Genomic DNA, 72,089 nt, shown 5'->3' with positions numbered 1-72,089 from the left:
AGTGTAGTTTATGCAGAATGGCCCAAAGCATCCCGATTGAATGCAGTGGATTCAATGCAGCGTCATTGAATGCAGAGGATTCCATGCATTGTTGTGCAATGGATCCCGATTTTATGCGGTGGAGTCCATGCAGTGAGACCCAATGCATCCCAATTGAATGTAGTGGATTTTATGCAGCATGGCTGAAAGCATCCCGATTGAATGCAGTGGATTCCATGCATTGTGATTGAATGCATTGTAATACATGCAGCGTTGTAAAATGCATCCTGATTGAGCGCAGTGGATTCCATGTAGCGTCATTGAATGCAGAGGATTCCATGCAGCGAGATTTAATGCAGTGGAGTCCATGCAGCGAGGCCCATGCATCCCGAGTGAATGCAGTGGATTTTATTCAGCCTGGCCCAAAGCATCCCGATTGAATGCAGTGGATTCCATGCAGCTTCATTGAATGCAGTGGATTCCATGCATTGTGATTGAATGCAGTGTAATCCATGCAGCGTGGTAAAATGAATTCCGATTGAAAGCAGTGGATTCCATGCAGCGTGATTGAATGCAGTGCATTCCATGAAGCCTGGTAAAATGCATCCCGATTGGTAGCAGTGGATTACATGTAGCGTCATTGAATGCAGAGGATTCCATTCATTGTGGTGCAATGGATCCCGATTGAATGCAGTGGAGTCCATGCAGTGAGGCCCAATGCATCCCGATTGAATGCAGTGGATTCCATGCAGCCTGGTAAAATCCATCCCGATTGAATGCAGTGGATTCCATGCAGCGTCATTGAATGCAGAGGACTCCATGCAGCGAGATATAATGCAGTGGAGTCCATGCAGCCAGATGTAATGCTGTGGAGTCCATGCAGAGAGGCCCAATGCATCCCGATTGAATGCAGTGGATTTTATGCAGCATGGCCCAAACCATCCCTTTTGAATGCAGTGGATTCCATGCAGCGTCATTGAATGCAGAGGATTCCATGCATTGTGGCGCAATGGATCCCGATTTTATGCGGTGGAGTCCATGCATTGTGATTGAATGCAGTGTAATCCATGCAGCGTGGTAAAATGCATCCCGATGGAATGCAGTGGATTCCATGCAGCGTCATTGAATGCAGAGGATTCCTTGCATTTTGGCGCAATGGATCCCGATTGTATGCAGTGGAGTCCATTCAGCGAGGCCCAATGCATCCCGTTGAATGCAGTGGATTTTATGCAGCATGGCCCAAAACATCCCGATTGAGTCAGTGGATTTCATGCAGTGTGGTGCAATTGATTCTCATTGAATGCACTAATTCCATGCATCAAGGCGCAATGGTTCCTGATTGAATGCACTGGATTCCATGCGGCCTTTTAAAATTCATCCCGATTGAATGCATTGGATTCCATGCAGCGTTATTCATTGCGGTGGATACCACGCAGCGTGTTAAAATACATCCCGATTGAATGCAGTGGATTCCATGCAGCATGATTGAATGCAGAGGATTCCATGCAGCCTAGTAAAATGCATCCCGATTGAATGCAGTGGATTCCGTGCATGTTGATTGAATGCAGTGAATTCCATGCAGCCTGGTAAAATGCATCCCGATGGAATGCATTGGATTCCATGCAGCATGATTGAATGCAGTGGATTCCATGCAGCATGAAAAAATGAAACCCTATTGAATGCAGTGAATTTTATGCAGCATGATTGAATGCAGTGGATTCCATGCAGCATGATTGAATGCAGTGGATTTTATGCAGCATGGCCCAAAGCATCCCGATTGAATGCAGTGGATTCCATGCAGCGTGATTGAATGCAGAGGATTCCATGCATTGTGGCGCAATGGATCCCGATTGTATGCAGTGGAGTCCATGCAGCGAGGCCCAATGCATCCCGATTGAATGCAGTGTATTTTATGCAGCATGGCCCAAAGCATCCCGATGGAATGCAGTGGATTCCATGCAGCGTGTTTGAATGCAGTGTACTCCATTCAGGGTTGTAAAATTCATCCCGATTGAATGCAGTGGATTCCATGAAGCGTGATTGAATGCAGTATTCCATGAAGTGTGAAGAAATGGAACCCTATTGAATGCAGTGGATTTTATGCAGCGTCATTCAATGCAGTGGATTTCATGCAGCATGATTGAATGCAGTAGATTTTATGCAGCATGGCCCAAAGCATCCCGATTGAATGCAGAGTATTCCATGCCTTGTGGCGCAATGGATCCCGATTGTATGCAGTGGAGTCCATGCAGCGTGATGAATGCATGGATTCCATGCAGCCTGGTTAAATGCATCCCGATTGAATGCAGTGGTTTACATGCAGCGTGATTGAATGCAGTGGATTCCATGCAGGGTGAAGAAATGGAACCCTATTTAATGCAGTGGATTCCATGCAGCATGATAGAATGCAGTGGTTTCCTGCAGCATTATTGAATGCAGTGGATTCCATGCACCCTGGAAAAATGCATCCTGATTGAATGCAGTGGATTCCATGCAGCGTGATTAAATGCAGTGGATTCCATGCAGCTTGGTAAAATGCCTCCTGTTTGAATGCAGTGGATTCCATGCAGCGTGATTGATATCAGTGTATTCCATGCAGCATGAAGAAAGGGAACCCTATTGATTGCAGTGTAGTTTATGCAGAATGGCCCAAAGCATCCCGATTGAATGCAGTGGATTCAATGCAGCGTCATTGAATGCAGAGGATTCCATGCATTGTTGTGCAATGGATCCCGATTTTATGCGGTGGAGTCCATGCAGTGAGACCCAATGCATCCCAATTGAATGTAGTGGATTTTATGCAGCATGGCTGAAAGCATCCCGATTGAATGCAGTGGATTCCATGCATTGTGATTGAATGCATTGTAATACATGCAGCGTTGTAAAATGCATCCTGATTGAGCGCAGTGGATTCCATGTAGCGTCATTGAATGCAGAGGATTCCATGCAGCGAGATTTAATGCAGTGGAGTCCATGCAGCGAGGCCCATGCATCCCGAGTGAATGCAGTGGATTTTATTCAGCCTGGCCCAAAGCATCCCGATTGAATGCAGTGGATTCCATGCAGCTTCATTGAATGCAGTGGATTCCATGCATTGTGATTGAATGCAGTGTAATCCATGCAGCGTGGTAAAATGAATTCCGATTGAAAGCAGTGGATTCCATGCAGCGTGATTGAATGCAGTGCATTCCATGAAGCCTGGTAAAATGCATCCCGATTGGTAGCAGTGGATTACATGTAGCGTCATTGAATGCAGAGGATTCCATTCATTGTGGTGCAATGGATCCCGATTGAATGCAGTGGAGTCCATGCAGTGAGGCCCAATGCATCCCGATTGAATGCAGTGGATTCCATGCAGCCTGGTAAAATCCATCCCGATTGAATGCAGTGGATTCCATGCAGCGTCATTGAATGCAGAGGATTCCATGCAGCGAGATATAATGCAGTGGAGTCCATGCAGCCAGATGTAATGCTGTGGAGTCCATGCAGAGAGGCCCAATGCATCCCGATTGAATGCAGTGGATTTTATGCAGCATGGCCCAAACCATCCCTTTTGAATGCAGTGGATTCCATGCAGCGTCATTGAATGCAGAGGATTCCATGCATTGTGGCGCAATGGATCCCGATTTTATGCGGTGGAGTCCATGCATTGTGATTGAATGCAGTGTAATCCATGCAGCGTGGTAAAATGCATCCCGATGGAATGCAGTGGATTCCATGCAGCGTCATTGAATGCAGAGGATTCCTTGCATTTTGGCGCAATGGATCCCGATTGTATGCAGTGGAGTCCATTCAGCGAGGCCCAATGCATCCCGTTGAATGCAGTGGATTTTATGCAGCATGGCCCAAAACATCCCGATTGAGTCAGTGGATTTCATGCAGTGTGGTGCAATTGATTCTCATTGAATGCACTAATTCCATGCATCAAGGCGCAATGGTTCCTGATTGAATGCACTGGATTCCATGCGGCCTTTTAAAATTCATCCCGATTGAATGCATTGGATTCCATGCAGCGTTATTCATTGCGGTGGATACCACGCAGCGTGTTAAAATACATCCCGATTGAATGCAGTGGATTCCATGCAGCATGATTGAATGCAGAGGATTCCATGCAGCCTAGTAAAATGCATCCCGATTGAATGCAGTGGATTCCGTGCATGTTGATTGAATGCAGTGAATTCCATGCAGCCTGGTAAAATGCATCCCGATGGAATGCATTGGATTCCATGCAGCATGATTGAATGCAGTGGATTCCATGCAGCATGAAAAAATGAAACCCTATTGAATGCAGTGAATTTTATGCAGCATGATTGAATGCAGTGGATTCCATGCAGCATGATTGAATGCAGTGGATTTTATGCAGCATGGCCCAAAGCATCCCGATTGAATGCAGTGGATTCCATGCAGCGTGATTGAATGCAGAGGATTCCATGCATTGTGGCGCAATGGATCCCGATTGTATGCAGTGGAGTCCATGCAGCGAGGCCCAATGCATCCCGATTGAATGCAGTGTATTTTATGCAGCATGGCCCAAAGCATCCCGATGGAATGCAGTGGATTCCATGCAGCGTGTTTGAATGCAGTGTACTCCATTCAGGGTTGTAAAATTCATCCCGATTGAATGCAGTGGATTCCATGAAGCGTGATTGAATGCAGTATTCCATGAAGTGTGAAGAAATGGAACCCTATTGAATGCAGTGGATTTTATGCAGCGTCATTCAATGCAGTGGATTTCATGCAGCATGATTGAATGCAGTAGATTTTATGCAGCATGGCCCAAAGCATCCCGATTGAATGCAGAGTATTCCATGCCTTGTGGCGCAATGGATCCCGATTGTATGCAGTGGAGTCCATGCAGCGTGATGAATGCATGGATTCCATGCAGCCTGGTTAAATGCATCCCGATTGAATGCAGTGGTTTACATGCAGCGTGATTGAATGCAGTGGATTCCATGCAGGGTGAAGAAATGGAACCCTATTTAATGCAGTGGATTCCATGCAGCATGATAGAATGCAGTGGTTTCCTGCAGCATTATTGAATGCAGTGGATTCCATGCACCCTGGAAAAATGCATCCTGATTGAATGCAGTGGATTCCATGCAGCGTGATTAAATGCAGTGGATTCCATGCAGCTTGGTAAAATGCCTCCTGTTTGAATGCAGTGGATTCCATGCAGCGTGATTGATATCAGTGTATTCCATGCAGCATGAAGAAAGGGAACCCTATTGATTGCAGTGTAGTTTATGCAGAATGGCCCAAAGCATCCCGATTGAATGCAGTGGATTCAATGCAGCGTCATTGAATGCAGAGGATTCCATGCATTGTTGTGCAATGGATCCCGATTTTATGCGGTGGAGTCCATGCAGTGAGACCCAATGCATCCCAATTGAATGTAGTGGATTTTATGCAGCATGGCTGAAAGCATCCCGATTGAATGCAGTGGATTCCATGCATTGTGATTGAATGCATTGTAATACATGCAGCGTTGTAAAATGCATCCTGATTGAGCGCAGTGGATTCCATGTAGCGTCATTGAATGCAGAGGATTCCATGCAGCGAGATTTAATGCAGTGGAGTCCATGCAGCGAGGCCCATGCATCCCGAGTGAATGCAGTGGATTTTATTCAGCCTGGCCCAAAGCATCCCGATTGAATGCAGTGGATTCCATGCAGCTTCATTGAATGCAGTGGATTCCATGCATTGTGATTGAATGCAGTGTAATCCATGCAGCGTGGTAAAATGAATTCCGATTGAAAGCAGTGGATTCCATGCAGCGTGATTGAATGCAGTGCATTCCATGAAGCCTGGTAAAATGCATCCCGATTGGTAGCAGTGGATTACATGTAGCGTCATTGAATGCAGAGGATTCCATTCATTGTGGTGCAATGGATCCCGATTGAATGCAGTGGAGTCCATGCAGTGAGGCCCAATGCATCCCGATTGAATGCAGTGGATTCCATGCAGCCTGGTAAAATCCATCCCGATTGAATGCAGTGGATTCCATGCAGCGTCATTGAATGCAGAGGATTCCATGCAGCGAGATATAATGCAGTGGAGTCCATGCAGCCAGATGTAATGCTGTGGAGTCCATGCAGAGAGGCCCAATGCATCCCGATTGAATGCAGTGGATTTTATGCAGCATGGCCCAAACCATCCCTTTTGAATGCAGTGGATTCCATGCAGCGTCATTGAATGCAGAGGATTCCATGCATTGTGGCGCAATGGATCCCGATTTTATGCGGTGGAGTCCATGCATTGTGATTGAATGCAGTGTAATCCATGCAGCGTGGTAAAATGCATCCCGATGGAATGCAGTGGATTCCATGCAGCGTCATTGAATGCAGAGGATTCCTTGCATTTTGGCGCAATGGATCCCGATTGTATGCAGTGGAGTCCATTCAGCGAGGCCCAATGCATCCCGTTGAATGCAGTGGATTTTATGCAGCATGGCCCAAAACATCCCGATTGAGTCAGTGGATTTCATGCAGTGTGGTGCAATTGATTCTCATTGAATGCACTAATTCCATGCATCAAGGCGCAATGGTTCCTGATTGAATGCACTGGATTCCATGCGGCCTTTTAAAATTCATCCCGATTGAATGCATTGGATTCCATGCAGCGTTATTCATTGCGGTGGATACCACGCAGCGTGTTAAAATACATCCCGATTGAATGCAGTGGATTCCATGCAGCATGATTGAATGCAGAGGATTCCATGCAGCCTAGTAAAATGCATCCCGATTGAATGCAGTGGATTCCGTGCATGTTGATTGAATGCAGTGAATTCCATGCAGCCTGGTAAAATGCATCCCGATGGAATGCATTGGATTCCATGCAGCATGATTGAATGCAGTGGATTCCATGCAGCATGAAAAAATGAAACCCTATTGAATGCAGTGAATTTTATGCAGCATGATTGAATGCAGTGGATTCCATGCAGCATGATTGAATGCAGTGGATTTTATGCAGCATGGCCCAAAGCATCCCGATTGAATGCAGTGGATTCCATGCAGCGTCATTGAATGCAGAAGATTCAATGCATTTTGGCGCAATGGATCCCGATTGTATGCAGTGGAGTCCATGCAGTGAGGCCCAATGCATCCCGAACTAATGCAGTGGATTTTATGCAGCATGGCCAAAATCACCCCGATTGAATGCAGTGGATTCCATGCATTGTGATTGAATGCGGTTTAATCCATGCAGCGTGGTAAAATGCATCCCGATTGAATGCAGTGAATTAAATGCAGCATGATTGAATGCAGTGTATAACATGCATCGTGAAGAAATGGAACCTTATTGAATGCAGTGGTTTTTTTACAGCATGAATGAATGCAGGGGATACTATGGAGCGGATATTATGCAGCATGATTGAATGCAGTGTATTTTATGTAGCATGGCCGAAAGCATCCCGATTGAATGCAGTGGATTCCATGCAGCGTGATTGAAACAGTGTAATACATGCAGCGTTGTAAAATGGATTCTGATTGAATGCAGTGGATTCCATGCAGCGTGAAGAAATTGAACTATATTTAATGCATGGGATTTTATTCAGCATGGTCGAATGCAGTGGATTCCATGCAGCATGATTGAATGCAGTGGATTCCATGCAGCATGGCCCAAATTATCCTGATTGAATGCAGTGGATTCCATGCATTGTGATTGAATGCAGTGAACTCCATGCAGCCTTGTAAAATGAATCCCGATTGAATGCAGTTGATTCCATGCAGCGTGATTAAATACAGTCGATTCCATACAGCTTAGTAAAATGAATCCCGATTAAATTCCATGGATTACATGCAGCGTGATTAAATGCAGTGGATTTCATTCAGCGGTGTAAAATGCACCCCGATTGAATGCAGTGGATTCTAGGCATTGCGATTGAATGCAGTGTAATCCATGCAGCGTGGTAAAATGCATCCCTATTGAATGAGGTGGATTCCATGCAGCGTGAAGGAATGGAACCCTATTGAATGCAGTGGATTCCATGCAGCGTGAAGAAATGGAACCCTATTGAATGCAGTGGATTTTATGCAGCATGGCCCAAAGCATCCTGATAGAATGCAGTGGATTCCATGCATTGTGATCCATGCAGCGTGGTTAAATGAATCCCGATTGAATGCAGTTTATTCCATACAGCGTGATTGAATGCAGTGTATTCCATGTAGTGTTACGAAATGGAACCCAATTGAATGCAGTGGATTTTATGCAGCACGATTGAATGCAGTGGATTTTATGCAGCATGGCCCAATGCATCCAGATTGAATGCAGTGGATTACATGCATTGTGATTGAATGCAGTGTACTCCATGCAGCGTGGTAAAATGCATCTCGATTGAATGCAGTGGATTCCATGCAGCGTGATTGAATGCAGTGGATTCCATGCAGCGTGATTGAATGCAGTGGATTCCATGCAGCGTGAAGCAATGGAACCCTATTGAATGCAGTGGATTCCATGCAGCATGATTGCATGCAGTGGATTTTATGCACCATGGCCCAAAGCATCCCGATTGATTGCAGTGGATTCCATGCAGCGTCATTGAATTCAGAGGATTCCATGCATTGTGGCGCAATGGATCCCGATTTTATCAAGTGGAGTCAATGCAGCGTGATTGCATGCACTGTATTCCATTCAGCGTGAAGAAATGGAACCCTATTGAATGCAGTGGATTCCATGCAGCATGATTGAATGCAGTGGATTTCATGAAGCATGCCCCAAAGCATCCCGATTGAATGCAGTGGATTCCATGCAGCGTCATTGAATGCAGTGTAATCCATGCAGCGTGGTTAAATGCATCCCGATTGAATGCAGTTTATTCCATACAGCGTGATTGAATGCAGTGTATTTCATGCAGTGTGAAGAAAAGGTACACTATTGAATGCAGTGAATATTATGCAGCATGATTGATGCAGTGGATTTTATACAGCATGGCCCAAAGCATCCCGATTGAATGCAGTGGATTCCATGCAGCGTCATTGAATGCAGAGGATTCCATGCATTGTGGCGCAATGGATCCCGATTGCATGCAGTGGAGTCCATGCAGTGAGGCCCAAGGCATCCCGATTGAATGCAGTGGATTATATGCAGCATGGCCCAAAACATCCCGATTGAATGCAGTGGATTCCATGCAGCGTCATTGAATGCAGAGGATTCCATGCATTGTTGCGCAATGGATCCAGATTTTATGCAGTGGAGTCCATGCAGCGAGGCCAAATGCATCCTGATTGAATGCAGTGGATTTTAAGCAGCATGGCTCAAAACATCCCGATTGAATACAGTGGATTCCCTGCAGCATGATTGAATGCAGTGTACTCCATGCAGCGTGGTAAAATGCATCCCGATTAAATGCAGTGGATTCCATGCAGCGTGATGGAATGAAGTGTATTCCATACAGTGTGAAGTTATGGAACCCTATTTATGCAGTGGATTTTATGCAGCATGATTGAGTGCAGTGGATTCCATGAAGCATGATTGAATGTAGTGGATTTTATGCAGCATGGCCCAAAGCATCCCGATTGAATACATTGGATTACATGCAGCGTCAATGAATGCGAGGATTCCATGCATTGTGGCGCAATGGATCCTGATTGTATGCAGTGGAGTCCATGCAGCGAGGCCCAAGGCATCCCGATTGAATTCAGTGGATTTTATGAGGCATGGCCCAAAGCATCCCGATGGAATGCAGTGGATTCCATGCATTGTGATTGAATGCAGTGTACTCCATTCAGGGTTGTAAAATTCATCCCGATTGAATGCAGTGGATTCCATGAAGCGTGATTGAATGCAGTATTCCATGAAGTGTGAAGAAATGGAACCCTATTGAATGCAGTGGATTTTATGCAGCGTCATTCAATGCAGTGGATTTCATGCAGCATGATTGAATGCAGTAGATTTTATGCAGCATGGCCCAAAGCATCCCGATTGAATGCAGAGTATTCCATGCATTGTGATTGAATGCAGTGTACTCCATTCAGCGTGGTAAAATGCATCCCGATTGAATGCAGTGGATTCCATGCAGCATGAAGCAATGGAACCCTATTGAATGCAGTGGATTCCATGCAGCATGATTGCATGCAGTGGATTTTATGCACCATGGCCCAAAGCATCCCGATTGATTGCAGTGGATTCCATGCAGCGTCATTGAATTCAGAGGATTCCATGCATTGTGGCGCAATGGATCCCGATTTTATCAAGTGGAGTCAATGCAGCGAGGCCAAATGCTTCCCAATTGAATGCAGTAGATTATATGCGGCATGGCCCAAAGCATCCTGATTCACCGCAGTTGATTCCATGCAGCGTCATTGAATACAGAGGATTCCATTCATTGTGGCTCAATGGATCCAGATTGTATGCAGTGGAGTCCATGGAGCGTGATTGCATGCACTGTATTCCATTCAGCGTGAAGAAATGGAACCCTATTGAATGCAGTGGATTCCATGCAGCATGATTGAATGCAGTGGATTTCATGAAGCATGCCCCAAAGCATCCCGATTGAATGCAGTGGATTCCATGCAGCGTCATTGAATGCAGTGTAATCCATGCAGCGTGGTTAAATGCATCCCGATTGAATGCAGTTTATTCCATACAGCGTGATTGAATGCAGTGTATTCCATGCAGTGTGAAGAAAAGGTACACTATTGAATGCAGTGAATATTATGCAGAATGATTGAATGCAGTAGATTCCATGCAGCATGATTGATGCAGTGGATTTTATACAGCATGGCCCAAAGCATACCGATTGAATGCAGTGGATTCCATGCAGCGTCATTGAATGCAGAGGATTCCATGCAGCGAGATATAATGCAGTGGAGTCCATGCAGCCAGATGTAATGCTGTGGAGTCCATGCAGAGAGGCCCAATGCATCCCGATTGAATGCAGTGGATTTTATGCAGCATGGCCCAAACCATCCCTTTTGAATGCAGTGGATTCCATGCAGCGTCATTGAATGCAGAGGATTCCATGCATTGTGGCGCAATGGATCCCGATTTTATGCGGTGGAGTCCATGCATTGTGATTGAATGCAGTGTAATCCATGCAGCGTGGTAAAATGCATCCCGATGGAATGCAGTGGATTCCATGCAGCGTCATTGAATGCAGAGGATTCCTTGCATTTTGGCGCAATGGATCCCGATTGTATGCAGTGGAGTCCATTCAGCGAGGCCCAATGCATCCCGTTGAATGCAGTGGATTTTATGCAGCATGGCCCAAAACATCCCGATTGAGTCAGTGGTTTTCATGCAGTGTGGTGCAATTGATTCTCATTGAATGCACTAATTCCATGCATCAAGGCGCAATGGTTCCTGATTGAATGCACTGGATTCCATGCGGCCTTTTAAAATTCATCCCGATTGAATGCATTGGATTCCATGCAGCGTTATTCATTGCGGTGGATACCACGCAGCGTGTTAAAATACATCCCGATTGAATGCAGTGGATTCCATGCAGCATGATTGAATGCAGAGGATTCCATGCAGCCTAGTAAAATGCATCCCGATTGAATGCAGTGGATTCCGTGCATGTTGATTGAATGCAGTGAATTCCATGCAGCCTGGTAAAATGCATCCCGATGGAATGCATTGGATTCCATGCAGCATGATTGAATGCAGTGGATTCCATGCAGCATGAAAAAATGAAACCCTATTGAATGCAGTGAATTTTATGCAGCATGATTGAATGCAGTGGATTCCATGCAGCATGATTGAATGCAGTGGATTTTATGCAGCATGGCCCAAAGCATCCCGATTGAATGCAGTGGATTCCATGCAGCGTCATTGAATGCAGAAGATTCAATGCATTTTGGCGCAATGGATCCCGATTGTATGCAGTGGAGTCCATGCAGTGAGGCCCAATGCATCCCGAACTAATGCAGTGGATTTTATGCAGCATGGCCAAAATCACCCCGATTGAATGCAGTGGATTCCATGCATTGTGATTGAATGCGGTTTAATCCATGCAGCGTGGTAAAATGCATCCCGATTGAATGCAGTGAATTAAATGCAGCATGATTGAATGCAGTGTATAACATGCATCGTGAAGAAATGGAACCTTATTGAATGCAGTGGTTTTTTTACAGCATGAATGAATGCAGGGGATACTATGGAGCGGATATTATGCAGCATGATTGAATGCAGTGTATTTTATGTAGCATGGCCGAAAGCATCCCGATTGAATGCAGTGGATTCCATGCAGCGTGATTGAAACAGTGTAATACATGCAGCGTTGTAAAATGGATTCTGATTGAATGCAGTGGATTCCATGCAGCGTGAAGAAATTGAACTATATTTAATGCATGGGATTTTATTCAGCATGGTCGAATGCAGTGGATTCCATGCAGCATGATTGAATGCAGTGGATTTTATGCAGCATGGCCCAAATTATCCCGATTGAATGCAGTGGATTCCATGCATTGTGATTGAATGCAGTGAACTCCATGCAGCCTTGTAAAATGAATCCCGATTGAATGCAGTTGATTCCATGCAGCGTGATTAAATACAGTCGATTCCATACAGCTTAGTAAAATGAATCCCGATTAAATTCCATGGATTACATGCAGCGTGATTAAATGCAGTGGATTTCATTCAGCGGTGTAAAATGCACCCCGATTGAATGCAGTGGATTCTATGCATTGCGATTGAATGCAGTGTAATCCATGCAGCGTGGTAAAATGCATCCCGATTGAATGAGGTGGATTCCATGCAGCGTGAAGGAATGGAACCCTATTGAATGCAGTGGATTCCATGCAGCGTGAAGAAATGGAACCCTATTGAATGCAGTGGATTTTATGCAGCATGGCCCAAAGCATCCTGATAGAATGCAGTGGATTCCATGCATTGTGATTGAATGAAGTGTAATCCATGCAGCGTGGTTAAATGTATCCCGATTGAATGCAGTTTATTCCATACAGCGTGATTGAATGCAGTGTATTCCATGTAGTGTTACGAAATGGAACCCAATTGAATGCAGTGGATTTTATGCAGCACGATTGAATGCAGTGGATTTTATGCAGCATGGCCCAATGCATCCAGATTGAATGCAGTGGATTACATGCATTGTGATTGAATGCAGTGTACTCCATGCAGCGTGGTAAAATGCATCCCGATTGAATGCAGTGGATTCCATGCAGCGTGATTGAATGCAGTGGATTCCATGCAGCGTGAAGCAATGGAACCCTATTGAATGCAGTGGATTCCATGCAGCATGATTGCATGCAGTGGATTTTATGCACCATGGCCCAAAGCATCCCGATTGATTGCAGTGGATTCCATGCAGCGTCATTGAATTCAGAGGATTCCATGCATTGTGGCGCAATGGATCCCGATTTTATCAAGTGGAGTCAATGCAGCGTGATTGCATGCACTGTATTCCATTCAGCGTGAAGAAATGGAACCCTATTGAATGCAGTGGATTCCATGCAGCATGATTGAATGCAGTGGATTTCATGAAGCATGCCCCAAAGCATCCCGATTGAATGCAGTGGATTCCATGCAGCGTCATTGAATGCAGTGTAATCCATGCAGCGTGGTTAAATGCATCCCGATTGAATGCAGTTTATTCCATACAGCGTGATTGAATGCAGTGTATTTCATGCAGTGTGAAGAAAAGGTACACTATTGAATGCAGTGAATATTATGCAGCATGATTGAATGCAGTGGATTCCATGCAGCATGATTGATGCAGTGGATTTTATACAGCATGGCCCAAAGCATCCCGATTGAATGCAGTGGATTCCATGCAGCGTCATTGAATGCAGAGGATTCCATGCATTGTGGCGCAATGGATCCCGATTGTATGCAGTGGAGTCCATGCAGTGAGGCCCAAGGCATCCCGATTGAATGCAGTGGATTATATGCAGCATGGCCCAAAACATCCCGATTGAATGCAGTGGATTCCATGCAGCGTCATTGAATGCAGAGGATTCCATGCATTGTTGCGCAATGGATCCAGATTTTATGCAGTGGAGTCCATGCAGCGAGGCCAAATGCATCCTGATTGAATGCAGTGGATTTTAAGCAGCATGGCTCAAAACATCCCGATTGAATACAGTGGATTCCCTGCAGCATGATTGAATGCAGTGTACTCCATGCAGCGTGGTAAAATGCATCCCGATTAAATGCAGTGGATTCCATGCAGCGTGATGGAATGAAGTGTATTCCATACAGTGTGAAGTTATGGAACCCTATTTATGCAGTGGATTTTATGCAGCATGATTGAGTGCAGTGGATTCCATGAAGCATGATTGAATGTAGTGGATTTTATGCAGCATGGCCCAAAGCATCCCGATTGAATACATTGGATTACATGCAGCATCAATGAATGCGAGGATTCCATGCATTGTGGCGCAATGGATCCTGATTGTATGCAGTGGAGTCCATGCAGCGAGGCCCAAGGCATCCCGATTGAATTCAGTGGATTTTATGAGGCATGGCCCAAAGCATCCCGATGGAATGCAGTGGATTCCATGCATTGTGATTGAATGCAGTGTACTCCATTCAGGGTTGTAAAATTCATCCCGATTGAATGCAGTGGATTCCATGAAGCGTGATTGAATGCAGTATTCCATGAAGTGTGAAGAAATGGAACCCTATTGAATGCAGTGGATTTTATGCAGCGTCATTCAATGCAGTGGATTTCATGCAGCATGATTGAATGCAGTAGATTTTATGCAGCATGGCCCAAAGCATCCCGATTGAATGCAGAGTATTCCATGCCTTGTGGCGCAATGGATCCCGATTGTATGCAGTGGAGTCCATGCAGCGTGATGAATGCATGGATTCCATGCAGCCTGGTTAAATGCATCCCGATTGAATGCAGTGGTTTACATGCAGCGTGATTGAATGCAGTGGATTCCATGCAGGGTGAAGAAATGGAACCCTATTTAATGCAGTGGATTCCATGCAGCATGATAGAATGCAGTGGTTTCCTGCAGCATTATTGAATGCAGTGGATTCCATGCACCCTGGAAAAATGCATCCTGATTGAATGCAGTGGATTCCATGCAGCGTGATTAAATGCAGTGGATTCCATGCAGCTTGGTAAAATGCCTCCTGCTTGAATGCAGTGGATTCCATGCAGCGTGATTGATATCAGTGTATTCCATGCAGCATGAAGAAAGGGAACCCTATTGATTGCAGTGTAGTTTATGCAGAATGGCTCAAAGCATCCCGATTGAATGCAGTGGATTCAATGCAGCGTCATTGAATGCAGAGGATTCCATGCATTGTTGCGCAATGGATCCCGATTTTATGCGGTGGAGTCCATGCAGTGAGACCCAATGCATCCCAATTGAATGTAGTGGATTTTATGCAGCATGGCTGAAAGCATCCCGATTGAATGCAGTGGATTCCATGCATTGTGATTGAATGCATTGTAATACATGCAGCGTTGTAAAATGCATCCTGATTGAGCGCAGTGGATTCCATGTAGCGTCATTGAATGCAGAGGATTCCATGCAGCGAGATTTAATGCAGTGGAGTCCATGCAGCGAGGCCCATGCATCCCGAGTGAATGCAGTGGATTTTATTCAGCCTGGCCCAAAGCATCCCGATTGAATGCAGTGGATTCCATGCAGCTTCATTGAATGCAGTGGATTCCATGCATTGTGATTGAATGCAGTGTAATCCATGCAGCGTGGTAAAATGAATTCCGATTGAAAGCAGTGGATTCCATGCAGCGTGATTGAATGCAGTGCATTCCATGAAGCCTGGTAAAATGCATCCCGATTGGTAGCAGTGGATTACATGTAGCGTCATTGAATGCAGAGGATTCCATTCATTGTGGTGCAATGGATCCCGATTGAATGCAGTGGAGTCCATGCAGTGAGGCCCAATGCATCCCGATTGAATGCAGTGGATTCCATGCAGCCTGGTAAAATGCATCCCGATTGAATGCAGTGGATTCCATGCAGCGTCATTGAATGCAGAGGATTCCATGCAGCGAGATATAATGCAGTGGAGTCCATGCAGCCAGATGTAATGCTGTGGAGTCCATGCAGAGAGGCCCAATGCATCCCGATTGAATGCAGTGGATTTTATGCAGCATGGCCCAAACCATCCCTTTTGAATGCAGTGGATTCCATGCAGCGTCATTGAATGCAGAGGATTCCATGCATTGTGGCGCAATGGATCCCGATTTTATGCGGTGGAGTCCATGCATTGTGATTGAATGCAGTGTAATCCATGCAGCGTGGTAAAATGCATCCCGATGGAATGCAGTGGATTCCATGCAGCGTCATTGAATGCAGAGGATTCCTTGCATTTTGGCGCAATGGATCCCGATTGTATGCAGTGGAGTCCATTCAGCGAGGCCCAATGCATCCCGTTGAATGCAGTGGATTTTATGCAGCATGGCCCAAAACATCCCGATTGAGTCAGTGGTTTTCATGCAGTGTGGTGCAATTGATTCTCATTGAATGCACTAATTCCATGCATCAAGGCGCAATGGTTCCTGATTGAATGCACTGGATTCCATGCGGCCTTTTAAAATTCATCCCGATTGAATGCATTGGATTCCATGCAGCGTTATTCATTGCGGTGGATACCACGCAGCGTGTTAAAATACATCCCGATTGAATGCAGTGGATTCCATGCAGCATGATTGAATGCAGAGGATTCCATGCAGCCTAGTAAAATGCATCCCGATTGAATGCAGTGGATTCCGTGCATGTTGATTGAATGCAGTGAATTCCATGCAGCCTGGTAAAATGCATCCCGATGGAATGCATTGGATTCCATGCAGCATGATTGAATGCAGTGGATTCCATGCAGCATGAAAAAATGAAACCCTATTGAATGCAGTGAATTTTATGCAGCATGATTGAATGCAGTGGATTCCATGCAGCATGATTGAATGCAGTGGATTTTATGCAGCATGGCCCAAAGCATCCCGATTGAATGCAGTGGATTCCATGCAGCGTCATTGAATGCAGAAGATTCAATGCATTTTGGCGCAATGGATCCCGATTGTATGCAGTGGAGTCCATGCAGTGAGGCCCAATGCATCCCGAACTAATGCAGTGGATTTTATGCAGCATGGCCAAAATCACCCCGATTGAATGCAGTGGATTCCATGCATTGTGATTGAATGCGGTTTAATCCATGCAGCGTGGTAAAATGCATCCCGATTGAATGCAGTGAATTAAATGCAGCATGATTGAATGCAGTGTATAACATGCATCGTGAAGAAATGGAACCTTATTGAATGCAGTGGTTTTTTTACAGCATGAATGAATGCAGGGGATACTATGGAGCGGATATTATGCAGCATGATTGAATGCAGTGTATTTTATGTAGCATGGCCGAAAGCATCCCGATTGAATGCAGTGGATTCCATGCAGCGTGATTGAAACAGTGTAATACATGCAGCGTTGTAAAATGGATTCTGATTGAATGCAGTGGATTCCATGCAGCGTGAAGAAATTGAACTATATTTAATGCATGGGATTTTATTCAGCATGGTCGAATGCAGTGGATTCCATGCAGCATGATTGAATGCAGTGGATTTTATGCAGCATGGCCCAAATTATCCCGATTGAATGCAGTGGATTCCATGCATTGTGATTGAATGCAGTGAACTCCATGCAGCCTTGTAAAATGAATCCCGATTGAATGCAGTTGATTCCATGCAGCGTGATTAAATACAGTCGATTCCATACAGCTTAGTAAAATGAATCCCGATTAAATTCCATGGATTACATGCAGCGTGATTAAATGCAGTGGATTTCATTCAGCGGTGTAAAATGCACCCCGATTGAATGCAGTGGATTCTATGCATTGCGATTGAATGCAGTGTAATCCATGCAGCGTGGTAAAATGCATCCCTATTGAATGAGGTGGATTCCATGCAGCGTGAAGGAATGGAACCCTATTGAATGCAGTGGATTCCATGCAGCGTGAAGAAATGGAACCCTATTGAATGCAGTGGATTTTATGCAGCATGGCCCAAAGCATCCTGATAGAATGCAGTGGATTCCATGCATTGTGATTGAATGAAGTGTAATCCATGCAGCGTGGTTAAATGCATCCCGATTGAATGCAGTTTATTCCATACAGCGTGATTGAATGCAGTGTATTCCATGTAGTGTTACGAAATGGAACCCAATTGAATGCAGTGGATTTTATGCAGCACGATTGAATGCAGTGGATTTTATGCAGCATGGCCCAATGCATCCAGATTGAATGCAGTGGATTACATGCATTGTGATTGAATGCAGTGTACTCCATGCAGCGTGGTAAAATGCATCCCGATTGAATGCAGTGGATTCCATGCAGCGTGATTGAATGCAGTGGATTCCATGCAGCGTGAAGCAATGGAACCCTATTGAATGCAGTGGATTCCATGCAGCATGATTGCATGCAGTGGATTTTATGCACCATGGCCCAAGGCATCCCGATTGATTGCAGTGGATTCCATGCAGCGTCATTGAATTCAGAGGATTCCATGCATTGTGGCGCAATGGATCCCGATTTTATCAAGTGGAGTCAATGCAGCGTGATTGCATGCACTGTATTCCATTCAGCGTGAAGAAATGGAACCCTATTGAATGCAGTGGATTCCATGCAGCATGATTGAATGCAGTGGATTTCATGAAGCATGCCCCAAAGCATCCCGATTGAATGCAGTGGATTCCATGCAGCGTCATTGAATGCAGTGTAATCCATGCAGCGTGGTTAAATGCATCCCGATTGAATGCAGTTTATTCCATACAGCGTGATTGAATGCAGTGTATTTCATGCAGTGTGAAGAAAAGGTACACTATTGAATGCAGTGAATATTATGCAGCATGATTGAATGCAGTGGATTCCATGGAGCATGATTGATGCAGTGGATTTTATACAGCATGGCCCAAAGCATCCCGATTGAATGCAGTGGATTCCATGCAGCGTCATTGAATGCAGAGGATTCCATGCATTGTGGCGCAATGGATCCCGATGTATGCAGTGGAGTCCATGCAGTGAGGCCCAAGGCATCCCGATTGAATGCAGTGGATTATATGCAGCATGGCCCAAAACATCCCGATTGAATGCAGTGGATTCCATGCAGCGTCATTGAATGCAGAGGATTCCATGCATTGTTGCGCAATGGATCCAGATTTTATGCAGTGGAGTCCATGCAGCGAGGCCAAATGCATCCTGATTGAATGCAGTGGATTTTAAGCAGCATGGCTCAAAACATCCCGATTGAATACAGTGGATTCCCTGCAGCATGATTGAATGCAGTGTACTCCATGCAGCGTGGTAAAATGCATCCCGATTAAATGCAGTGGATTCCATGCAGCGTGATGGAATGAAGTGTATTCCATACAGTGTGAAGTTATGGAACCCTATTTATGCAGTGGATTTTATGCAGCATGATTGAGTGCAGTGGATTCCATGAAGCATGATTGAATGTAGTGGATTTTATGCAGCATGGCCCAAAGCATCCCGATTGAATACATTGGATTACATGCAGCGTCAATGAATGCGAGGATTCCATGCATTGTGGCGCAATGGATCCTGATTGTATGCAGTGGAGTCCATGCAGCGAGGCCCAAGGCATCCCGATTGAATTCAGTGGATTTTATGAGGCATGGCCCAAAGCATCCAGATGGAATGCAGTGGATTCCATGCATTGTGATTGAATGCAGTGTACTCCATTCAGGGTTGTAAAATACATCCCGATTGAATGCAGTGGATTCCATGAAGCGTGATTGAATGCAGTATTCCATGAAGTGTGAAGAAATGGAACCCTATTGAATGCAGTGGATTTTATGCAGCGTCATTCAATGCAGTGGATTTCATGCAGCATGATTGAATGCAGTAGATTTTATGCAGCATGGCCCAAAGCATCCCGATTGAATGCAGAGTATTCCATGCCTTGTGGCGCAATGGATCCCGATTGTATGCAGTGGAGTCCATGCAGCGTGATGAATGCATGGATTCCATGCAGCCTGGTTAAATGCATCCCGATTGAATGCAGTGGTTTACATGCAGCGTGATTGAATGCAGTGGATTCCATGCAGGGTGAAGAAATGGAACCCTATTTAATGCAGTGGATTCCATGCAGCATGATAGAATGCAGTGGTTTCCTGCAGCATTATTGAATGCAGTGGATTCCATGCACCCTGGAAAAATGCATCCTGATTGAATGCAGTGGATTCCATGCAGCGTGATTAAATGCAGTGGATTCCATGCAGCTTGGTAAAATGCCTCCTGCTTGAATGCAGTGGATTCCATGCAGCGTGATTGATATCAGTGTATTCCATGCAGCATGAAGAAAGGGAACCCTATTGATTGCAGTGTAGTTTATGCAGAATGGCCCAAAGCATCCCGATTGAATGCAGTGGATTCAATGCAGCGTCATTGAATGCAGAGGATTCCATGCATTGTTGCGCAATGGATCCCGATTTTATGCGGTGGAGTCCATGCAGTGAGACCCAATGCATCCCAATTGAATGTAGTGGATTTTATGCAGCATGGCTGAAAGCATCCCGATTGAATGCATGTGGATTCCATGCATTGTGATTGAATGCATTGTAATACATGCAGCGTTGTAAAATGCATCCTGATTGAGCGCAGTGGATTCCATGTAGCGTCATTGAATGCAGAGGATTCCATGCAGCGAGATTTAATGCAGTGGAGTCCATGCAGCGAGGCCCATGCATCCCGAGTGAATGCAGTGGATTTTATGCAGCATGGCCCAAACCATCCCTTTTGAATGCAGTGGATTCCATGCAGCCTGGTAAAATCCATCCCGATTGAATGCAGTGGATTCCATGCAGCGTCATTGAATGCAGAGGATTCCATGCAGCGAGATATAATGCAGTGGAGTCCATGCAGCCAGATGTAATGCTGTGGAGTCCATGCAGAGAGGCCCAATGCATCCCGATTGAATGCAGTGGATTTTATGCAGCATGGCCCAAACCATCCCTTTTGAATGCAGTGGATTCCATGCAGCGTCATTGAATGCAGAGGATTCCATGCATTGTGGCGCAATGGATCCCGATTTTATGCGGTGGAGTCCATGCATTGTGATTGAATGCAGTGTAATCCATGCAGCGTGGTAAAATGCATCCCGATTGAATGCAGTGGATTCCATGCAGCGTCATTGAATGCAGAGGATTCCTTGCATTTTGGCGCAATGGATCCCGATTGTATGCAGTGGAGTCCATTCAGCGAGGCCCAATGCATCCCGTTGAATGCAGTGGATTTTATGCAGCATGGCCCAAAACATCCCGATTGAGTCAGTGGATTTCATGCAGTGTGGTGCAATTGATTCTCATTGAATGCACTAATTCCATGCATCAAGGCGCAATGGTTCCTGATTGAATGCACTGGATTCCATGCGGCCTTTTAAAATTCATCCCGATTGAATGCATTGGATTCCATGCAGCGTTATTCATTGCGGTGGATACCACGCAGCGTGTTAAAATACATCCCGATTGAATGCAGTGGATTCCATGCAGCATCATTGAATGCAGAGGATTCCATGCAGCCTAGTAAAATGCATCCCGATTGAATGCAGTGGATTCCGTGCATGTTGATTGAATGCAGTGAATTCCATGCAGCCTGGTAAAATGCATCCCGATGGAATGCATTGGATTCCATGCAGCATGATTGAATGCAGTGGATTCCATGCAGCATGAAAAAATGAAACCCTATTGAATGCAGTGAATTTTATGCAGCATGATTCAATGCAGTGGATTCCATGCAGCATGATTGAATGCAGTGGATTTTATGCAGCATGGCCCAAAGCATCCCGATTGAATGCAGTGGATTCCATGCAGCGTCATTGAATGCAGAAGATTCAATGCATTTTGGCGCAATGGATCCCGATTGTATGCAGTGGAGTCCATGCAGTGAGGCCCAATGCATCCCGAACTAATGCAGTGGATTTTATGCAGCATGGCCAAAATCACCCCGATTGAATGCAGTGGATTCCATGCATTGTGATTGAATGCGGTTTAATCCATGCAGCGTGGTAAAATGCATCCCGATTGAATGCAGTGAATTAAATGCAGCATGATTGAATGCAGTGTATAACATGCATCGTGAAGAAATGGAACCTTATTGAATGCAGTGGTTTTTTTACAGCATGAATGACTGCAGGGGATACTATGGAGCGGATATTATGCAGCATGATTGAATGCAGTGTATTTTATGTAGCATGGCCGAAAGCATCCCGATTGAATGCAGTGGATTCCATGCAGCGTGATTGAAACAGTGTAATACATGCAGCGTTGTAAAATGGATTCTGATTGAATGCAGTGGATTCCATGCAGCGTGAAGAAATTGAACTATATTTAATGCATGGGATTTTATTCAGCATGGTCGAATGCAGTGGATTCCATGCAGCATGATTGAATGCAGTGGATTCCATGCAGCATGAAAAAATGAAACCCTATTGAATGCAGTGAATTTTATGCAACATGATTGAGTGCAGTGGATTCCATGCAGCATGATTGAATGCAGTGGATTTTATGCAGCATGGCCCAAAGCATCCCGATTGAATGCAGTGGATTCCATGCAGCGTGATTGAATGCAGAGGATTCCATGCATTGTGGCGCAATGGATCCCGATTGTATGCAGTGGAGTCCATGCAGCGAGGCCCAATGCATCCCGATTGAATGCAGTGGATTTTATGCAGCATGGCCCAAAGCATCCCGATGGAATGCAGTGGATTCCATGCAGCGTGTTTGAATGCAGTGTACTCCATTCAGGGTTGTAAAATTCATCCCGATTGAATGCAGTGGATTCCATGAAGCGTGATTGAATGCAGTATTCCATGAAGTGTGAAGAAATGGAACCCTATTGAATGCAGTGGATTTTATGCAGCGTCATTCAATGCAGTGGATTTCATGCAGCATGATTGAATGCAGTAGATTTTATGCAGCATGGCCCAAAGCATCCCGATTGAATGCAGAGTATTCCATGCCTTGTGGCGCAATGGATCCCGATTGTATGCAGTGGAGTCCATGCAGCGTGATGAATGCATGGATTCCATGCAGCCTGGTTAAATGCATCCCGATTGAATGCAGTGGTTTACATGCAGCGTGATTGAATGCAGTGGATTCCATGCAGGGTGAAGAAATGGAACCCTATTTAATGCAGTGGATTCCATGCAGCATGATAGAATGCAGTGGTTTCCTGCAGCATTATTGAATGCAGTGGATTCCATGCACCCTGGAAAAATGCATCCTGATTGAATGCAGTGGATTCCATGCAGCGTGATTAAATGCAGTGGATTCCATGCAGCTTGGTAAAATGCCTCCTGTTTGAATGCAGTGGATTCCATGCAGCGTGATTGATATCAGTGTATTCCATGCAGCATGAAGAAAGGGAACCCTATTGAATGCAGTGGAGTTTATGCAGAATGGCCCAAAGCATCCCGATTGAATGCAGTGGATTCAATGCAGCGTCATTGAATGCAGAGGATTCCATGCATTGTTGCGCAATGGATCCCGATTTTATGCGGTGGAGTCCATGCAGTGAGACCCAATGCATCCCAATTGAATGTAGTGGATTTTATGCAGCATGGCTGAAAGCATCCCGATTGAATGCAGTGGATTCCATGCATTGTGATTGAATGCATTGTAATACATGCAGCGTTGTAAAATGCATCCTGATTGAGCGCAGTGGATTCCATGTAGCGTCATTGAATGCAGAGGATTCCATGCAGCGAGATTTAATGCAGTGGAGTCCATGCAGCGAGGCCCATGCATCCCGAGTGAATGCAGTGGATTTTATTCAGCCTGGCCCAAAGCATCCCGATTGAATGCAGTGGATTCCATGCAGCTTCATTGAATGCAGTGGATTCCATGCATTGTGATTGAATGCAGTGTAATCCATGCAGCGTGGTAAAATGAATTCCGATTGAAAGCAGTGGATTCCATGCAGCGTGATTGAATGCAGTGCATTCCATGAAGCCTGGTAAAATGCATCCCGATTGGTAGCAGTGGATTACATGTAGCGTCATTGAATGCAGAGGATTCCATTCATTGTGGTGCAATGGATCCCGATTGAATGCAGTGGAGTCCATGCAGTGAGGCCCAATGCATCCCGATTGAATGCAGTGGATTCCATGCAGCGTCATTGAATGCAGAGGATTCCATGCAGCGAGATATAATGCAGTGGAGTCCATGCAGCCAGATGTAATGCTGTGGAGTCCATGCAGAGAGGCCCAATGCATCCCGATTGAATGCAGTGGATTTTATGCAGCATGGCCCAAACCATCCCTTTTGAATGCAGTGGATTCCATGCAGCGTCATTGAATGCAGAGGATTCCATGCATTGTGGCGCAATGGATCCCGATTTTATGCGGTGGAGTCCATGCATTGTGATTGAATGCAGTGTAATCCATGCAGCGTGGTAAAATGCATCCCGATGGAATGCAGTGGATTCCATGCAGCGTCATTGAATGCAGAGGATTCCTTGCATTTTGGCGCAATGGATCCCGATTGTATGCAGTGGAGTCCATTCAGCGAGGCCCAATGCATCCCGTTGAATGCAGTGGATTTTATGCAGCATGGCCCAAAACATCCCGATTGAGTCAGTGGATTTCATGCAGTGTGGTGCAATTGATTCTCATTGAATGCACTAATTCCATGCATCAAGGCGCAATGGTTCCTGATTGAATGCACTGGATTCCATGCGGCCTTTTAAAATTCATCCCGATTGAATGCATTGGATTCCATGCAGCGTTATTCATTGCGGTGGATACCACGCAGCGTGTTAAAATACATCCCGATTGAATGCAGTGGATTCCATGCAGCATGATTGAATGCAGAGGATTCCATGCAGCCTAGTAAAATGCATCCCGATTGAATGCAGTGGATTCCGTGCATGTTGATTGAATGCAGTGAATTCCATGCAGCCTGGTAAAATGCATCCCGATGGAATGCATTGGATTCCATGCAGCATGATTGAATGCAGTGGATTCCATGCAGCATGAAAAAATGAAACCCTATTGAATGCAGTGAATTTTATGCAGCATGATTGAATGCAGTGGATTCCATGCAGCATGATTGAATGCAGTGGATTTTATGCAGCATGGCCCAAAGCATCCCGATTGAATGCAGTGGATTCCATGCAGCGTCATTGAATGCAGAAGATTCTATGCATTTTGGCGCAATGGATCCCGATTGTATGCAGTGGAGTCCATGCAGTGAGGCCCAATGCATCCCGAACTAATGCAGTGGATTTTATGCAGCATGGCCAAAATCACCCCGATTGAATGCAGTGGATTCCATGCATTGTGATTGAATGCGGTTTAATCCATGCAGCGTGGTAAAATGCATCCCGATTGAATGCAGTGAATTAAATGCAGCATGATTGAATGCAGTGTATAACATGCATCGTGAAGAAATGGAACCTTATTGAATGCAGTGGTTTTTTTACAGCATGAATGAATGCAGGGGATACTATGGAGCGGATATTATGCAGCATGATTGAATGCAGTGTATTTTATGTAGCATGGCCGAAAGCATCCCGATTGAATGCAGTGGATTCCATGCAGCGTGATTGAAACAGTGTAATACATGCAGCGTTGTAAAATGGATTCTGATTGAATGCAGTGGATTCCATGCAGCGTGAAGAAATTGAACTATATTTAATGCATGGGATTTTATTCAGCATGGTCGAATGCAGTGGATTCCATGCAGCATGATTGAATGCAGTGTATTTCATGCAGTGTGAAGAAAAGGTACACTATTGAATGCAGTGAATATTATGCAGCATGATTGAATGCAGTGGATTCCATGGAGCATGATTGATGCAGTGGATTTTATACAGCATGGCCCAAAGCATCCCGATTGAATGCAGTGGATTCCATGCAGCGTCATTGAATGCAGAGGATTCCATGCATTGTGGCGCAATGGATCCCGATTGCATGCAGTGGAGTCCATGCAGTGAGGCCCAAGGCATCCCGATTGAATGCAGTGGATTATATGCAGCATGGCCCAAAACATCCCGATTGAATGCAGTGGATTCCATGCAGCGTCATTGAATGCAGAGGATTCCATGCATTGTTGCGCAATGGATCCAGATTTTATGCAGTGGAGTCCATGCAGCGAGGCCAAATGCATCCTGATTGAATGCAGTGGATTTTAAGCAGCATGGCTCAAAACATCCCGATTGAATACAGTGGATTCCCTGCAGCATGATTGAATGCAGTGTACTCCATGCAGCGTGGTAAAATGCATCCCGATTAAATGCAGTGGATTCCATGCAGCGTGATGGAATGAAGTGTATTCCATACAGTGTGAAGTTATGGAACCCTATTTATGCAGTGGATTTTATGCAGCATGATTGAGTGCAGTGGATTCCATGAAGCATGATTGAATGTAGTGGATTTTATGCAGCATGGCCCAAAGCATCCCGATTGAATACATTGGATTACATGCAGCGTCAATGAATGCGAGGATTCCATGCATTGTGGCGCAATGGATCCTGATTGTATGCAGTGGAGTCCATGCAGCGAGGCCCAAGGCATCCCGATTGAATTCAGTGGATTTTATGAGGCATGGCCCAAAGCATCCCGATGGAATGCAGTGGATTCCATGCATTGTGATTGAATGCAGTGTACTCCATTCAGGGTTGTAAAATTCATCCCGATTGAATGCAGTGGATTCCATGAAGCGTGATTGAATGCAGTATTCCATGAAGTGTGAAGAAATGGAACCCTATTGAATGCAGTGGATTTTATGCAGCGTCATTCAATGCAGTGGATTTCATGCAGCATGATTGAATGCAGTAGATTTTATGCAGCATGGCCCAAAGCATCCCGATTGAATGCAGAGTATTCCATGCCTTGTGGCGCAATGGATCCCGATTGTATGCAGTGGAGTCCATGCAGCGTGATGAATGCATGGATTCCATGCAGCCTGGTTAAATGCATCCCGATTGAATGCAGTGGTTTACATGCAGCGTGATTGAATGCAGTGGATTCCATGCAGGGTGAAGAAATGGAACCCTATTTAATGCAGTGGATTCCATGCAGCATGATAGAATGCAGTGGTTTCCTGCAGCATTATTGAATGCAGTGGATTCCATGCACCCTGGAAAAATGCATCCTGATTGAATGCAGTGGATTCCATGCAGCGTGATTAAATGCAGTGGATTCCATGCAGCTTGGTAAAATGCCTCCTGCTTGAATGCAGTGGATTCCATGCAGCGTGATTGATATCAGTGTATTCCATGCAGCATGAAGAAAGGGAACCCTATTGATTGCAGTGTAGTTTATGCAGAATGGCCCAAAGCATCCCGATTGAATGCAGTGGATTCAATGCAGCGTCATTGAATGCAGAGGATTCCATGCATTGTTGCGCAATGGATCCCGATTTTATGCGGTGGAATCCATGCAGTGAGACCCAATGCATCCCAATTGAATGTAGTGGATTTTATGCAGCATGGCTGAAAGCATCCCGATTGAATGCAGTGGATTCCATGCATTGTGATTGAATGCATTGTAATACATGCAGCGTTGTAAAATGCATCCTGATTGAGCGCAGTGGATTCCATGTAGCGTCATTGAATGCAGAGGATTCCATGCAGCGAGATTTAATGCAGTGGAGTCCATGCAGCGAGGCCCATGCATCCCGAGTGAATGCAGTGGATTTTATTCAGCCTGGCCCAAAGCATCCCGATTGAATGCAGTGGATTCCATGCAGCTTCATTGAATGCAGTGGATTCCATGCATTGTGATTGAATGCAGTGTAATCCATGCAGCGTGGTAAAATGAATTCCGATTGAAAGCAGTGGATTCCATGCAGCGTGATTGAATGCAGTGCATTCCATGAAGCCTGGTAAAATGCATCCCGATTGGTAGCAGTGGATTACATGTAGCGTCATTGAATGCAGAGGATTCCATTCATTGTGGTGCAATGGATCCCGATTGAATGCAGTGGAGTCCATGCAGTGAGTCCCAATGCATCCCGATTGAATGCAGTGGATTCCATGCAGCCTGGTAAAATCCATCCCGATTGAATGCAGTGGATTCCATGCAGCGTCATTGAATGCAGAGGATTCCATGCAGCGAGATATAATGCAGTGGAGTCCATGCAGCCAGATGTAATGCTGTGGAGTCCATGCAGAGAGGCCCAATGCATCCCGATTGAATGCAGTGGATTTTATGCAGCATGGCCCAAACCATCCCTTTTGAATGCAGTGGATTCCATGCAGCGTCATTGAATGCAGAGGATTCCATGCATTGTGGCGCAATGGATCCCGATTTTATGCGGTGGAGTCCATGCATTGTGATTGAATGCAGTGTAATCCATGCAGCGTGGTAAAATGCATCCCGATTGAATGCAGTGGATTCCATGCAGCGTCATTGAATGCAGAGGATTCCTTGCATTTTGGCGCAATGGATCCCGATTGTATGCAGTGGAGTCCATTCAGCGAGGCCCAATGCATCCCGTTGAATGCAGTGGATTTTATGCAGCATGGCCCAAAACATCCCGATTGAGTCAGTGGATTTCATGCAGTGTGGTGCAATTGATTCTCATTGAATGCACTAATTCCATGCATCAAGGCGCAATGGTTCCTGATTGAATGCACTGGATTCCATGCGGCCTTTTAAAATTCATCCCGATTGAATGCATTGGATTCCATGCAGCGTTATTCATTGCGGTGGATACCACGCAGCGTGTTAAAATACATCCCGATTGAATGCAGTGGATTCCATGCAGCATCATTGAATGCAGAGGATTCCATGCAGCCTAGTAAAATGCATCCCGATTGAATGCAGTGGATTCCGTGCATGTTGATTGAATGCAGTGAATTCCATGCAGCCTGGTAAAATGCATCCCGATGGAATGCATTGGATTCCATGCAGCATGATTGAATGCAGTGGATTCCATGCAGCATGAAAAAATGAAACCCTATTGAATGCAGTGAATTTTATGCAGCATGATTGAATGCAGTGGATTCCATGCAGCATGATTGAATGCAGTGGATTTTATGCAGCATGGCCCAAAGCATCCCGATTGAATGCAGTGGATTCCATGCAGCGTCATTGAATGCAGAAGATTCAATGCATTTTGGCGCAATGGATCCCGATTGTATGCAGTGGAGTCCATGCAGTGAGGCCCAATGCATCCCGAACTAATGCAGTGGATTTTATGCAGCATGGCCAAAATCACCCCGATTGAATGCAGTGGATTCCATGCATTGTGATTGAATGCGGTTTAATCCATGCAGCGTGGTAAAATGCATCCCGATTGAATGCAGTGAATTAAATGCAGCATGATTGAATGCAGTGTATAACATGCATCGTGAAGAAATGGAACCTTATTGAATGCAGTGGTTTTTTTACAGCATGAATGAATGCAGGGGATACTATGGAGCGGATATTATGCAGCATGATTGAATGCAGTGTATTTTATGTAGCATGGCCGAAAGCATCCCGATTGAATGCAGTGGATTCCATGCAGCGTGATTGAAACAGTGTAATACATGCAGCGTTGTAAAATGGATTCTGATTGAATGCAGTGGATTCCATGCAGCGTGAAGAAATTGAACTATATTTAATGCATGGGATTTTATTCAGCATGGTCGAATGCAGTGGATTCCATGCAGCATGATTGAATGCAGTGGATTCCATGCAGCATGAAAAAATGAAACCCTATTGAATGCAATGAATTTTATGCAACATGATTGAGTGCAGTGGATTCCATGCAGCATGATTGAATGCAGTGGATTTTATGCAGCATGGCCCAAAGCATCCCGATTGAATGCAGTGGATTCCATGCAGCGTGATTGAATGCAGAGGATTCCATGCATTGTGGCGCAATGGATCCCGATTGTATGCAGTGGAGTCCATGCAGCGAGGCCCAATGCATCCCGATTGAATGCAGTGTATTTTATGCAGCATGGCCCAAAGCATCCCGATGGAATGCAGTGGATTCCATGCAGCGTGTTTGAATGCAGTGTACTCCATTCAGGGTTGTAAAATTCATCCCGATTGAATGCAGTGGATTCCATGAAGCGTGATTGAATGCAGTATTCCATGAAGTGTGAAGAAATGGAACCCTATTGAATGCAGTGGATTTTATGCAGCGTCATTCAATGCAGTGGATTTCATGCAGCATGATTGAATGCAGTAGATTTTATGCAGCATGGCCCAAAGCATCCCGATTGAATGCAGAGTATTCCATGCCTTGTGGCGCAATGGATCCCGATTGTATGCAGTGGAGTCCATGCAGCGTGATGAATGCATGGATTCCATGCAGCCTGGTTAAATGCATCCCGATTGAATGCAGTGGTTTACATGCAGCGTGATTGAATGCAGTGGATTCCATGCAGGGTGAAGAAATGGAACCCTATTTAATGCAGTGGATTCCATGCAGCATGATAGAATGCAGTGGTTTCCTGCAGCATTATTGAATGCAGTGGATTCCATGCACCCTGGAAAAATGCATCCTGATTGAATGCAGTGGATTCCATGCAGCGTGATTAAATGCAGTGGATTCCATGCAGCTTGGTAAAATGCCTCCTGTTTGAATGCAGTGGATTCCATGCAGCGTGATTGATATCAGTGTATTCCATGCAGCATGAAGAAAGGGAACCCTATTGAATGCAGTGGAGTTTATGCAGAATGGCCCAAAGCATCCCGATTGAATGCAGTGGATTCAATGCAGCGTCATTGAATGCAGAGGATTCCATGCATTGTTGTGCAATGGATCCCGATTTTATGCGGTGGAGTCCATGCAGTGAGACCCAATGCATCCCAATTGAATGTAGTGGATTTTATGCAGCATGGCTGAAAGCATCCCGATTGAATGCAGTGGATTCCATGCATTGTGATTGAATGCATTGTAATACATGCAGCGTTGTAAAATGCATCCTGATTGAGCGCAGTGGATTCCATGTAGCGTCATTGAATGCAGAGGATTCCATGCAGCGAGATTTAATGCAGTGGAGTCCATGCAGCGAGGCCCATGCATCCCGAGTGAATGCAGTGGATTTTATTCAGCCTGGCCCAAAGCATCCCGATTGAATGCAGTGGATTCCATGCAGCTTCATTGAATGCAGTGGATTCCATGCATTGTGATTGAATGCAGTGTAATCCATGCAGCGTGGTAAAATGAATTCCGATTGAAAGCAGTGGATTCCATGCAGCGTGATTGAATGCAGTGCATTCCATGAAGCCTGGTAAAATGCATCCCGATTGGTAGCAGTGGATTACATGTAGCGTCATTGAATGCAGAGGATTCCATTCATTGTGGTGCAATGGATCCCGATTGAATGCAGTGGAGTCCATGCAGTGAGGCCCAATGCATCCCGATTGAATGCAGTGGATTCCATGCAGCGTCATTGAATGCAGAGGATTCCATGCAGCGAGATATAATGCAGTGGAGTCCATGCAGCCAGATGTAATGCTGTGGAGTCCATGCAGAGAGGCCCAATGCATCCCGATTGAATGCAGTGGATTTTATGCAGCATGGCCCAAACCATCCCTTTTGAATGCAGTGGATTCCATGCAGCGTCATTGAATGCAGAGGATTCCATGCATTGTGGCGCAATGGATCCCGATTTTATGCGGTGGAGTCCATGCATTGTGATTGAATGCAGTGTAATCCATGCAGCGTGGTAAAATGCATCCCGATTGAATGCAGTGGATTCCATGCAGCGTCATTGAATGCAGAGGATTCCTTGCATTTTGGCGCAATGGATCCCGATTGTATGCAGTGGAGTCCATGCAGCGAGGCCCAATGCATCCCGTTGAATGCAGTGGATTTTATGCAGCATGGCCCAAAACATCCCGATTGAGTCAGTGGTTTTCATGCAGTGTGGTGCAATTGATTCTCATTGAATGCACTAATTCCATGCATCAAGGCGCAATGGTTCCTGATTGAATGCACTGGATTCCATGCGGCCTTTAAAATTCATCCCGATTGAATGCATTGGATTCCATGCAGCGTTATTCATTGCGGTGGATACCACGCAGCGTGTTAAAATACATCCCGATTGAATGCAGTGGATTCCATGCAGCATCATTGAATGCAGAGGATTCCATGCAGCCTAGTAAAATGCATCCCGATTGAATGCAGTGGATTCCGTGCATGTTGATTGAATGCAGTGAATTCCATGCAGCCTGGTAAAATGCATCCCGATGGAATGCATTGGATTCCATGCAGCATGATTGAATGCAGTGGATTCCATGCAGCATGAAAAAATGAAACCCTATTGAATGCAGTGAATTTTATGCAGCATGATTGAATGCAGTGGATTCCATGCAGCATGATTGAATGCAGTGGATTTTATGCAGCATGGCCCAAAGCATCCCGATTGAATGCAGTGGATTCCATGCAGCGTCATTGAATGCAGAAGATTCAATGCATTTTGGCGCAATGGATCCCGATTGTATGCAGTGGAGTCCATGCAGTGAGGCCCAATGCATCCCGAACTAATGCAGTGGATTTTATGCAGCATGGCCAAAATCACCCCGATTGAATGCAGTGGATTCCATGCATTGTGATTGAATGCGGTTTAATCCATGCAGCGTGGTAAAATGCATCCCGATTGAATGCAGTGAATTAAATGCAGCATGATTGAATGCAGTGTATAACATGCATCGTGAAGAAATGGAACCTTATTGAATGCAGTGGTTTTTTTACAGCATGAATGAATGCAGGGGATACTATGGAGCGGATATTATGCAGCATGATTGAATGCAGTGTATTTTATGTAGCATGGCCGAAAGCATCCCGATTGAATGCAGTGGATTCCATGCAGCGTGATTGAAACAGTGTAATACATGCAGCGTTGTAAAATGGATTCTGATTGAATGCAGTGGATTCCATGCAGCGTGAAGAAATTGAACTATATTTAATGCATGGGATTTTATTCAGCATGGTCGAATGCAGTGGATTCCATGCAGCATGATTGAATGCAGTGGATTTTATGCAGCATGGCCCAAATTATCCCGATTGAATGCAGTGGATTCCATGCATTGTGATTGAATGCAGTGAACTCCATGCAGCCTTGTAAAATGAATCCCGATTGAATGCAGTTGATTCCATGCAGCGTGATTAAATACAGTCGATTCCATACAGCTTAGTAAAATGAATCCCGATTAAATTCCATGGATTACATGCAGCGTGATTAAATGCAGTGGATTTCATTCAGCGGTGTAAAATGCACCCCGATTGAATGCAGTGGATTCTATGCATTGCGATTGAATGCAGTGTAATCCATGCAGCGTGGTAAAATGCATCCCGATTGAATGAGGTGGATTCCATGCAGCGTGAAGGAATGGAACCCTATTGAATGCAGTGGATTCCATGCAGCGTGAAGAAATGGAACCCTATTGAATGCAGTGGATTTTATGCAGCATGGCCCAAAGCATCCTGATAGAATGCAGTGGATTCCATGCATTGTGATTGAATGAAGTGTAATCCATGCAGCGTGGTTAAATGTATCCCGATTGAATGCAGTTTATTCCATACAGCGTGATTGAATGCAGTGTATTCCATGTAGTGTTACGAAATGGAACCCAATTGAATGCAGTGGATTTTATGCAGCACGATTGAATGCAGTGGATTTTATGCAGCATGGCCCAATGCATCCAGATTGAATGCAGTGGATTACATGCATTGTGATTGAATGCAGTGTACTCCATGCAGCGTGGTAAAATGCATCCCGATTGAATGCAGTGGATTCCATGCAGCGTGATTGAATGCAGTGGATTCCATGCAGCGTGAAGCAATGGAACCCTATTGAATGCAGTGGATTCCATGCAGCATGATTGCATGCAGTGGATTTTATGCACCATGGCCCAAAGCATCCCGATTGATTGCAGTGGATTCCATGCAGCGTCATTGAATTCAGAGGATTCCATGCATTGTGGCGCAATGGATCCCGATTTTATCAAGTGGAGTCAATGCAGCGTGATTTCATGCACTGTATTCCATTCAGCGTGAAGAAATGGAACCCTATTGAATGCAGTGGATTCCATGCAGCATGATTGAATGCAGTGGATTTCATGAAGCATGCCCCAAAGCATCCCGATTGAATGCAGTGGATTCCATGCAGCGTCATTGAATGCAGTGTAATCCATGCAGCGTGGTTAAATGCATCCCGATTGAATGCAGTTTATTCCATACAGCGTGATTGAATGCAGTGTATTTCATGCAGTGTGAAGAAAAGGTACACTATTGAATGCAGTGAATATTATGCAGCATGATTGAATGCAGTGGATTCCATGCAGCATGATTGATGCAGTGGATTTTATACAGCATGGCCCAAAGCATCCCGATTGAATGCAGTGGATTCCATGCAGCGTCATTGAATGCAGAGGATTCCATGCATTGTGGCGCAATGGATCCCGATTGTATGCAGTGGAGTCCATGCAGTGAGGCCCAAGGCATCCCGATTGAATGCAGTGGATTATATGCAGCATGGCCCAAAACATCCCGATTGAATGCAGTGGATTCCATGCAGCGTCATTGAATGCAGAGGATTCCATGCATTGTTGCGCAATGGATCCAGATTTTATGCAGTGGAGTCCATGCAGCGAGGCCAAATGCATCCTGATTGAATGCAGTGGATTTTAAGCAGCATGGCTCAAAACATCCCGATTGAATACAGTGGATTCCCTGCAGCATGATTGAATGCAGTGTACTCCATGCAGCGTGGTAAAATGCATCCCGATTAAATGCAGTGGATTCCATGCAGCGTGATGGAATGAAGTGTATTCCATACAGTGTGAAGTTATGGAACCCTATTTATGCAGTGGATTTTATGCAGCATGATTGAGTGCAGTGGATTCCATGAAGCATGATTGAATGTAGTGGATTTTATGCAGCATGGCCCAAAGCATCCCGATTGAATACATTGGATTACATGCAGCGTCAATGAATGCGAGGATTCCATGCATTGTGGCGCAATGGATCCTGATTGTATGCAGTGGAGTCCATGCAGCGAGGCCCAAGGCATCCCGATTGAATTCAGTGGATTTTATGAGGCATGGCCCAAAGCATCCCGATGGAATGCAGTGGATTCCATGCATTGTGATTGAATGCAGTGTACTCCATTCAGGGTTGTAAAATTCATCCCGATTGAATGCAGTGGATTCCATGAAGCGTGATTGAATGCAGTATTCCATGAAGTGTGAAGAAATGGAACCCTATTGAATGCAGTGGATTTTATGCAGCGTCATTCAATGCAGTGGATTTCATGCAGCATGATTGAATGCAGTAGATTTTATGCAGCATGGCCCAAAGCATCCCGATTGAATGCAGAGTATTCCATGCCTTGTGGCGCAATGGATCCCGATTGTATGCAGTGGAGTCCATGCAGCGTGATGAATGCATGGATTCCATGCAGCCTGGTTAAATGCATCCCGATTGAATGCAGTGGTTTACATGCAGCGTGATTGAATGCAGTGGATTCCATGCAGGGTGAAGAAATGGAACCCTATTTAATGCAGTGGATTCCATGCAGCATGATAGAATGCAGTGGTTTCCTGCAGCATTATTGAATGCAGTGGATTCCATGCACCCTGGAAAAATGCATCCTGATTGAATGCAGTGGATTCCATGCAGCGTGATTAAATGCAGTGGATTCCATGCAGCTTGGTAAAATGCCTCCTGCTTGAATGCAGTGGATTCCATGCAGCGTGATTGATATCAGTGTATTCCATGCAGCATGAAGAAAGGGAACCCTATTGATTGCAGTGTAGTTTATGCAGAATGGCCCAAAGCATCCCGATTGAATGCAGTGGATTCAATGCAGCGTCATTGAATGCAGAGGATTCCATGCATTGTTGCGCAATGGATCCCGATTTTATGCGGTGGAGTCCATGCAGTGAGACCCAATGCATCCCAATTGAATGTAGTGGATTTTATGCAGCATGGCTGAAAGCATCCCGATTGAATGCAGTGGATTCCATGCATTGTGATTGAATGCATTGTAATACATGCAGCGTTGTAAAATGCATCCTGATTGAGCGCAGTGGATTCCATGTAGCGTCATTGAATGCAGAGGATTCCATGCAGCGAGATTTAATGCAGTGGAGTCCATGCAGCGAGGCCCATGCATCCCGAGTGAATGCAGTGGATTTTATTCAGCCTGGCCCAAAGCATCCCGATTGAATGCAGTGGATTCCATGCAGCTTCATTGAATGCAGTGGATTCCATGCATTGTGATTGAATGCAGTGTAATCCATGCAGCGTGGTAAAATGAATTCCGATTGAAAGCAGTGGATTCCATGCAGCGTGATTGAATGCAGTGCATTCCATGAAGCCTGGTAAAATGCATCCCGATTGGTAGCAGTGGATTACATGTAGCGTCATTGAATGCAGAGGATTCCATTCATTGTGGTGCAATGGATCCCGATTGAATGCAGTGGAGTCCATGCAGTGAGGCCCAATGCATCCCGATTGAATGCAGTGGATTCCATGCAGCCTGGTAAAATGCATCCCGATTGAAAGCAGTGGATTCCATGCAGCATCATTGAATGCAGAGGATTCCATGCAGCGAGATATAATGCAGTGGAGTCCATGCAGCCAGATGTAATGCTGTGGAGTCCATGCAGAGAGGCCCAATGCATCCCGATTGAATGCAGTGGATTTTATGCAGCATGGCCCAAACCATCCCTTTTGAATGCAGTGGATTCCATGCAGCGTCATTGAATGCAGAGGATTCCATGCATTGTGGCGCAATGGATCCCGATTTTATGCGGTGGAGTCCATGCATTGTGATTGAATGCAGTGTAATCCATGCAGCGTGGTAAAATGCATCCCGATTGAATGCAGTGGATTCCATGCAGCGTCATTGAATGCAGAGGATTCCTTGCATTTTGGCGCAATGGATCCCGATTGTATGCAGTGGAGTCCATTCAGCGAGGCCCAATGCATCCCGTTGAATGCAGTGGATTTTATGCAGCATGGCCCAAAACATCCCGATTGAGTCAGTGGATTTCATGCAGTGTGGTGCAATTGATTCTCATTGAATGCACTAATTCCATGCATCAAGGCGCAATGGTTCCTGATTGAATGCACTGGATTCCATGCGGCCTTTTAAAATTCATCCCGATTGAATGCATTGGATTCCATGCAGCGTTATTCATTGCGGTGGATACCACGCAGCGTGTTAAAATACATCCCGATTGAATGCAGTGGATTCCATGCAGCATCATTGAATGCAGAGGATTCCATGCAGCCTAGTAAAATGCATCCCGATTGAATGCAGTGGATTCCGTGCATGTTGATTGAATGCAGTGAATTCCATGCAGCCTGGTAAAATGCATCCCGATGGAATGCATTGGATTCCATGCAGCATGATTGAATGCAGTGGATTCCATGCAGCATGAAAAAATGAAACCCTATTGAATGCAGTGAATTTTATGCAGCATGATTGAATGCAGTGGATTCCATGCAGCATGATTGAATGCAGTGGATTTTATGCAGCATGGCCCAAAGCATCCCGATTGAATGCAGTGGATTCCATGCAGCGTCATTGAATGCAGAAGATTCAATGCATTTTGGCGCAATGGATCCCGATTGTATGCAGTGGAGTCCATGCAGTGAGGCCCAATGCATCCCGAACTAATGCAGTGGATTTTATGCAGCATGGCCAAAATCACCCCGATTGAATGCAGTGGATTCCATGCATTGTGATTGAATGCGGTTTAATCCATGCAGCGTGGTAAAATGCATCCCGATTGAATGCAGTGAATTAAATGCAGCATGATTGAATGCAGTGTATAACATGCATCGTGAAGAAATGGAACCTTATTGAATGCAGTGGTTTTTTTACAGCATGAATGAATGCAGGGGATACTATGGAGCGGATATTATGCAGCATGATTGAATGCAGTGTATTTTATGTAGCATGGCCGAAAGCATCCCGATTGAATGCAGTGGATTCCATGCAGCGTGATTGAAACAGTGTAATACATGCAGCGTTGTAAAATGGATTCTGATTGAATGCAGTGGATTCCATGCAGCGTGAAGAAATTGAACTATATTTAATGCATGGGATTTTATTCAGCATGGTCGAATGCAGTGGATTCCATGCAGCATGATTGAATGCAGTGGATTTTATGCAGCATGGCCCAAATTATCCCGATTGAATGCAGTGGATTCCATGCATTGTGATTGAATGCAGTGAACTCCATGCAGCCTTGTAAAATGAATCCCGATTGAATGCAGTTGATTCCATGCAGCGTGATTAAATACAGTCGATTCCATACAGCTTAGTAAAATGAATCCCGATTAAATTCCATGGATTACATGCAGCGTGATTAAATGCAGTGGATTTCATTCAGCGGTGTAAAATGCACCCCGATTGAATGCAGTGGATTCTATGCATTGCGATTGAATGCAGTGTAATCCATGCAGCGTGGTAAAATGCATCCCTATTGAATGAGGTGGATTCCATGCAGCGTGAAGGAATGGAACCCTATTGAATGCAGTGGATTCCATGCAGCGTGAAGAAATGGAACCCTATTGAATGCAGTGGATTTTATGCAGCATGGCCCAAAGCATCCTGATAGAATGCAGTGGATTCCATGCATTGTGATTGAATGAAGTGTAATCCATGCAGCGTGGTTAAATGCATCCCGATTGAATGCAGTTTATTCCATACAGCGTGATTGAATGCAGTGTATTCCATGTAGTGTTACGAAATGGAACCCAATTGAATGCAGTGGATTTTATGCAGCACGATTGAATGCAGTGGATTTTATGCAGCATGGCCCAATGCATCCAGATTGAATGCAGTGGATTACATGCATTGTGATTGAATGCAGTGTACTCCATGCAGCGTGGTAAAATGCATCCCGATTGAATGCAGTGGATTCCATGCAGCGTGATTGAATGCAGTGGATTCCATGCAGCGTGAAGAAATGGAACCCTATTGAATGCAGTGGATTTTATGCAGCATGGCCCAAAGCATCCTGATAGAATGCAGTGGATTCCATGCATTGTGATTGAATGAAGTGTAATCCATGCAGCGTGGTTAAATGCATCCCGATTGAATGCAGTTTATTCCATACAGCGTGATTGAATGCAGTGTATTCCATGTAGTGTTACGAAATGGAACCCAATTGAATGCAGTGGATTTTATGCAGCACGATTGAATGCAGTGGATTTTATGCAGCATGGCCCAATGCATCCAGATTGAATGCAGTGGATTACATGCATTGTGATTGAATGCAGTGTACTCCATGCAGCGTGGTAAAATGCATCCCGATTGAATGCAGTGGATTCCATGCATTGTGATTGAATGCATTGTAATACATGCAGCGTTGTAAAATGCATCCTGATTGAGCGCAGTGGATTCCATGTAGCGTCATTGAATGCAGAGGATTCCATGCAGCGAGATTTAATGCAGTGGAGTCCATGCAGCGAGGCCAATGCATCCCGAGTGAATGCAGTGGATTTTATTCAGCCTGGCCCAAAGCATCCCGATTGAATGCAGTGGATTCCATGCAGCTTCATTGAATGCAGTGGATTCCATGCATTGTGATTGAATGCAGTGTAATCCATGCAGCGTGGTAAAATGAATTCCGATTGAAAGCAGTGGATTCCATGCAGCGTGATTGAATGCAGTGCATTCCATGAAGCCTGGTAAAATGCATCCCGATTGGTAGCAGTGGATTACATGTAGCGTCATTGAATGCAGAGGATTCCATTCATTGTGGTGCAATGGATCCCGATTGAATGCAGTGGAGTCCATGCAGTGAGGCCCAATGCATCCCGATTGAATGCAGTGGATTCCATGCAGCCTGGTTAAATGCATCCCGATTGAATGCAGTGGTTTACATGCAGCGTGATTGAATGCAGTGGATTCCATGCAGGGTGAAGAAATGGAACCCTATTTAATGCAGTGGATTCCATGCAGCATGATAGAATGCAGTGGTTTCCTGCAGCATTATTGAATGCAGTGGATTCCATGCACCCTGGAAAAATGCATCCTGATTGAATGCAGTGGATTCCATGCAGCGTGATTAAATGCAGTGGATTCCATGCAGCTTGGTAAAATGCCTCCTGCTTGAATGCAGTGGATTCCATGCAGCGTGATTGATATCAGTGTATTCCATGCAGCATGAAGAAAGGGAACCCTATTGATTGCAGTGTAGTTTATGCAGAATGGCCCAAAGCATCCCGATTGAATGCAGTGGATTCAATGCAGCGTCATTGAATGCAGAGGATTCCATGCATTGTTGCGCAATGGATCCCGATTTTATGCGGTGGAGTCCATGCAGTGAGACCCAATGCATCCCAATTGAATGTAGTGGATTTTATGCAGCATGGCTGAAAGCATCCCGATTGAATGCAGTGGATTCCATGCATTGTGATTGAATGCATTGTAATACATGCAGCGTTGTAAAATGCATCCTGATTGAGCGCAGTGGATTCCATGTAGCGTCATTGAATGCAGAGGATTCCATGCAGCGAGATTTAATGCAGTGGAGTCCATGCAGCGAGGCCCATGCATCCCGAGTGAATGCAGTGGATTTTATTCAGCCTGGCCCAAAGCATCCCGATTGAATGCAGTGGATTCCATGCAGCTTCATTGAATGCAGTGGATTCCATGCATTGTGATTGAATGCAGTGTAATCCATGCAGCGTGGTAAAATGAATTCCGATTGAAAGCAGTGGATTCCATGCAGCGTGATTGAATGCAGTGCATTCCATGAAGCCTGGTAAAATGCATCCCGATTGGTAGCAGTGGATTACATGTAGCGTCATTGAATGCAGAGGATTCCATTCATTGTGGTGCAATGGATCCCGATTGAATGCAGTGGAGTCCATGCAGTGAGGCCCAATGCATCCCGATTGAATGCAGTGGATTCCATGCAGCCTGGTAAAATGCATCCCGATTGAAAGCAGTGGATTCCATGCAGCATCATTGAATGCAGAGGATTCCATGCAGCGAGATATAATGCAGTGGAGTCCATGCAGCCAGATGTAATGCTGTGGAGTCCATGCAGAGAGGCCCAATGCATCCCGATTGAATGCAGTGGATTTTATGCAGCATGGCCCAAACCATCCCTTTTGAATGCAGTGGATTCCATGCAGCGTCATTGAATGCAGAGGATTCCATGCATTGTGGCGCAATGGATCCCGATTTTATGCGGTGGAGTCCATGCATTGTGATTGAATGCAGTGTAATCCATGCAGCGTGGTAAAATGCATCCCGATTGAATGCAGTGGATTCCATGCAGCGTCATTGAATGCAGAGGATTCCTTGCATTTTGGCGCAATGGATCCCGATTGTATGCAGTGGAGTCCATTCAGCGAGGCCCAATGCATCCCGTTGAATGCAGTGGATTTTATGCAGCATGGCCCAAAACATCCCGATTGAGTCAGTGGATTTCATGCAGTGTGGTGCAATTGATTCTCATTGAATGCACTAATTCCATGCATCAAGGCGCAATGGTTCCTGATTGAATGCACTGGATTCCATGCGGCCTTTTAAAATTCATCCCGATTGAATGCATTGGATTCCATGCAGCGTTATTCATTGCGGTGGATACCACGCAGCGTGTTAAAATACATCCCGATTGAATGCAGTGGATTCCATGCAGCATCATTGAATGCAGAGGATTCCATGCAGCCTAGTAAAATGCATCCCGATTGAATGCAGTGGATTCCGTGCATGTTGATTGAATGCAGTGAATTCCATGCAGCCTGGTAAAATGCATCCCGATGGAATGCATTGGATTCCATGCAGCATGATTGAATGCAGTGGATTCCATGCAGCATGAAAAAATGAAACCCTATTGAATGCAGTGAATTTTATGCAGCATGATTGAATGCAGTGGATTCCATGCAGCATGATTGAATGCAGTGGATTTTATGCAGCATGGCCCAAAGCATCCCGATTGAATGCAGTGGATTCCATGCAGCGTCATTGAATGCAGAAGATTCAATGCATTTTGGCGCAATGGATCCCGATTGTATGCAGTGGAGTCCATGCAGTGAGGCCCAATGCATCCCGAACTAATGCAGTGGATTTTATGCAGCATGGCCAAAATCACCCCGATTGAATGCAGTGGATTCCATGCATTGTGATTGAATGCGGTTTAATCCATGCAGCGTGGTAAAATGCATCCCGATTGAATGCAGTGAATTAAATGCAGCATGATTGAATGCAGTGTATAACATGCATCGTGAAGAAATGGAACCTTATTGAATGCAGTGGTTTTTTTACAGCATGAATGAATGCAGGGGATACTATGGAGCGGATATTATGCAGCATGATTGAATGCAGTGTATTTTATGTAGCATGGCCGAAAGCATCCCGATTGAATGCAGTGGATTCCATGCAGCGTGATTGAAACAGTGTAATACATGCAGCGTTGTAAAATGGATTCTGATTGAATGCAGTGGATTCCATGCAGCGTGAAGAAATTGAACTATATTTAATGCATGGGATTTTATTCAGCATGGTCGAATGCAGTGGATTCCATGCAGCATGATTGAATGCAGTGGATTTTATGCAGCATGGCCCAAATTATCCCGATTGAATGCAGTGGATTCCATGCATTGTGATTGAATGCAGTGAACTCCATGCAGCCTTGTAAAATGAATCCCGATTGAATGCAGTTGATTCCATGCAGCGTGATTAAATACAGTCGATTCCATACAGCTTAGTAAAATGAATCCCGATTAAATTCCATGGATTACATGCAGCGTGATTAAATGCAGTGGATTTCATTCAGCGGTGTAAAATGCACCCCGATTGAATGCAGTGGATTCTATGCATTGCGATTGAATGCAGTGTAATCCATGCAGCGTGGTAAAATGCATCCCTATTGAATGAGGTGGATTCCATGCAGCGTGAAGGAATGGAACCCTATTGAATGCAGTGGATTCCATGCAGCGTGAAGAAATGGAACCCTATTGAATGCAGTGGATTTTATGCAGCATGGCCCAAAGCATCCTGATAGAATGCAGTGGATTCCATGCATTGTGATTGAATGAAGTGTAATCCATGCAGCGTGGTTAAATGCATCCCGATTGAATGCAGTTTATTCCATACAGCGTGATTGAATGCAGTGTATTCCATGTAGTGTTACGAAATGGAACCCAATTGAATGCAGTGGATTTTATGCAGCACGATTGAATGCAGTGGATTTTATGCAGCATGGCCCAATGCATCCAGATTGAATGCAGTGGATTACATGCATTGTGATTGAATGCAGTGTACTCCATGCAGCGTGGTAAAATGCATCCCGATTGAATGCAGTGGATTCCATGCAGCGTGATTGAATGCAGTGGATTCCATGCAGCGTGAAGAAATGGAACCCTATTGAATGCAGTGGATTTTATGCAGCATGGCCCAAAGCATCCTGATAGAATGCAGTGGATTCCATGCATTGTGATTGAATGAAGTGTAATCCATGCAGCGTGGTTAAATGCATCCCGATTGAATGCAGTTTATTCCATACAGCGTGATTGAATGCAGTGTATTCCATGTAGTGTTACGAAATGGAACCCAATTGAATGCAGTGGATTTTATGCAGCACGATTGAATGCAGTGGATTTTATGCAGCATGGCCCAATGCATCCAGATTGAATGCAGTGGATTACATGCATTGTGATTGAATGCAGTGTACTCCATGCAGCGTGGTAAAATGCATCCCGATTGAATGCAGTGGATTTCATGCATTGTGATTGAATGCATTGTAATACATGCAGCGTTGTAAAATGCATCCTGATTGAGCGCAGTGGATTCCATGTAGCGTCATTGAATGCAGAGGATTCCATGCAGCGAGATTTAATGCAGTGGAGTCCATGCAGCGAGGCCCATGCATCCCGAGTGAATGCAGTGGATTTTATTCAGCCTGGCCCAAAGCATCCCGATTGAATGCAGTGGATTCCATGCAGCTTCATTGAATGCAGTGGATTCCATGCATTGTGATTGAATGCAGTGTAATCCATGCAGCGTGGTAAAATGAATTCCGATTGAAAGCAGTGGATTCCATGCAGCGTGATTGAATGCAGTGCATTCCATGAAGCCTGGTAAAATGCATCCCGATTGGTAGCAGTGGATTACATGTAGCGTCATTGAATGCAGAGGATTCCATTCATTGTGGTGCAATGGATCCCGATTGAATGCAGTGGAGTCCATGCAGTGAGGCCCAATGCATCCCGATTGAATGCAGTGGATTCCATGCAGCCTGGTTAAATGCATCCCGATTGAATGCAGTGGTTTACATGCAGCGTGATTGAATGCAGTGGATTCCATGCAGGGTGAAGAAATGGAACCCTATTTAATGCAGTGGATTCCATGCAGCATGATAGAATGCAGTGGTTTCCTGCAGCATTATTGAATGCAGTGGATTCCATGCACCCTGGAAAAATGCATCCTGATTGAATGCAGTGGATTCCATGCAGCTTGGTAAAATGCCTCCTGCTTGAATGCAGTGGATTCCATGCAGCGTGATTGATATCAGTGTATTCCATGCAGCATGAAGAAAGGGAACCCTATTGATTGCAGTGTAGTTTATGCAGAATGGCCCAAAGCATCCCGATTGAATGCAGTGGATTCAATGCAGCGTCATTGAATGCAGAGGATTCCATGCATTGTTGCGCAATGGATCCCGATTTTATGCGGTGGAGTCCATGCAGTGAGACCCAATGCATCCCAATTGAATGTAGTGGATTTTATGCAGCATGGCTGAAAGCATCCCGATTGAATGCAGTGGATTCCATGCATTGTGATTGAATGCATTGTAATACATGCAGCGTTGTAAAATGCATCCTGATTGAGCGAAGTGGATTCCATGTAGCGTCATTGAATGCAGAGGATTCCATGCAGCGAGATTTAATGCAGTGGAGTCCATGCAGCGAGGCCCATGCATCCCGAGTGAATGCAGTGGATTTTATTCAGCCTGGCCCAAAGCATCCCGATTGAATGCAGTGGATTCCATGCAGCTTCATTGAATGCAGTGGATTCCATGCATTGTGATTGAATGCAGTGTAATCCATGCAGCGTGGTAAAATGAATTCCGATTGAAAGCAGTGGATTCCATGCAGCGTGATTGAATGCAGTGCATTCCATGAAGCCTGGTAAAATGCATCCCGATTGGTAGCAGTGGATTACATGTAGCGTCATTGAATGCAGAGGATTCCATTCATTGTGGTGCAATGGATCCCGATTGAATGCAGTGGAGTCCATGCAGTGAGGCCCAATGCATCCCGATTGAATGCAGTGGATTCCATGCAGCCTGGTAAAATGCATCCCGATTGAAAGCAGTGGATTCCATGCAGCATCATTGAATGCAGAGGATTCCATGCAGCGAGATATAATGCAGTGGAGTCCATGCAGCCAGATGTAATGCTGTGGAGTCCATGCAGAGAGGCCCAATGCATCCCGATTGAATGCAGTGGATTTTATGCAGCATGGCCCAAACCATCCCTTTTGAATGCAGTGGATTCCATGCAGCGTCATTGAATGCAGAGGATTCCATGCATTGTGGCGCAATGGATCCCGATTTTATGCGGTGGAGTCCATGCATTGTGATTGAATGCAGTGTAATCCATGCAGCGTGGTAAAATGCATCCCGATTGAATGCAGTGGATTCCATGCAGCGTCATTGAATGCAGAGGATTCCTTGCATTTTGGCGCAATGGATCCCGATTGTATGCAGTGGAGTCCATTCAGCGAGGCCCAATGCATCCCGTTGAATGCAGTGGATTTTATGCAGCATGGCCCAAAACATCCCGATTGAGTCAGTGGATTTCATGCAGTGTGGTGCAATTGATTCTCATTGAATGCACTAATTCCATGCATCAAGGCGCAATGGTTCCTGATTGAATGCACTGGATTCCATGCGGCCTTTTAAAATTCATCCCGATTGAATGCATTGGATTCCATGCAGCGTTATTCATTGCGGTGGATACCACGCAGCGTGTTAAAATACATCCCGATTGAATGCAGTGGATTCCATGCAGCATCATTGAATGCAGAGGATTCCATGCAGCCTAGTAAAATGCATCCCGATTGAATGCAGTGGATTCCGTGCATGTTGATTGAATGCAGTGAATTCCATGCAGCCTGGTAAAATGCATCCCGATGGAATGCATTGGATTCCATGCAGCATGATTGAATGCAGTGGATTCCATGCAGCATGAAAAAATGAAACCCTATTGAATGCAGTGAATTTTATGCAGCATGATTGAATGCAGTGGATTCCATGCAGCATGATTGAATGCAGTGGATTTTATGCAGCATGGCCCAAAGCATCCCGATTGAATGCAGTGGATTCCATGCAGCGTCATTGAATGCAGAAGATTCAATGCATTTTGGCGCAATGGATCCCGATTGTATGCAGTGGAGTCCATGCAGTGAGGCCCAATGCATCCCGAACTAATGCAGTGGATTTTATGCAGCATGGCCAAAATCACCCCGATTGAATGCAGTGGATTCCATGCATTGTGATTGAATGCGGTTTAATCCATGCAGCGTGGTAAAATGCATCCCGATTGAATGCAGTGAATTAAATGCAGCATGATTGAATGCAGTGTATAACATGCATCGTGAAGAAATGGAACCTTATTGAATGCAGTGGTTTTTTTACAGCATGAATGAATGCAGGGGATACTATGGAGCGGATATTATGCAGCATGATTGAATGCAGTGTATTTTATGTAGCATGGCCGAAAGCATCCCGATTGAATGCAGTGGATTCCATGCAGCGTGATTGAAACAGTGTAATACATGCAGCGTTGTAAAATGGATTCTGATTGAATGCAGTGGATTCCATGCAGCGTGAAGAAATTGAACTATATTTAATGCATGGGATTTTATTCAGCATGGTCGAATGCAGTGGATTCCATGCAGCATGATTGAATGCAGTGGATTTTATGCAGCATGGCCCAAATTATCCCGATTGAATGCAGTGGATTCCATGCATTGTGATTGAATGCAGTGAACTCCATGCAGCCTTGTAAAATGAATCCCGATTGAATGCAGTTGATTCCATGCAGCGTGATTAAATACAGTCGATTCCATACAGCTTAGTAAAATGAATCCCGATTAAATTCCATGGATTACATGCAGCGTGATTAAATGCAGTGGATTTCATTCAGCGGTGTAAAATGCACCCCGATTGAATGCAGTGGATTCTATGCATTGCGATTGAATGCAGTGTAATCCATGCAGCGTGGTAAAATGCATCCCTATTGAATGAGGTGGATTCCATGCAGCGTGAAGGAATGGAACCCTATTGAATGCAGTGGATTCCATGCAGCGTGAAGAAATGGAACCCTATTGAATGCAGTGGATTTTATGCAGCATGGCCCAAAGCATCCTGATAGAATGCAGTGGATTCCATGCATTGTGATTGAATGAAGTGTAATCCATGCAGCGTGGTTAAATGCATCCCGATTGAATGCAGTTTATTCCATACAGCGTGATTGAATGCAGTGTATTCCATGTAGTGTTACGAAATGGAACCCAATTGAATGCAGTGGATTTTATGCAGCACGATTGAATGCAGTGGATTTTATGCAGCATGGCCCAATGCATCCAGATTGAATGCAGTGGATTACATGCATTGTGATTGAATGCAGTGTACTCCATGCAGCGTGGTAAAATGCATCCCGATTGAATGCAGTGGATTCCATGCAGCGTGATTGAATGCAGTGGATTCCATGCAGCGTGAAGAAATGGAACCCTATTGAATGCAGTGGATTTTATGCAGCATGGCCCAAAGCATCCTGATAGAATGCAGTGGATTCCATGCATTGTGATTGAATGAAGTGTAATCCATGCAGCGTGGTTAAATGCATCCCGATTGAATGCAGTTTATTCCATACAGCGTGATTGAATGCAGTGTATTCCATGTAGTGTTACGAAATGGAACCCAATTGAATGCAGTGGATTTTATGCAGCACGATTGAATGCAGTGGATTTTATGCAGCATGGCCCAATGCATCCAGATTGAATGCAGTGGATTACATGCATTGTGATTGAATGCAGTGTACTCCATGCAGCGTGGTAAAATGCATCCCGATTGAATGCAGTGGATTCCATGCAGCGTGATTGAATGCAGTGGATTCCATGCAGCGTGAAGCAATGGAACCCTATTGAATGCAGTGGATTCCATGCAGCATGATTGCATGCAGTGGATTTTATGCACCATGGCCCAAAGCATCCCGATTGATTGCAGTGGATTCCATGCAGCATCATTGAATTCAGAGGATTCCATGCATTGTGGCGCAATGGATCCCGATTTTATCAAGTGGAGTCAATGCAGCGTGATTGCATGCACTGTATTCCATTCAGCGTGAAGAAATGGAACCCTATTGAATGCAGTGGATTCCATGCAGCATGATTGAATGCAGTGGATTTCATGAAGCATGCCCCAAAGCATCCCGATTGAATGCAGTGGATTCCATGCAGCGTCATTGAATGCAGTGTAATCCATGCAGCGTGGTTAAATGCATCCCGATTGAATGCAGTTTATTCCATACAGCGTGATTGAATGCAGTGTATTTCATGCAGTGTGAAGAAAAGGTACACTATTGAATGCAGTGAATATTATGCAGCATGATTGAATGCAGTGGATTCCATGCAGCATGATTGATGCAGTGGATTTTATACAGCATGGCCCAAAGCATCCCGATTGAATGCAGTGGATTCCATGCAGCGTCATTGAATGCAGAGGATTCCATGCATTGTGGCGCAATGGATCCCGATTGCATGCAGTGGAGTCCATGCAGTGAGGCCCAAGGCATCCCGATTGAATGCAGTGGATTATATGCAGCATGGCCCAAAACATCCCGATTGAATGCAGTGGATTCCATGCAGCGTCATTGAATGCAGAGGATTCCATGCATTGTTGCGCAATGGATCCAGATTTTATGCAGTGGAGTCCATGCAGCGAGGCCAAATGCATCCTGATTGAATGCAGTGGATTTTAAGCAGCATGGCTCAAAACATCCCGATTGAATACAGTGGATTCCCTGCAGCATGATTGAATGCAGTGTACTCCATGCAGCGTGGTAAAATGCATCCCGATTAAATGCAGTGGATTCCATGCAGCGTGATGGAATGAAGTGTATTCCATACAGTGTGAAGTTATGGAACCCTATTTATGCAGTGGATTTTATGCAGCATGATTGAGTGCAGTGGATTCCATGAAGCATGATTGAATGTAGTGGATTTTATGCAGCATGGCCCAAAGCATCCCGATTGAATACATTGGATTACATGCAGCGTCAATGAATGCGAGGATTCCATGCATTGTGGCGCAATGGATCCTGATTGTATGCAGTGGAGTCCATGCAGCGAGGCCCAAGGCATCCCGATTGAATTCAGTGGATTTTATGAGGCATGGCCCAAAGCATCCCGATGGAATGCAGTGGATTCCATGCATTGTGATTGAATGCAGTGTACTCCATTCAGGGTTGTAAAATACATCCCGATTGAATGCAGTGGATTCCATGAAGCGTGATTGAATGCAGTATTCCATGAAGTGTGAAGAAATGGAACCCTATTGAATGCAGTGGATTTTATGCAGCGTCATTCAATGCAGTGGATTTCATGCAGCATGATTGAATGCAGTAGATTTTATGCAGCATGGCCCAAAGCATCCCGATTGAATGCAGAGTATTCCATGCCTTGTGGCGCAATGGATCCCGATTGTATGCAGTGGAGTCCATGCAGCGTGATGAATGCATGGATTCCATGCAGCCTGGTTAAATGCATCCCGATTGAATGCAGTGGTTTACATGCAGCGTGATTGAATGCAGTGGATTCCATGCAGGGTGAAGAAATGGAACCCTATTTAATGCAGTGGATTCCATGCAGCATGATAGAATGCAGTGGTTTCCTGCAGCATTATTGAATGCAGTGGATTCCATGCACCCTGGAAAAATGCATCCTGATTGAATGCAGTGGATTCCATGCAGCGTGATTAAATGCAGTGGATTCCATGCAGCTTGGTAAAATGCCTCCTGCTTGAATGCAGTGGATTCCATGCAGCGTGATTGATATCAGTGTATTCCATGCAGCATGAAGAAAGGGAACCCTATTGATTGCAGTGTAGTTTATGCAGAATGGCCCAAAGCATCCCGATTGAATGCAGTGGATTCAATGCAGCGTCATTGAATGCAGAGGATTCCATGCATTGTTGCGCAATGGATCCCGATTTTATGCGGTGGAGTCCATGCAGTGAGACCCAATGCATCCCAATTGAATGTAGTGGATTTTATGCAGCATGGCTGAAAGCATCCCGATTGAATGCAGTGGATTCCATGCATTGTGATTGAATGCATTGTAATACATGCAGCGTTGTAAAATGCATCCTGATTGAGCGCAGTGGATTCCATGTAGCGTCATTGAATGCAGAGGATTCCATGCAGCGAGATTTAATGCAGTGGAGTCCATGCAGCGAGGCCCATGCATCCCGAGTGAATGCAGTGGATTTTATTCAGCCTGGCCCAAAGCATCCCGATTGAATGCAGTGGATTCCATGCAGCTTCATTGAATGCAGTGGATTCCATGCATTGTGATTGAATGCAGTGTAATCCATGCAGCGTGGTAAAATGAATTCCGATTGAAAGCAGTGGATTCCATGCAGCGTGATTGAATGCAGTGCATTCCATGAAGCCTGGTAAAATGCATCCCGATTGGTAGCAGTGGATTACATGTAGCGTCATTGAATGCAGAGGATTCCATTCATTGTGGTGCAATGGATCCCGATTGAATGCAGTGGAGTCCATGCAGTGAGGCCCAATGCATCCCGATTGAATGCAGTGGATTCCATGCAGCCTGGTAAAATGCATCCCGATTGAATGCAGTGGATTCCATGCAGCGTCATTGAATGCAGAGGATTCCATGCAGCGAGATATAATGCAGTGGAGTCCATGCAGCCAGATGTAATGCTGTGGAGTCCATGCAGAGAGGCCCAATGCATCCCGATTGAATGCAGTGGATTTTATGCAGCATGGCCCAAACCATCCCTTTTGAATGCAGTGGATTCCATGCAGCGTCATTGAATGCAGAGGATTCCATGCATTGTGGCGCAATGGATCCCGATTTTATGCGGTGGAGTCCATGCATTGTGATTGAATGCAGTGTAATCCATGCAGCGTGGTAAAATGCATCCCGATGGAATGCAGTGGATTCCATGCAGCGTCATTGAATGCAGAGGATTCCTTGCATTTTGGCGCAATGGATCCCGATTGTATGCAGTGGAGTCCATTCAGCGAGGCCCAATGCATCCCGTTGAATGCAGTGGATTTTATGCAGCATGGCCCAAAACATCCCGATTGAGTCAGTGGATTTCATGCAGTGTGGTGCAATTGATTCTCATTGAATGCACTAATTCCATGCATCAAGGCGCAATGGTTCCTGATTGAATGCACTGGATTCCATGCGGCCTTTTAAAATTCATCCCGATTGAATGCATTGGATTCCATGCAGCGTTATTCATTGCGGTGGATACCACGCAGCGTGTTAAAATACATCCCGATTGAATGCAGTGGATTCCATGCAGCATCATTGAATGCAGAGGATTCCATGCAGCCTAGTAAAATGCATCCCGATTGAATGCAGTGGATTCCATGAAGCGTGATTGAATGCAGTATTCCATGAAGTGTGAAGAAATGGAACCCTATTGAATGCAGTGGATTTTATGCAGCGTCATTCAATGCAGTGGATTTCATGCAGCATGATTGAATGCAGTAGATTTTATGCAGCATGGCCCAAAGCATCCCGATTGAATGCAGAGTATTCCATGCCTTGTGGCGCAATGGATCCCGATTGTATGCAGTGGAGTCCATGCAGCGTGATGAATGCATGGATTCCATGCAGCCTGGTTAAATGCATCCCGATTGAATGCAGTGGTTTACATGCAGCGTGATTGAATGCAGTGGATTCCATGCAGGGTGAAGAAATGGAACCCTATTTAATGCAGTGGATTCCATGCAGCATGATAGAATGCAGTGGTTTCCTGCAGCATTATTGAATGCAGTGGATTCCATGCACCCTGGAAAAATGCATCCTGATTGAATGCAGTGGATTCCATGCAGCGTGATTAAATGCAGTGGATTCCATGCAGCTTGGTAAAATGCCTCCTGCTTGAATGCAGTGGATTCCATGCAGCGTGATTGATATCAGTGTATTCCATGCAGCATGAAGAAAGGGAACCCTATTGATTGCAGTGTAGTTTATGCAGAATGGCCCAAAGCATCCCGATTGAATGCAGTGGATTCAATGCAGCGTCATTGAATGCAGAGGATTCCATGCATTGTTGCGCAATGGATCCCGATTTTATGCGGTGGAGTCCATGCAGTGAGACCCAATGCATCCCAATTGAATGTAGTGGATTTTATGCAGCATGGCTGAAAGCATCCCGATTGAATGCAGTGGATTCCATGCATTGTGATTGAATGCATTGTAATACATGCAGCGTTGTAAAATGCATCCTGATTGAGCGCAGTGGATTCCATGTAGCGTCATTGAATGCAGAGGATTCCATGCAGCGAGATTTAATGCAGTGGAGTCCATGCAGCGAGGCCCATGCATCCCGAGTGAATGCAGTGGATTTTATTCAGCCTGGCCCAAAGCATCCCGATTGAATGCAGTGGATTCCATGCAGCTTCATTGAATGCAGTGGATTCCATGCATTGTGATTGAATGCAGTGTAATCCATGCAGCGTGGTAAAATGAATTCCGATTGAAAGCAGTGGATTCCATGCAGCGTGATTGAATGCAGTGCATTCCATGAAGCCTGGTAAAATGCATCCCGATTGGTAGCAGTGGATTACATGTAGCGTCATTGAATGCAGAGGATTCCATTCATTGTGGTGCAATGGATCCCGATTGAATGCAGTGGAGTCCATGCAGTGAGGCCCAATGCATCCCGATTGAATGCAGTGGATTCCATGCAGCCTGGTAAAATGCATCCCGATTGAATGCAGTGGATTCCATGCAGCGTCATTGAATGCAGAGGATTCCATGCAGCGAGATATAATGCAGTGGAGTCCATGCAGCCAGATGTAATGCTGTGGAGTCCATGCAGAGAGGCCCAATGCATCCCGATTGAATGCAGTGGATTTTATGCAGCATGGCCCAAACCATCCCTTTTGAATGCAGTGGATTCCATGCAGCGTCATTGAATGCAGAGGATTCCATGCATTGTGGCGCAATGGATCCCGATTTTATGCGGTGGAGTCCATGCATTGTGATTGAATGCAGTGTAATCCATGCAGCGTGGTAAAATGCATCCCGATTGAATGCAGTGGATTCCATGCAGCGTCATTGAATGCAGAGGATTCCTTGCATTTTGGCGCAATGGATCCCGATTGTATGCAGTGGAGTCCATTCAGCGAGGCCCAATGCATCCCGTTGAATGCAGTGGATTTTATGCAGCATGGCCCAAAACATCCCGATTGAGTCAGTGGATTTCATGCAGTGTGGTGCAATTGATTCTCATTGAATGCACTAATTCCATGCATCAAGGCGCAATGGTTCCTGATTGAATGCACTGGATTCCATGCGGCCTTTTAAAATTCATCCCGATTGAATGCATTGGATTCCATGCAGCGTTATTCATTGCGGTGGATACCACGCAGCGTGTTAAAATACATCCCGATTGAATGCAGTGGATTCCATGCAGCATCATTGAATGCAGAGGATTCCATGCAGCCTAGTAAAATGCATCCCGATTGAATGCAGTGGATTCCGTGCATGTTGATTGAATGCAGTGAATTCCATGCAGCCTGGTAAAATGCATCCCGATGGAATGCATTGGATTCCATGCAGCATGATTGAATGCAGTGGATTCCATGCAGCATGAAAAAATGAAACCCTATTGAATGCAGTGAATTTTATGCAGCATGATTGAATGCAGTGGATTCCATGCAGCATGATTGAATGCAGTGGATTTTATGCAGCATGGCCCAAAGCATCCCGATTGAATGCAGTGGATTCCATGCAGCGTCATTGAATGCAGAAGATTCAATGCATTTTGGCGCAATGGATCCCGATTGTATGCAGTGGAGTCCATGCAGTGAGGCCCAATGCATCCCGAACTAATGCAGTGGATTTTATGCAGCATGGCCAAAATCACCCCGATTGAATGCAGTGGATTCCATGCATTGTGATTGAATGCGGTTTAATCCATGCAGCGTGGTAAAATGCATCCCGATTGAATGCAGTGAATTAAATGCAGCATGATTGAATGCAGTGTATAACATGCATCGTGAAGAAATGGAACCTTATTGAATGCAGTGGTTTTTTTACAGCATGAATGAATGCAGGGGATACTATGGAGCGGATATTATGCAGCATGATTGAATGCAGTGTATTTTATGTAGCATGGCCGAAAGCATCCCGATTGAATGCAGTGGATTCCATGCAGCGTGATTGAAACAGTGTAATACATGCAGCGTTGTAAAATGGATTCTGATTGAATGCAGTGGATTCCATGCAGCGTGAAGAAATTGAACTATATTTAATGCATGGGATTTTATTCAGCATGGTCGAATGCAGTGGATTCCATGCAGCATGATTGAATGCAGTGGATTTTATGCAGCATGGCCCAAATTATCCCGATTGAATGCAGTGGATTCCATGCATTGTGATTGAATGCAGTGAACTCCATGCAGCCTTGTAAAATGAATCCCGATTGAATGCAGTTGATTCCATGCAGCGTGATTAAATACAGTCGATTCCATACAGCTTAGTAAAATGAATCCCGATTAAATTCCATGGATTACATGCAGCGTGATTAAATGCAGTGGATTTCATTCAGCGGTGTAAAATGCACCCCGATTGAATGCAGTGGATTCTATGCATTGCGATTGAATGCAGTGTAATCCATGCAGCGTGGTAAAATGCATCCCTATTGAATGAGGTGGATTCCATGCAGCGTGAAGGAATGGAACCCTATTGAATGCAGTGGATTCCATGCAGCGTGAAGAAATGGAACCCTATTGAATGCAGTGGATTTTATGCAGCATGGCCCAAAGCATCCTGATAGAATGCAGTGGATTCCATGCATTGTGATTGAATGAAGTGTAATCCATGCAGCGTGGTTAAATGCATCCCGATTGAATGCAGTTTATTCCATACAGCGTGATTGAATGCAGTGTATTCCATGTAGTGTTACGAAATGGAACCCAATTGAATGCAGTGGATTTTATGCAGCACGATTGAATGCAGTGGATTTTATGCAGCATGGCCCAATGCATCCAGATTGAATGCAGTGGATTACATGCATTGTGATTGAATGCAGTGTACTCCATGCAGCGTGGTAAAATGCATCCCGATTGAATGCAGTGGATTCCATGCAGCGTGATTGAATGCAGTGGATTCCATGCAGCGTGAAGCAATGGAACCCTATTGAATGCAGTGGATTCCATGCAGCATGATTGCATGCAGTGGATTTTATGCACCATGGCCCAAAGCATCCCGATTGATTGCAGTGGATTCCATGCAGCGTCATTGAATTCAGAGGATTCCATGCATTGTGGCGCAATGGATCCCGATTTTATCAAGTGGAGTCAATGCAGCGTGATTGCATGCACTGTATTCCATTCAGCGTGAAGAAATGGAACCCTATTGAATGCAGTGGATTCCATGCAGCATGATTGAATGCAGTGGATTTCATGAAGCATGCCCCAAAGCATCCCGATTGAATGCAGTGGATTCCATGCAGCGTCATTGAATGCAGTGTAATCCATGCAGCGTGGTTAAATGCATCCCGATTGAATGCAGTTTATTCCATACAGCGTGATTGAATGCAGTGTATTTCATGCAGTGTGAAGAAAAGGTACACTATTGAATGCAGTGAATATTATGCAGCATGATTGAATGCAGTGGATTCCATGCAGCATGATTGATGCAGTGGATTTTATACAGCATGGCCCAAAGCATCCCGATTGAATGCAGTGGATTCCATGCAGCGTGATTGAATGCAGAGGATTCCATGCATTGTGGCGCAATGGATCCCGATTGCATGCAGTGGAGTCCATGCAGTGAGGCCCAAGGCATCCCGATTGAATGCAGTGGATTATATGCAGCATGGCCCAAAACATCCCGATTGAATGCAGTGGATTCCATGCAGCGTCATTGAATGCAGAGGATTCCATGCATTGTTGCGCAATGGATCCAGATTTTATGCAGTGGAGTCCATGCAGCGAGGCCAAATGCATCCTGATTGAATGCAGTGGATTTTAAGCAGCATGGCTCAAAACATCCCGATTGAATACAGTGGATTCCCTGCAGCATGATTGAATGCAGTGTACTCCATGCAGCGTGGTAAAATGCATCCCGATTAAATGCAGTGGATTCCATGCAGCGTGATGGAATGAAGTGTATTCCATACAGTGTGAAGTTATGGAACCCTATTTATGCAGTGGATTTTATGCAGCATGATTGAGTGCAGTGGATTCCATGAAGCATGATTGAATGTAGTGGATTTTATGCAGCATGGCCCAAAGCATCCCGATTGAATACATTGGATTACATGCAGCGTCAATGAATGCGAGGATTCCATGCATTGTGGCGCAATGGATCCTGATTGTATGCAGTGGAGTCCATGCAGCGAGGCCCAAGGCATCCCGATTGAATTCAGTGGATTTTATGAGGCATGGCCCAAAGCATCCCGATGGAATGCAGTGGATTCCATGCATTGTGATTGAATGCAGTGTACTCCATTCAGGGTTGTAAAATACATCCCGATTGAATGCAGTGGATTCCATGAAGCGTGATTGAATGCAGTATTCCATGAAGTGTGAAGAAATGGAACCCTATTGAATGCAGTGGATTTTATGCAGCGTCATTCAATGCAGTGGATTTCATGCAGCATGATTGAATGCAGTAGATTTTATGCAGCATGGCCCAAAGCATCCCGATTGAATGCAGAGTATTCCATGCCTTGTGGCGCAATGGATCCCGATTGTATGCAGTGGAGTCCATGCAGCGTGATGAATGCATGGATTCCATGCAGCCTGGTTAAATGCATCCCGATTGAATGCAGTGGTTTACATGCAGCGTGATTGAATGCAGTGGATTCCATGCAGGGTGAAGAAATGGAACCCTATTTAATGCAGTGGATTCCATGCAGCATGATAGAATGCAGTGGTTTCCTGCAGCATTATTGAATGCAGTGGATTCCATGCACCCTGGAAAAATGCATCCTGATTGAATGCAGTGGATTCCATGCAGCGTGATTAAATGCAGTGGATTCCATGCAGCTTGGTAAAATGCCTCCTGCTTGAATGCAGTGGATTCCATGCAGCGTGATTGATATCAGTGTATTCCATGCAGCATGAAGAAAGGGAACCCTATTGATTGCAGTGTAGTTTATGCAGAATGGCCCAAAGCATCCCGATTGAATGCAGTGGATTCAATGCAGCGTCATTGAATGCAGAGGATTCCATGCATTGTTGCGCAATGGATCCCGATTTTATGCGGTGGAGTCCATGCAGTGAGACCCAATGCATCCCAATTGAATGTAGTGGATTTTATGCAGCATGGCTGAAAGCATCCCGATTGAATGCAGTGGATTTCATGCATTGTGATTGAATGCATTGTAATACATGCAGCGTTGTAAAATGCATCCTGATTGAGCGCAGTGGATTCCATGTAGCGTCATTGAATGCAGAGGATTCCATGCAGCGAGATTTAATGCAGTGGAGTCCATGCAGCGAGGCCCATGCATCCCGAGTGAATGCAGTGGATTTTATGCAGCATGGCCCAAACCATCCCTTTTGAATGCAGTGGATTCCATGCAGCCTGGTAAAATGCATCCCGATTGAATGCAGTGGATTCCATGCAGCGTCATTGAATGCAGAGGATTCCATGCAGCGAGATATAATGCAGTGGAGTCCATGCAGCCAGATGTAATGCTGTGGAGTCCATGCAGAGAGGCCCAATGCATCCCGATTGAATGCAGTGGATTTTATGCAGCATGGCCCAAACCATCCCTTTTGAATGCAGTGGATTCCATGCAGCGTCATTGAATGCAGAGGATTCCATGCATTGTGGCGCAATGGATCCCGATTTTATGCGGTGGAGTCCATGCATTGTGATTGAATGCAGTGTAATCCATGCAGCGTGGTAAAATGCATCCCGATTGAATGCAGTGGATTCCATGCAGCGTCATTGAATGCAGAGGATTCCTTGCATTTTGGCGCAATGGATCCCGATTGTATGCAGTGGAGTCCATGCAGCGAGGCCCAATGCATCCCGATTGAATGCAGTGGATTCCATGCAGCGTCATTGAATGCAGTGTAATCCATGCAGCGTGGTTAAATGCATCCCGATTGAATGCAGTTTATTCCATACAGCGTGATTGAATGCACTGTATTTCATGCAGTGTGAAGAAAAGGTACACTATTGAATGCAGTGAATATTATGCAGCATGATTGAATGCAGTGGATTCCATGCAGCATGATTGATGCAGTGGATTTTATACAGCATGGCCCAAAGCATCCCGATTGAATGCAGTGGATTCCATGCAGCGTGATTGAATGCAGAGGATTCCATGCATTGTGGCGCAATGGATCCCGATTGCATGCAGTGGAGTCCATGCAGTGAGGCCCAAGGCATCCCGATTGAATGCAGTGGATTATATGCAGCATGGCCCAAAACATCCCGATTGAATGCAGTGGATTCCATGCAGCGTCATTGAATGCAGAGGATTCCATGCATTGTTGCGCAATGGATCCAGATTTTATGCAGTGGAGTCCATGCAGCGAGGCCAAATGCATCCTGATTGAATGCAGTGGATTTTAAGCAGCATGGCTCAAAACATCCCGATTGAATACAGTGGATTCCCTGCAGCATGATTGAATGCAGTGTACTCCATGCAGCGTGGTAAAATGCATCCCGATTAAATGCAGTGGATTCCATGCAGCGTGATGGAATGAAGTGTATTCCATACAGTGTGAAGTTATGGAACCCTATTTATGCAGTGGATTTTATGCAGCATGATTGAGTGCAGTGGATTCCATGAAGCATGATTGAATGTAGTGGATTTTATGCAGCATGGCCCAAAGCATCCCGATTGAATACATTGGATTACATGCAGCGTCAATGAATGCGAGGATTCCATGCATTGTGGCGCAATGGATCCTGATTGTATGCAGTGGAGTCCATGCAGCGAGGCCCAAGGCATCCCGATTGAATTCAGTGGATTTTATGAGGCATGGCCCAAAGCATCCCGATGGAATGCAGTGGATTCCATGCATTGTGATTGAATGCAGTGTACTCCATTCAGGGTTGTAAAATACATCCCGATTGAATGCAGTGGATTCCATGAAGCGTGATTGAATGCAGTATTCCATGAAGTGTGAAGAAATGGAACCCTATTGAATGCAGTGGATTTTATGCAGCGTCATTCAATGCAGTGGATTTCATGCAGCATGATTGAATGCAGTAGATTTTATGCAGCATGGCCCAAAGCATCCCGATTGAATGCAGAGTATTCCATGCCTTGTGGCGCAATGGATCCCGATTGTATGCAGTGGAGTCCATGCAGCGTGATGAATGCATGGATTCCATGCAGCCTGGTTAAATGCATCCCGATTGAATGCAGTGGTTTACATGCAGCGTGATTGAATGCAGTGGATTCCATGCAGGGTGAAGAAATGGAACCCTATTTAATGCAGTGGATTCCATGCAGCATGATAGAATGCAGTGGTTTCCTGCAGCATTATTGAATGCAGTGGATTCCATGCACCCTGGAAAAATGCATCCTGATTGAATGCAGTGGATTCCATGCAGCGTGATTAAATGCAGTGGATTCCATGCAGCTTGGTAAAATGCCTCCTGCTTGAATGCAGTGGATTCCATGCAGCGTGATTGATATCAGTGTATTCCATGCAGCATGAAGAAAGGGAACCCTATTGATTGCAGTGTAGTTTATGCAGAATGGCCCAAAGCATCCCGATTGAATGCAGTGGATTCAATGCAGCGTCATTGAATGCAGAGGATTCCATGCATTGTTGCGCAATGGATCCCGATTTTATGCGGTGGAGTCCATGCAGTGAGACCCAATGCATCCCAATTGAATGTAGTGGATTTTATGCAGCATGGCTGAAAGCATCCCGATTGAATGCAGTGGATTTCATGCATTGTGATTGAATGCATTGTAATACATGCAGCGTTGTAAAATGCATCCTGATTGAGCGCAGTGGATTCCATGTAGCGTCATTGAATGCAGAGGATTCCATGCAGCGAGATTTAATGCAGTGGAGTCCATGCAGCGAGGCCCATGCATCCCGAGTGAATGCAGTGGATTTTATGCAGCATGGCCCAAACCATCCCTTTTGAATGCAGTGGATTCCATGCAGCCTGGTAAAATGCATCCCGATTGAATGCAGTGGATTCCATGCAGCGTCATTGAATGCAGAGGATTCCATGCAGCGAGATATAATGCAGTGGAGTCCATGCAGCCAGATGTAATGCTGTGGAGTCCATGCAGAGAGGCCCAATGCATCCCGATTGAATGCAGTGGATTTTATGCAGCATGGCCCAAACCATCCCTTTTGAATGCAGTGGATTCCATGCAGCGTCATTGAATGCAGAGGATTCCATGCATTGTGGCGCAATGGATCCCGATTTTATGCGGTGGAGTCCATGCATTGTGATTGAATGCAGTGTAATCCATGCAGCGTGGTAAAATGCATCCCGATTGAATGCAGTGGATTCCATGCAGCGTCATTGAATGCAGAGGATTCCTTGCATTTTGGCGCAATGGATCCCGATTGTATGCAGTGGAGTCCATTCAGCGAGGCCCAATGCATCCCGTTGAATGCAGTGGATTTTATGCAGCATGGCCCAAAACATCCCGATTGAGTCAATGGATTTCATGCAGTGTGGTGCAATTGATTCTCATTGAATGCACTAATTCCATGCATCAAGGCGCAATGGTTCCTGATTGAATGCACTGGATTCCATGCGGCCTTTTAAAATTCATCCCGATTGAATGCATTGGATTCCATGCAGCGTTATTCATTGCGGTGGATACCACGCAGCGTGTTAAAATACATCCCGATTGAATGCAGTGGATTCCATGCAGCATCATTGAATGCAGAGGATTCCATGCAGCCTAGTAAAATGCATCCCGATTGAATGCAGTGGATTCCGTGCATGTTGATTGAATGCAGTGAATTCCATGCAGCCTGGTAAAATGCATCCCGATGGAATGCATTGGATTCCATGCAGCATGATTGAATGCAGTGGATTCCATGCAGCATGAAAAAATGAAACCCTATTGAATGCAGTGAATTTTATGCAGCATGATTGAATGCAGTGGATTCCATGCAGCATGATTGAATGCAGTGGATTTTATGCAGCATGGCCCAAAGCATCCCGATTGAATGCAGTGGATTCCATGCAGCGTCATTGAATGCAGAAGATTCAATGCATTTTGGCGCAATGGATCCCGATTGTATGCAGTGGAGTCCATGCAGTGAGGCCCAATGCATCCCGAACTAATGCAGTGGATTTTATGCAGCATGGCCAAAATCACCCCGATTGAATGCAGTGGATTCCATGCATTGTGATTGAATGCGGTTTAATCCATGCAGCGTGGTAAAATGCATCCCGATTGAATGCAGTGAATTAAATGCAGCATGATTGAATGCAGTGTATAACATGCATCGTGAAGAAATGGAACCTTATTGAATGCAGTGGTTTTTTTACAGCATGAATGAATGCAGGGGATACTATGGAGCGGATATTATGCAGCATGATTGAATGCAGTGTATTTTATGTAGCATGGCCGAAAGCATCCCGATTGAATGCAGTGGATTCCATGCAGCGTGATTGAAACAGTGTAATACATGCAGCGTTGTAAAATGGATTCTGATTGAATGCAGTGGATTCCATGCAGCGTGAAGAAATTGAACTATATTTAATGCATGGGATTTTATTCAGCATGGTCGAATGCAGTGGATTCCATGCAGCATGATTGAATGCAGTGGATTCCATGCAGCATGAAAAAATGAAACCCTATTGAATGCAGTGAATTTTATGCAACATGATTGAGTGCAGTGGATTCCATGCAGCATGATTGAATGCAGTGGATTTTATGCAGCATGGCCCAAAGCATCCCGATTGAATGCAGTGGATTCCATGCAGCGTGATTGAATGCAGAGGATTCCATGCATTGTGGCGCAATGGATCCCGATTGTATGCAGTGGAGTCCATGCAGCGAGGCCCAATGCATCCCGATTGAATGCAGTGTATTTTATGCAGCATGGCCCAAAGCATCCCGATGGAATGCAGTGGATTCCATGCAGCGTGTTTGAATGCAGTGTACTCCATTCAGGGTTGTAAAATTCATCCCGATTGAATGCAGTGGATTCCATGAAGCGTGATTGAATGCAGTATTCCATGAAGTGTGAAGAAATGGAACCCTATTGAATGCAGTGGATTTTATGCAGCGTCATTCAATGCAGTGGATTTCATGCAGCATGATTGAATGCAGTAGATTTTATGCAGCATGGCCCAAAGCATCCCGATTGAATGCAGAGTATTCCATGCCTTGTGGCGCAATGGATCCCGATTGTATGCAGTGGAGTCCATGCAGCGTGATGAATGCATGGATTCCATGCAGCCTGGTTAAATGCATCCCGATTGAATGCAGTGGTTTACATGCAGCGTGATTGAATGCAGTGGATTCCATGCAGGGTGAAGAAATGGAACCCTATTTAATGCAGTGGATTCCATGCAGCATGATAGAATGCAGTGGTTTCCTGCAGCATTATTGAATGCAGTGGATTCCATGCACCCTGGAAAAATGCATCCTGATTGAATGCAGTGGATTCCATGCAGCGTGATTAAATGCAGTGGATTCCATGCAGCTTGGTAAAATGCCTCCTGTTTGAATGCAGTGGATTCCATGCAGCGTGATTGATATCAGTGTATTCCATGCAGCATGAAGAAAGGGAACCCTATTGAATGCAGTGGAGTTTATGCAGAATGGCCCAAAGCATCCCGATTGAATGCAGTGGATTCAATGCAGCGTCATTGAATGCAGAGGATTCCATGCATTGTTGTGCAATGGATCCCGATTTTATGCGGTGGAGTCCATGCAGTGAGACCCAATGCATCCCAATTGAATGTAGTGGATTTTATGCAGCATGGCTGAAAGCATCCCGATTGAATGCAGTGGATTCCATGCATTGTGATTGAATGCATTGTAATACATGCAGCGTTGTAAAATGCATCCTGATTGAGCGCAGTGGATTCCATGTAGCGTCATTGAATGCAGAGGATTCCATGCAGCGAGATTTAATGCAGTGGAGTCCATGCAGCGAGGCCCATGCATCCCGAGTGAATGCAGTGGATTTTATTCAGCCTGGCCCAAAGCATCCCGATTGAATGCAGTGGATTCCATGCAGCTTCATTGAATGCAGTGGATTCCATGCATTGTGATTGAATGCAGTGTAATCCATGCAGCGTGGTAAAATGAATTCCGATTGAAAGCAGTGGATTCCATGCAGCGTGATTGAATGCAGTGCATTCCATGAAGCCTGGTAAAATGCATCCCGATTGGTAGCAGTGGATTACATGTAGCGTCATTGAATGCAGAGGATTCCATTCATTGTGGTGCAATGGATCCCGATTGAATGCAGTGGAGTCCATGCAGTGAGGCCCAATGCATCCCGATTGAATGCAGTGGATTCCATGCAGCGTCATTGAATGCAGAGGATTCCATGCAGCGAGATATAATGCAGTGGAGTCCATGCAGCCAGATGTAATGCTGTGGAGTCCATGCAGAGAGGCCCAATGCATCCCGATTGAATGCAGTGGATTCCATGCATTGTGATTGAATGCAGTGTAATCCATGCAGCGTGGTAAAATGAATTCCGATTGAAAGCAGTGGATTCCATGCAGCGTGATTGAATGCAGTGCATTCCATGAAGCCTGGTAAAATGCATCCCGATTGGTAGCAGTGGATTACATGTAGCGTCATTGAATGCAGAGGATTCCATTCATTGTGGTGCAATGGATCCCGATTGAATGCAGTGGAGTCCATGCAGTGAGGCCCAATGCATCCCGATTGAATGCAGTGGATTCCATGCAGCCTGGTAAAATCCATCCCGATTGAATGCAGTGGATTCCATGCAGCGTCATTGAATGCAGAGGATTCCATGCAGCGAGATATAATGCAGTGGAGTCCATGCAGCCAGATGTAATGCTGTGGAGTCCATGCAGAGAGGCCCAATGCATCCCGATTGAATGCAGTGGATTTTATGCAGCATGGCCCAAACCATCCCTTTTGAATGCAGTGGATTCCATGCAGCGTCATTGAATGCAGAGGATTCCATGCATTGTGGCGCAATGGATCCCGATTTTATGCGGTGGAGTCCATGCATTGTGATTGAATGCAGTGTAATCCATGCAGCGTGGTAAAATGCATCCCGATTGAATGCAGTGGATTCCATGCAGCGTCATTGAATGCAGAGGATTCCTTGCATTTTGGCGCAATGGATCCCGATTGTATGCAGTGGAGTCCATTCAGCGAGGCCCAATGCATCCCGTTGAATGCAGTGGATTTTATGCAGCATGGCCCAAAACATCCCGATTGAGTCAGTGGATTTCATGCAGTGTGGTGCAATTGATTCTCATTGAATGCACTAATTCCATGCATCAAGGCGCAATGGTTCCTGATTGAATGCACTGGATTCCATGCGGCCTTTTAAAATTCATCCCGATTGAATGCATTGGATTCCATGCAGCGTTATTCATTGCGGTGGATACCACGCAGCGTGTTAAAATACATCCCGATTGAATGCAGTGGATTCCATGCAGCATCATTGAATGCAGAGGATTCCATGCAGCCTAGTAAAATGCATCCCGATTGAATGCAGTGGATTCCGTGCATGTTGATTGAATGCAGTGAATTCCATGCAGCCTGGTAAAATGCATCCCGATGGAATGCATTGGATTCCATGCAGCATGATTGAATGCAGTGGATTCCATGCAGCATGAAAAAATGAAACCCTATTGAATGCAGTGAATTTTATGCAGCATGATTGAATGCAGTGGATTCCATGCAGCATGATTGAATGCAGTGGATTTTATGCAGCATGGCCCAAAGCATCCCGATTGAATGCAGTGGATTCCATGCAGCGTCATTGAATGCAGAAGATTCAATGCATTTTGGCGCAATGGATCCCGATTGTATGCAGTGGAGTCCATGCAGTGAGGCCCAATGCATCCCGAACTAATGCAGTGGATTTTATGCAGCATGGCCAAAATCACCCCGATTGAATGCAGTGGATTCCATGCATTGTGATTGAATGCGGTTTAATCCATGCAGCGTGGTAAAATGCATCCCGATTGAATGCAGTGAATTAAATGCAGCATGATTGAATGCAGTGTATAACATGCATCGTGAAGAAATGGAACCTTATTGAATGCAGTGGTTTTTTTACAGCATGAATGAATGCAGGGGATACTATGGAGCGGATATTATGCAGCATGATTGAATGCAGTGTATTTTATGTAGCATGGCCGAAAGCATCCCGATTGAATGCAGTGGATTCCATGCAGCGTGATTGAAACAGTGTAATACATGCAGCGTTGTAAAATGGATTCTGATTGAATGCAGTGGATTCCATGCAGCGTGAAGAAATTGAACTATATTTAATGCATGGGATTTTATTCAGCATGGTCGAATGCAGTGGATTCCATGCAGCATGATTGAATGCAGTGGATTCCATGCAGCATGAAAAAATGAAACCCTATTGAATGCAGTGAATTTTATGCAACATGATTGAGTGCAGTGGATTCCATGCAGCATGATTGAATGCAGTGGATTTTATGCAGCATGGCCCAAAGCATCCCGATTGAATGCAGTGGATTCCATGCAGCGTGATTGAATGCAGAGGATTCCATGCATTGTGGCGCAATGGATCCCGATTGTATGCAGTGGAGTCCATGCAGCGAGGCCCAATGCATCCCGATTGAATGCAGTGTATTTTATGCAGCATGGCCCAAAGCATCCCGATGGAATGCAGTGGATTCCATGCAGCGTGTTTGAATGCAGTGTACTCCATTCAGGGTTGTAAAATTCATCCCGATTGAATGCAGTGGATTCCATGAAGCGTGATTGAATGCAGTATTCCATGAAGTGTGAAGAAATGGAACCCTATTGAATGCAGTGGATTTTATGCAGCGTCATTCAATGCAGTGGATTTCATGCAGCATGATTGAATGCAGTAGATTTTATGCAGCATGGCCCAAAGCATCCCGATTGAATGCAGAGTATTCCATGCCTTGTGGCGCAATGGATCCCGATTGTATGCAGTGGAGTCCATGCAGCGTGATGAATGCATGGATTCCATGCAGCCTGGTTAAATGCATCCCGATTGAATGCAGTGGTTTACATGCAGCGTGATTGAATGCAGTGGATTCCATGCAGGGTGAAGAAATGGAACCCTATTTAATGCAGTGGATTCCATGCAGCATGATAGAATGCAGTGGTTTCCTGCAGCATTATTGAATGCAGTGGATTCCATGCACCCTGGAAAAATGCATCCTGATTGAATGCAGTGGATTCCATGCAGCGTGATTAAATGCAGTGGATTCCATGCAGCTTGGTAAAATGCCTCCTGCTTGAATGCAGTGGATTCCATGCAGCGTGATTGATATCAGTGTATTCCATGCAGCATGAAGAAAGGGAACCCTATTGAATGCAGTGGAGTTTATGCAGAATGGCCCAAAGCATCCCGATTGAATGCAGTGGATTCAATGCAGCGTCATTGAATGCAGAGGATTCCATGCATTGTTGTGCAATGGATCCCGATTTTATGCGGTGGAGTCCATGCAGTGAGACCCAATGCATCCCAATTGAATGTAGTGGATTTTATGCAGCATGGCTGAAAGCATCCCGATTGAATGCAGTGGATTCCATGCATTGTGATTGAATGCATTGTAATACATGCAGCATTGTAAAATGCATCCTGATTGAGCGCAGTGGATTCCATGTAGCGTCATTGAATGCAGAGGATTCCATGCAGCGAGATTTAATGCAGTGGAGTCCATGCAGCGAGGCCCATGCATCCCGAGTGAATGCAGTGGATTTTATTCAGCCTGGCCCAAAGCATCCCGATTGAATGCAGTGGATTCCATGCAGCTTCATTGAATGCAGTGGATTCCATGCATTGTGATTGAATGCAGTGTAATCCATGCAGCGTGGTAAAATGAATTCCGATTGAAAGCAGTGGATTCCATGCAGCGTGATTGAATGCAGTGCATTCCATGAAGCCTGGTAAATGCATCCCGATTGGTAGCAGTGGATTACATGTAGCGTCATTGAATGCAGAGGATTCCATTCATTGTGGTGCAATGGATCCCGATTGAATGCAGTGGAGTCCATGCAGTGAGGCCCAATGCATCCCGATTGAATGCAGTGGATTCCATGCAGCGTCATTGAATGCAGAGGATTCCATGCAGCGAGATATAATGCAGTGGAGTCCATGCAGCCAGATGTAATGCTGTGGAGTCCATGCAGAGAGGCCCAATGCATCCCGATTGAATGCAGTGGATTTTATGCAGCATGGCCCAAACCATCCCTTTTGAATGCAGTGGATTCCATGCAGCGTCATTGAATGCAGAGGATTCCATGCATTGTGGCGCAATGGATCCCGATTTTATGCGGTGGAGTCCATGCATTGTGATTGAATGCAGTGTAATCCATGCAGCGTGGTAAAATGCATCCCGATTGAATGCAGTGGATTCCATGCAGCGTCATTGAATGCAGAGGATTCCTTGCATTTTGGCGCAATGGATCCCGATTGTATGCAGTGGAGTCCATTCAGCGAGGCCCAATGCATCCCGTTGAATGCAGTGGATTTTATGCAGCATGGCCCAAAACATCCCAATTGAGTCAGTGGATTTCATGCAGTGTGGTGCAATTGATTCTCATTGAATGCACTAATTCCATGCATCAAGGCGCAATGGTTCCTGATTGAATGCACTGGATTCCATGCGGCCTTTTAAAATTCATCCCGATTGAATGCATTGGATTCCATGCAGCGTTATTCATTGCGGTGGATACCACGCAGCGTGTTAAAATACATCCCGATTGAATGCAGTGGATTCCATGCAGCATCATTGAATGCAGAGGATTCCATGCAGCCTAGTAAAATGCATCCCGATTGAATGCAGTGGATTCCGTGCATGTTGATTGAATGCAGTGAATTCCATGCAGCCTGGTAAAATGCATCCCGATGGAATGCATTGGATTCCATGCAGCATGATTGAATGCAGTGGATTCCATGCAGCATGAAAAAATGAAACCCTATTGAATGCAGTGAATTTTATGCAGCATGATTGAATGCAGTGGATTCCATGCAGCATGATTGAATGCAGTGGATTTTATGCAGCATGGCCCAAAGCATCCCGATTGAATGCAGTGGATTCCATGCAGCGTCATTGAATGCAGAAGATTCAATGCATTTTGGCGCAATGGATCCCGATTGTATGCAGTGGAGTCCATGCAGTGAGGCCCAATGCATCCCGAACTAATGCAGTGGATTTTATGCAGCATGGCCAAAATCACCCCGATTGAATGCAGTGGATTCCATGCATTGTGATTGAATGCGGTTTAATCCATGCAGCGTGGTAAAATGCATCCCGATTGAATGCAGTGAATTAAATGCAGCATGATTGAATGCAGTGTATAACATGCATCGTGAAGAAATGGAACCTTATTGAATGCAGTGGTTTTTTTACAGCATGAATGAATGCAGGGGATACTATGGAGCGGATATTATGCAGCATGATTGAATGCAGTGTATTTTATGTAGCATGGCCGAAAGCATCCCGATTGAATGCAGTGGATTCCATGCAGCGTGATTGAAACAGTGTAATACATGCAGCGTTGTAAAATGGATTCTGATTGAATGCAGTGGATTCCATGCAGCGTGAAGAAATTGAACTATATTTAATGCATGGGATTTTATTCAGCATGGTCGAATGCAGTGGATTCCATGCAGCATGATTGAATGCAGTGTATTTCATGCAGTGTGAAGAAAAGGTACACTATTGAATGCAGTGAATATTATGCAGCATGATTGAATGCAGTGGATTCCATGGAGCATGATTGATGCAGTGGATTTTATACAGCATGGCCCAAAGCATCCCGATTGAATGCAGTGGATTCCATGCAGCGTGATTGAATGCAGAGGATTCCATGCATTGTGGCGCAATGGATCCCGATTGCATGCAGTGGAGTCCATGCAGTGAGGCCCAAGGCATCCCGATTGAATGCAGTGGATTATATGCAGCATGGCCCAAAACATCCCGATTGAATGCAGTGGATTCCATGCAGCGTCATTGAATGCAGAGGATTCCATGCATTGTTGCGCAATGGATCCAGATTTTATGCAGTGGAGTCCATGCAGCGAGGCCAAATGCATCCTGATTGAATGCAGTGGATTTTAAGCAGCATGGCTCAAAACATCCCGATTGAATACAGTGGATTCCCTGCAGCATGATTGAATGCAGTGTACTCCATGCAGCGTGGTAAAATGCATCCCGATTAAATGCAGTGGATTCCATGCAGCGTGATGGAATGAAGTGTATTCCATACAGTGTGAAGTTATGGAACCCTATTTATGCAGTGGATTTTATGCAGCATGATTGAGTGCAGTGGATTCCATGAAGCATGATTGAATGTAGTGGATTTTATGCAGCATGGCCCAAAGCATCCCGATTGAATACATTGGATTACATGCAGCGTCAATGAATGCGAGGATTCCATGCATTGTGGCGCAATGGATCCTGATTGTATGCAGTGGAGTCCATGCAGCGAGGCCCAAGGCATCCCGATTGAATTCAGTGGATTTTATGAGGCATGGCCCAAAGCATCCCGATGGAATGCAGTGGATTCCATGCATTGTGATTGAATGCAGTGTACTCCATTCAGGGTTGTAAAATACATCCCGATTGAATGCAGTGGATTCCATGAAGCGTGATTGAATGCAGTATTCCATGAAGTGTGAAGAAATGGAACCCTATTGAATGCAGTGGATTTTATGCAGCGTCATTCAATGCAGTGGATTTCATGCAGCATGATTGAATGCAGTAGATTTTATGCAGCATGGCCCAAAGCATCCCGATTGAATGCAGAGTATTCCATGCCTTGTGGCGCAATGGATCCCGATTGTATGCAGTGGAGTCCATGCAGCGTGATGAATGCATGGATTCCATGCAGCCTGGTTAAATGCATCCCGATTGAATGCAGTGGTTTACATGCAGCGTGATTGAATGCAGTGGATTCCATGCAGGGTGAAGAAATGGAACCCTATTTAATGCAGTGGATTCCATGCAGCATGATAGAATGCAGTGGTTTCCTGCAGCATTATTGAATGCAGTGGATTCCATGCACCCTGGAAAAATGCATCCTGATTGAATGCAGTGGATTCCATGCAGCGTGATTAAATGCAGTGGATTCCATGCAGCTTGGTAAAATGCCTCCTGCTTGAATGCAGTGGATTCCATGCAGCGTGATTGATATCAGTGTATTCCATGCAGCATGAAGAAAGGGAACCCTATTGATTGCAGTGTAGTTTATGCAGAATGGCCCAAAGCATCCCGATTGAATGCAGTGGATTCAATGCAGCGTCATTGAATGCAGAGGATTCCATGCATTGTTGCGCAATGGATCCCGATTTTATGCGGTGGAATCCATGCAGTGAGACCCAATGCATCCCAATTGAATGTAGTGGATTTTATGCAGCATGGCTGAAAGCATCCCGATTGAATGCAGTGGATTCCATGCATTGTGATTGAATGCATTGTAATACATGCAGCGTTGTAAAATGCATCCTGATTGAGCGCAGTGGATTCCATGTAGCGTCATTGAATGCAGAGGATTCCATGCAGCGAGATTTAATGCAGTGGAGTCCATGCAGCGAGGCCCATGCATCCCGAGTGAATGCAGTGGATTTTATTCAGCCTGGCCCAAAGCATCCCGATTGAATGCAGTGGATTCCATGCAGCTTCATTGAATGCAGTGGATTCCATGCATTGTGATTGAATGCAGTGTAATCCATGCAGCGTGGTAAAATGAATTCCGATTGAAAGCAGTGGATTCCATGCAGCGTGATTGAATGCAGTGCATTCCATGAAGCCTGGTAAAATGCATCCCGATTGGTAGCAGTGGATTACATGTAGCGTCATTGAATGCAGAGGATTCCATTCATTGTGGTGCAATGGATCCCGATTGAATGCAGTGGAGTCCATGCAGTGAGGCCCAATGCATCCCGATTGAATGCAGTGGATTCCATGCAGCCTGGTAAAATCCATCCCGATTGAATGCAGTGGATTCCATGCAGCGTCATTGAATGCAGAGGATTCCATGCAGCGAGATATAATGCAGTGGAGTCCATGCAGCCAGATGTAATGCTGTGGAGTCCATGCAGAGAGGCCCAATGCATCCCGATTGAATGCAGTGGATTTTATGCAGCATGGCCCAAACCATCCCTTTTGAATGCAGTGGATTCCATGCAGCGTCATTGAATGCAGAGGATTCCATGCATTGTGGCGCAATGGATCCCGATTTTATGCGGTGGAGTCCATGCATTGTGATTGAATGCAGTGTAATCCATGCAGCGTGGTAAAATGCATCCCGATTGAATGCAGTGGATTCCATGCAGCGTCATTGAATGCAGAGGATTCCTTGCATTTTGGCGCAATGGATCCCGATTGTATGCAGTGGAGTCCATTCAGCGAGGCCCAATGCATCCCGTTGAATGCAGTGGATTTTATGCAGCATGGCCCAAAACATCCCGATTGAGTCAGTGGATTTCATGCAGTGTGGTGCAATTGATTCTCATTGAATGCACTAATTCCATGCATCAAGGCGCAATGGTTCCTGATTGAATGCACTGGATTCCATGCGGCCTTTTAAAATTCATCCTGATTGAATGCATTGGATTCCATGCAGCGTTATTCATTGCGGTGGATACCACGCAGCGTGTTAAAATACATCCCGATTGAATGCAGTGGATTCCATGCAGCATGATTGAATGCAGAGGATTCCATGCAGCCTAGTAAAATGCATCCCGATTGAATGCAGTGGATTCCGTGCATGTTGATTGAATGCAGTGAATTCCATGCAGCCTGGTAAAATGCATCCCGATGGAATGCATTGGATTCCATGCAGCATGATTGAATGCAGTGGATTCCATGCA

The sequence above is a fragment of the Sus scrofa genome, chromosome 17 (assembly GCF_054392235.1).
Source record: "Sus scrofa isolate SSC_HxYL_T2T_F1_AM1 chromosome 17, Sscrofa_HxYL_maternal_Yorkshire_Landrace_v2.0, whole genome shotgun sequence".
Classification (NCBI taxonomy): domain Eukaryota; kingdom Metazoa; phylum Chordata; class Mammalia; order Artiodactyla; family Suidae; genus Sus; species Sus scrofa.
This window is presented reverse-complemented; position numbering follows the sequence as displayed.